The sequence below is a fragment of the Amaranthus tricolor genome, chromosome 7 (genome assembly GCF_026212465.1).
Source record: "Amaranthus tricolor cultivar Red isolate AtriRed21 chromosome 7, ASM2621246v1, whole genome shotgun sequence".
Classification (NCBI taxonomy): Eukaryota; Viridiplantae; Streptophyta; class Magnoliopsida; order Caryophyllales; family Amaranthaceae; genus Amaranthus; species Amaranthus tricolor.
In genome coordinates this window covers 18592143-18664231 of record NC_080053.1, presented here as the reverse complement: position 1 = coordinate 18664231, position 72089 = coordinate 18592143, and the positions used below count along the sequence as shown (strand labels likewise).

The window sequence follows — 72089 nt, the reverse complement described above, 5'->3', positions numbered from 1 at the left end:
ATCTTGAAATATCCTTCAAGAGTGAGATATATATACTAGATTATTCTCCGGCTCCTTACTGGGCAATAGACTCATGAAGAGTCTCCTCAACAACTTATGGTTAGTCCCCCTAGGAAGGAAATTAATTGGGATCGATAATTTAAGCAACCTTATCCCTAGTAGGAGCTTTGGATTTTGAGATAAAATAACTTCAAGAGCAATAAGGTTACCTTTAATAAGGAGATTATCCTCCTTTTTAGAGGATGGACCTTTACTTTTTCAGAACCCCCTAGAGAAAAAGAATGAATCTCTAGATAGCCCAAAAAAATAAATGGATCTGGGTCTGGGTATGGGTTAAGGGTCTTCGGAATCAAACTCGACACAAAACCCTCTATCTGGACCCATTAAATACTCAGATCCGCTAGACCCGTTTCAAACCCGCTCTAGACATGTATGTGGGAAACATAAATAAAACTAATGGGTAGAATAGGAGGGAGTAATATTGACAAATCATTTTTATGTGGAAGAATTTGATATGATGGGTTTTTAGAATACTCTCATCGGTGAGGAGTGAAAGAAAAAGTTTCCTCACCAATCTCTTTTTAGATTTTCTTGCTCATCCACATGATATTTTTGTATGGAAATTTTTGACATAAAAAATTCATCCAAACAATGAGAAAACTAAAAAGCTTTCTCACCATTTACTAAATACTAATTTATGTAGAATTTTTTTTAAAAAAATAAAAAGTATGTTAAAATATAGTAAAATGTGTATCTAATAATAGAGTATAAAATTTCATGAACATTTTTAAATACTAATAAAAAAACACCTATTTAAAAAATTAAAGAATTTTTATTAGAACAAGTATCAAGCTTCTATTTGTGTTTGGATGGTGGGAAATTTTCCCTTGTTAAGATTTTTAGAAAATTTTGCAAGGTTTTCATTTTTATCTTATTTATTAGTGTGATGCATTTGTATTTGGGGTATTTCCTTGAGACAAAGGAGATAGTGGATACCGACCGTCTGAGCAGTCAGTCAACATCTCATAACAGGCTAAAGTCCCATGCAAGCTAACCACATCAGGGAGTACAAGAAAATTTACAAACTGTTAAGCTACTAATAATACCACAAAACAGACAAATTTGAAGTTGAAGCTTGAACGGGGTTGGTAAGGATTTTTTTTTTTTTTTTTTTTTTTTTTTTGTTTTGAGATAATGGGGTTGGTAAGGAGCATCCTTTTCCGGACTTTTTTTGTCCGCCAAACAAACATCAACAAACTTCAATCAATTACCACAAATTTTTTTTCTTTCAATAAAAAAAATACCACAATTTTTCAGCTAAATGAAATTACGAAATTGAAAATAGTGATTATTGTAATACATACGATTAGATACTAAAATCCTCTACATGAAAATACAAGCTCTCTAAACTTGTACAATAGTACTACTACTAGCCACTAAGTAGTACACTTATTCTTGCTCACACAAATCCATCATAAAACTACCCTAAACTCTCTTTGATTCATACTCATACTCATACTCATACTCAAATGGCAACTCAAAACAAAGCATATCACTAGCATTTGTCATCATGTTCTTCCCTATTCGATCACAAAAGATGCAATCATTTATCAACAATTCCATCAACAATCCACAATTTAACAATGATCATCATTAGAGGTAGCCGATAGCGGTTCAATTCCAGCCTAAACCGCTGATGGGCCACCTCTTATCAAAACCATCATTTTACGACGACTGATCAACCAACTTCTCCTTTCCTTCCACCAACCCAACAGCCGTGTCAGCCTCAACCGGGGCCTCTGATTTAACACTCTGAGAACCTGTCAATCGGGCCAAAATCACAAATGACATTCCACCAAGTACATTGTTTAAACACCTTAAAACCACCACGGATGACTTAAACACAGCAGGGGGTGTAGCCTTAGCAAGCAAAAACTCAACCCCATTCAATGTTTGGTACCTAAAATTACTACTCAAACCCATATGAAGTGCCCATGTAACAGCATTTAGCAATGTAGGAGGTGGTTTATTCGGGGTTTTGAAATCCGGGTCCATTTTCTTTCTCATTGTAATTAACCCATTCGAGATTGCAGTACCAACAAGCCCAGCAGCAAATCCAACAGCAGCAAACAAAGCCCCTTTGTAAACAAAGGTACCACAACGGGCCATAAGCCCAAATGATCCGGGTTCAAACATATGGCTTTGCGGACAACCTGCGAAAATTGATGGAAGTGAAGAAGAAGCCATGGATGCAGTTGGTGCTAAAAGATACATAAGGACAAAATTGAGAATAGATCCAACAACTAAAGTAGAAAAAACAAAATCGAGTTCGTTTAATCCGAAATTAGGTCTTGATGCCATGTCTCCAATCACGCATGATGTAACGCCAACTAATTCTTCCATCAACACTTTGAACGGAAACTGTGGATCTGCTGAAACCCTAGATTTCCATCCTTTTATGAACATTCCGATAAACCCAAGATTTTCCCAAAATGATGAGTTTCCATCGTTTTTATCGGAATTAGAGGATGAATCTCCGCCATCGCCACCTCCCCCGCTGTTTCCGCCAATGAATCCTGCACCACCGTCTCCATTGGAAGAGAAGCATAGGTTGAGATTATGATTGAAAGTGGAATTTAATTTGAGATTAAGGTTTTGATTTGAAGGGAAAGAGATTGAATTAAATGAAATGATGCGATTTGGAGAAAGAGGAGAGAACGGGAGATGATGAGTGTGGGAATAATGGAGATGAGAAGCCATGGAAGACGCCATTGACGAAAATTTGAAAAGGGTTGTTAATGGCGGCAGAAAGAGGTATGTGAAGAGCGGAGAGATATTTAGGTGAAAAGAAGGGAGATCTTCAGATCTATAATGGGCAGGGGCCAGGGAATCGGAAAATGTTGAAGAAAAGCTTTATAAAAATAATTTATAATGAAGGTTTTATCTTTTTCTTTAAGAAAATCACAAGCATTTGAGAGGTGAATTATGTAATAATAATACAAATTAATGGTCTTAGAGCATGAACAATAAAAAGGACAAATATATCCTCTTCACAATTTTATCTTTTTTTTTTTTTTCATTTGACACATTATTTTCTCTTAACTCCACATCATTTTTCACTATTTACATTCTCTTCCTCATTCTATTCCTTTATTTTATGCAACATCCAAAGGTATACTCTTACATCCTCTTTTCACCTCTTCTCTCCTACTCACATATATTCCACGACACATTCTATTTCCTATTTAAATTTAATAATTATAATTTGTGTAATTATTGAATGATAAATATTATTTACTCAATTTTTGTATAATTAATTAATTTGCGGATTATTAGTCTTGCAACCCACAAAAAAATATTCATAATTTCATATTTGATAACTTAAAAAAACAAAGTACATATATTAATTAAATGTTCGGAAAAATATAGAATTTAAAAAAAAAATACCACTACGTTTTTCTATTCCAAAATTAGTCTGCATAGGAGTTTCCAAACTTTTTCCCGCATATGCTCTACCAAATCACTCTTTAAAGACATATCTATATGTCTATCACCAATCTCTTCTCTTGTAGGTAAGAGTGTCGTAAAATTACGATTATCATATCGTCCGGGAGTGACAGAAAATGTTATACCATTTAAGCTTGATGATCCTGCTACATTTCCAGGTTGTTCTTGAGCGAACTCTTGTGGATCTTTATAATCAACATAAGTATCGCACTCGTCTTCCACAATCATATTGTAGATAATGATACATGTCATCATAATTTTCCATAGCATTGGCACACTCCATGCTAAAGTAGGTTTTCGAATCATTGCAAATCGAGCTTGTAGTACACCAAAGGCACATTCAACATCCTTTCGTGCACTTTCTTGACGTTGAGTGAACAACCTTTGTTTATGGGTTTGGGGAGCGGTTATAGCATCAATAAAGGTTGCCCATTTTGGATAAATTCCATCTGTGAGATAGTACCCTTTGTTGTAGGTATTTCCATTCACGTCGAACTGGACTTGTGGAGCTCGACCGTTGAGAAGGTCGTCAAAAACCGGCGAACGCTGGAGTACATTTATGCCGTTGCAAGATCCTGGTGTTCCAAAAAAAGCATGTCAAATCCATAAATCTCTAGAAGTAACGGGTTCTAAGATTACAGTCGTTGTTCTAGACTAGTGGAAAAAACCTCGTTTGCTGCGGTTTTTTGGCCATTTTTTGCTGCGGTTTTGGGCCCCAGCAATAGTGATAGCAGCAAATGTCCTACTTTAAATGCTGTTGTTAAAAACCGCAGCGAATAAGGGCATTATTTGCTGCGGTCAACACAAAACCGCAACAAATAAGGAGGGGTATTTGCTGCGGTCAGAGACAAAACCAAAACAAATAAGTGGGGCATTATTTGCTGCGGTTTTGCCCCTGACGCAGCAAATACTTCTATTTTTTTTTTCTTTTTCCGTTTTATCCTTATAATAATCCAATAATAATACAATGTAACAACAGTGATTAATCCAATGATAATCACAGATAATCAACAATAATCTCTTTGTAATAATAAACTGTCACTCGTATATATAATATAATATTATGTACGTACATATTATATATGTATATATATATATATATATATATATATATATATATATATATATATACATATATATACATATATATATATATATATATATATATATATATATATATATATATATATATATATATATATATATATATATATATATATGTATGTATATATATATATATGTATGTATCTATATATATATATATATATATGTATATATATATATATATATATATATATATATATATATATATATATATATATATATATATATATGTATATATATTATATATATATGTATATATATTATATATATATGTATATATATTATATATATATGTATATATATTATATATATATGTATATATTATATATATATGTATATATTATATATATATGTATATATTATATATATATGTATATATTATATATATATATATATATATATATATATATATATATATATATATATATATATATATATATATATATATATATATATATATATATATGTATATATATAATATACATTAAATTATAAAAAATAATCTATACTAATTACAATTTATCAAGGACAAATATTAACAAGATACGCGGCAATCTTGTCTTTTAATTCGCGCATCTCTCCACTTCTCAAAGGGCGTGTTTCCCTCGGAATGTCGTTTAAAACCTATAATATAATATAAAAATAAAAGATTAATATATAAACATTAGATTTTACCAATAATTATTTAATTAAGAACGTAACAAATACTTACGACATCTATATTTTCGACTCCAAACTCCTTCACGGATTTTAATTTATCGTCCATATACTTCAGCGCGTAGTAGTAGCCGCATTCAACGGAAGAAGAAGGTTGTCAAAAGCACTAAGAGAAAATAGATGTTAGTGTCAAAAACGGTTAAAAACGCATAAAATGGCAACTTAACACGTAATTTCTAGCATATGACTACGATTTTCAATTCTAACCATTTAAACACATTAATATATACCAAATAGTATTTTGTGCCAAGTTTCGTGCAAAACAAACCAAGTTTGAGCTACTTTACGCGCAAAAGTGCCAAAAACGGTTAAAAACGCATAAGATCGCAACTTAACACGTAATTTCTAGCATAAGACTATAATTTTAAATTCTAACCACTTCAACACAATAATATATACCAAATAGTGTTGTGTGCCAAGTTTCGTGCATAACAAACCAAGTTTGAGCTACTTTACGCGCAAAAGTGCCAAAAATGCTTAAAAACGCATAAAATCGCAACTTAACACGTAATTTCTAGCATATGACTATGATTTTCAATTCTAACAACTTCAACACAATAATATATACCAAATAGTGTTGTGTGCCATGTTTCGTGCATAAGAAACCAAGTTTGAGCTACTTTACGCGCGAAATTGACAAAAACGCTTAAAAACGCATAAAATCGCAACTTAACACTTAATTTCTAGCATATGACTATGATTTTCAATTCTATCCACTTCAACACAATAATATATACCAATAATTTCTAGCAAATCTGATACAAGTGTGGTTGTATGAAATAAAGATACCAAAGGAGCCCACACAAGGCTGCATACAGACCTCACGACACAGCAGCAAACTAGTGACCAGACCACCTTGCACGACACGTGGAGACTAAACCTATGCATCCAGGACCTAGGCTAAATTGGAAATGGAATCTCGGTACTTGGATCTAGCTATCAAGGTCCTTAAACCATTCTAACAATCCCCGTGGACTCCTAGAAGCTGAGATGAAGGAGGGCTGCACACAAGGCTGCATACAGACCTCACGACACAGCACCAAACTAGTGACGAGACCACCTTGCACGACACGTGGAGACTAAACCTATGCATCCAGGACCTAGGCTAAAGTGGAAATGGAATCTCGGTACTTGGATCTAGCTATCAAGGTCCGTAAACCATTCTAACAATCCCCGTGGACTCCTAGAAGCTGAGCTGAAGGAGGGCTGCTCGACAGTTAGGGGTGAAACTTATTCGGATTAAAACCGCAATCCCAACCAGACCAAACCGAATAACAAATATGGTTTGGTGATTTTTAAAATTTGGTTTGGATTAGGTTTGTAAATTTAAAAACCGAAATAATTAGGTTTGGAATTTTTAAAAACCGAAAACCGCATTACTATACCGAACACTGAAATATTAAGGGTAAGACCGTAATTTTAAAACCTAAAACAAAAACCCTTATTACCAAATACCAAGTTACCAACACAGGCTGTGTAATAATATATGATTATTACCAAATACCAACAATTATCATATAATACCAACACAGGAAAAGCAAAGCAAATTCCTGAAAGCAAGTTATCATATAATAGATATTCGGTTCAAAAAAATTTGGTCTGGCGGTTCGGTTCGGTTCGGTCTAGAAACTAATTTGGTTTGGTGTTGGTCTAAAAATATGGAGACCGAATAAAATATGGTTCGATTTGGTTTAGATGAAAGTCCAAACCGTAGACCGAACTTTCACCCCTATCGACAGTTTGCTAGATCAGAATTGTCTAAGTGTTTTGTAACACCCCGATATTTTTCCGATATATTAAATGATTTACTAGTAATATTATTATTATTTTTTTTTTGAAGAATATATTATTTATTAAATTATATTAAATTATTTATTTTGTTAGTAGGTTAAATCATGAGATTTCAACTTTTAAGGCAATAAAAACCATTTTAAGTCCAAATCTTTTTCCTAATCTATCTTTAATTTCAAAAAAAAAAAAAATTAAAAAGAGGGAATTTGATAGGGTGGCCGGCCATAGGGAAGATTTGGGGAAGATTGTAACTTCCATTTTGGCAAATGAATGGTTAAGACAATTATCATCAATAAAATCCCATAATCCCTTAATTAATTCCTTGCTTTACATCCTTCATTTTAAAACCTTGCAAGTAAAGAAAACACTCCCAAAAACTCCCTAATTCTCACGCCTAAATCCTCCAATTTGGTTCATCAATTTTGGTGTTGTTCTTGAGCAATTGTGAGTAATTCTTAACCTAGTTTTATTTTTAAGTTTTAATTTAAATTTCTATGATTTTTATGTGTGTGTTATTTTATAGTTTATGATTGTTCATGATTTAAAATTCATGTGTGAAAGTATGATGTTTTTCTATCTAAATTAATGTATGGTTTTTAGGGTTTAGATATGTTTACATGTGTGTGAAGAATTGATTGATGAATGATTGAAAAAAATATATATATATATATGTATATACATAAAAAAAAAAAGAATGGTTGCTCATATAAAAAAAAAATGTATGTGGTGTTAGGAATTTATTTATTTATTTTTATTGATTACTAGAAGGGATTTATAATGTTGGTAGAGAAATATACATGTATATATGTGATGTGTTTGTGTGTGTACATTTGTGTAAAAAGAATTATTTTTGAGAAAAAAAAATATATATAATTAATTAAAATTTATTTTGTATGTGTTCATGAAAATTATGTAAATTTTATTGTTTAGATTTAATAGGAAATAAAGGATTGAAATTTATATTTTTGTGATAAAAAAATGAAATCCCGTAGGTTTTGAAAATGGTGAAAAAAATGTGTTTTTGGAACATTTTTTGGCTTTGAAATTAAGTTAAAAATACTTATACTATGTTATAAATTATGAAAATTGGTACCCTGGGGTTTTGACGCCTTCCGGACGCAACGGTGAAGTCGGATTTTCAGTTTGACAGTTTTAAGTTGAGTTTCTGGACAGGTTGTATAGGCTGTCCGGTTTTGTGTATATGCCATGTTATAGTATGTGATGGATGTTCATGTTGTGTGTAGTGTTCTAGGTATGGATGTGGTTGTATATGTGTGTTATGGATGATTTGAGGAAAATGTGTATGTGTGCTTATTTCCCGAATACGATTGAACCTTGTAGGAAGTCGATTCGTGACCGGGAATTGATTAAGACGCTTGTGAGTTGGTTATCTTGCTTAAGGTATGTACACGCAGCGTTTTTCGCATTAGTCCGATGTATCATATAATAAGGGTATACAAAAGTAAAGCATGGATATATAGTACTGATAATGTTATCTTTCGAATCAATAATGTTTATACGTTGTTTTGATAAGCAGAGGTAGTATGACCTCACTAACCTTAAAGTGGACGTAGTATGACGTCAATCGGTGGAGATGAATTACTCGCGATATATGGGGGCATTATGAGCCACCGCGGGGGTATGCATACTTAACCATAGGCACCGAAGTATGGCGAGTGTCTATGGTAGAGGCTTGCTTAGGGGTTAGCTCCCCCTAATGTATTGTCTCACTTATGGAGTTTGAAGTGTACCGGCAGTATGGCTGGATAGTACAGCAGTATGGCTGACTAACTTTTACATGAAAATAAATATTCTTAGTAAGCATGTTCGAAGCGTACGGTTCTGTGAATTGTCAGCTAATAAATTAAAACTTTCTCTTGTTTTATTATTTATTTGGTATGCGACGTTTGCTGACGTGTACTTTTGGTCTTAACGACCCTGCGATGATGTTGTTTCCTATCTGGGCAATGACTAGCAGTAAGTTAAGTTGCAGGTCTGGGGAGTGAGGATTGACCCTTGAAGAAATAAATTGTTAGGATATAGAAGTCTTGATAAGAACTTCTAAATTAAGTTTAAAGAACATTTGGTTTTATGAGGCGATTTTCGTTCTCAAATAAGTTGATTTAACTTTCGTTCTTATCCGCTGCTAAGAATTTCTTATATCTAGTAGTTTATAATAACACTAATAGAACTCGGTCCGCAAGCTTTCCTTAACTTCAAACCCGTTTAAACTGCCTTCTAACATCCCGGTTTGACTCGGATAATACTTATCTCGTTTTTAAAAGGTCATTTTCTCTTTTCGTACGACCCGAGTTATTCCGAGATGTTACATGTTTGTGGTTATTTCGTGTTCTTTTCATGATCATTTGTAGTTTTTGTCTGTGTCATTAATAAAAGCTTTCGCGAAACATTAATCCTTGCATAACCAACGCCTTAATCAGCCCTGGTTTCACATCAAAACCAAGTTTGAGCTACTTTATGCGCAAAAGTGTTAAAAACGGTTAAAAACGCATAAAATGACAACTTAACACATAATTTCTAGCATATGACTACGATTTTCAATTCTAAAAACTTCAACACATTAATATATACCAAATAGTGTTGTGTGCCAAGTTTCGTGCAAAACAAACAAAGTTTGAGCTACTTTACGCGCGAAAGTGCCAAAAACGGTTAAAAACGCATAAAATCGCAACTTAACACGTAATTTCTAGCATATGACTATGATTTTCAATTCTAACAACTTCAACACAATAATATATACCAAATAGTGTTGTGTGCCAAGTTTCGTGCATAACAAACCAAGTTCGAGCTACTTTACGCGCGAAATTGACAAAAACGCTTAAAAACGCATAAAATCGCAACTTAACACGTAATTTCTAGCATATGACTATGATTTTCAATTCTAAAAACTTCAACACAATAATACATACCAAAGAGTGTTGTTTGCCCAGTTTCGTGCAAATCTGATACAAATGTGGTTGTATGAAATGAAGATACCAAAGGAGCCCACACAAGGCTGCATACAGACCTGACGACACAGCAGCAAACTAGTGTTTAGACAACCTTGCACGACACGTGGAGACTAAACCTATGCATCCAGGACCTAGGCTAAAGTGAAAATGGAATCTCGGTACTTGGATCTAGCTATCAAGGTCCTTAAACAATTCTAACAATCCCCGTGGACTCCTAGAAGTTGAGCTGAAGGAGGGCTGCACACAAGGCTGCATACAGACCTCACGACACAGCAGCAAACTAGTGACCAGACCACCGTGCACGACACGTGGAGACTAAACCTATGCATCCATGACTTAGGCTAAAGTGGAAATGGAATCTCGATACTTGGATCTAGCTATCAAGGTCCTTAAACCATTCTAACAATCCCCGTGGACTCCTAGAAGCTGAGCTGAAGGAGGGCTGCTCGACAATTTGCTAGTTCAGAATTGTCTAAGTGTTTGTGGTTGTTTCGTGTTCTTTTCATGATCTGTAGTTTTTGTCTGTGTCATTAATCAAAGATTCCGCACAACATTAATCCTTGCATAACCAAGGCCTTAATCAGCCCCGGTTTCGCATCAAAACCAAGTTTGAGCTACTTTATGCGCAAAAGTGTTAAAAACGGTTAAAAACGCATAAAATGGCAACTTAACACGTAATTTCTAACATATGACTACGATTTTCAATTATAACAACTTCAACACAATAATATATACCAAATAGTGTTGTGTGCCAAGTTTCGTGCATAAAAAACCAAGTTTGAGCTACTTTACGCGCGAAATTGACAAAAACGCTTAAAAACACATAAAATCGCAACTTCACTCGTAATTTCTAGCATATAACTATGATTTTGAATTCTAACAACTTCAACACAATAATATATACCAAATAGTGTTGTGTGCCAAGTTTCGTGCAAAACAAACGAAGTTTGAGCTACTTTATGCACGAAAGTGCCAAAAACGGTTAAAAACGCATAAAATCAAATTTTTGTACCTTTATTGCTGTCCATTTTGGAAATGTGGCTCTGGATGTAGATCCCATTTGTCCACGCACTTTTTTCATTGTGCTGAAACACATGGGAAAAGTAATACTATTTATATATCTATATAACACTTAATTAAATCAACTTGGTAAAATAAATAATATTACGTACGCATTCAACAACGCTTTGAATTTTGTGTTACGAGGCGGGCTTTGAGGTTTTTGTAATGAGTCGAAGACGTGCACAGTGTTCGTTAAAGGACATATGACCAAAAGTATCCAATGAAAACTACAAACGCAAATTTAAAATCAACAAATTAAAGATTAGGTGACTTTAAAAATCAAAAGATTAGTTCAATTTAAAAAATAAAACTTACTCTTCCATATATGGAGCCAGAATGAACGTGTGTTTAGATGCAAGGGAATTAGTCAATGCAGTCTGAATGTATGCTCTGACGTCATCTGGATCATTTACACATTTACTACCCCAAATCGACTCTGGACAAAACCATCCAATTTTTATTGGAGGTTCGCAAGAATTTAGCTCCTCGTAAGCCGCACTAGGCTCACAAATAAGAAAATTTTGTTAGTAATTCAGTTATTAAAACAATTAAACAACAATGCCTAACTTGTAAGATAATGAACATCACCTCATGTAGACATGAAAAAGAGCTACGTTCAGCATCGCTCCTCTCAAAAATTGCCCGATGTCACTAGGACCAATAATTATAAACGGGCTCTCTAAAAAGCAGTATTGCTCCTTCAGCAGGTTCAGATTGCGTGGGTCCTCCTCACTTATGCGAGATGCACAATAATGCCGCCATTTGCAATCTTGAGAGAGATCTTTTAGCTCCTCATCAGTCAAAATTGGAGTGCTTGGCATCGACTTTGACCCAGTCGACACCTTTGCTGAGGAACCGACCTCTCTCCAAGATCCCATTGGACTCTTTTGCTATTTCAATTTATACAATTAAATTAGTGTGAGCATGCAATTTAAAAAATAAAAAAAAATAAGGTACAAATGATTCTTACCATGTTAGTGAATCGAACCCAAGCATATGGCCATGTGATGAAACTACCTAGAGCGTGTGAGAGTTTCTCAAGGCTCCATGGTGGCATTGGAACCAGGAGTGAGAAATCTTCAAACCCCTTTACAATAGTTTCCACGGCCACACTGATGTGGCCACTTGTAACAGGCATTGAATGCACTGTTTGGCCCTCTTTGTTTGGCTGGGCCACACCATATGCAACCACAGTTAAGTCGCCATCACTAGCAACACCTAACTGAGGCAGCAAAAGAGAACAAGGAGTCGCCTCCTGAAAATTGTGTCGTTTAGTATAATAAGCATCATAATAAAATATTAAAACGCGTTGCAGTTTAAATTAATAAGTGCTTATATATTTAAAAACTATGTACCTGTAGCACTGGCTCTGGAATTGGCTCCGGATTTTGAGCAACGGAGTTTATATTCTCCAGTGTGGGGTTTTCCCCTTCAGGGGTATTAGTAATGAGTTGGGGTGCTACGGGGGTAATGGGCTCGGGTGTTGGCTCGACCGAAGCGTTAGGATCCCCATGTTGACTTTCCTGATTCTCGACAATCAGGTTTGCCAAGTCAACAATAAGTGCTCCCATCTTCTACAACACGGCGGCCAGCTTGGCGAGAACATCCTTCGTAATCTCCGCTCGGAGGGTTTCTACTTCATCCCGCAGCGCCGTTCGGGATTGAGTACCAACACACTCTTTGCCGAATGCCTTCTGTAACCCCACGCGGACGCCTCCTTTTCCGACTACGCGCCCATTGTGGTCTTTCCCTAAGACCATATGCAATGCGTCAACATTGCCTCTTGGGGTGAACTACCCCGTAGCTTCTTTTTCCTTCCAGCCCATCTGTTCAAATAAAAAGTGACATATATAGCAATTAGCATAAGTATATCAAAGCCAAAGAAAACAAAACAAATCAAGAATATACTTAATAATTTCAAAACTCACCACAGTATCAGCAACCTTCTTCGTTCCCGAATCATTAATGGTAAATTTACCACTTGCATCTGGGGAATGAAGCCCGCAATACCAATCACGCACCCGATCTCCAGAGGGAGTATTCACGGATCAGAGGTAGTCGTAGATGAGGGCGTGGATGAACTTTGATTGGGGTATAAACCCGCATCCACCCACTCTTTTCGGACCTCATCGTACGTTTTCTGGCCCAAGCGATGGTAAAACTTCCTTTTGCTTGCAGAATCAAAAGCTTTACCACGCTTTTCCTAATTAATCAATAGAAATCGAATGTCATGTATTAGTTTAATGACTGAATCAAAAGAAGTAAATTCAAATTGGTAAACTATAATATAATATGAAATACTTACAACTTCTATGGGAGTTGTTCTTTTGGCAACAAAGGCCTCCCAATCCCTCTTCGATATGTGACCCCATATTTCGTAGGGCATCTTCGATGGTGATTGCTCTCCACCTTCGTTTCCCATTTTGACCTTTTTGGTCGTACGGGCAAGCCTCTTCGTAATACAGCCAGTTACTAGCTTGGATTTGAAATCTCTGAATCTTTCAGCAACAGCTGAAAGAAACACATTCTTCTTGTCCTCATCGCTCTCGATGTGGAAAAGATTTTACAAAAAAATTTATATTTATTCCTGTCAATCAAATTAATTTTAAAATGAAACTAAATGAGTAAAAATAGTAAAGTTGCTTACCACAGTATCATTCCATCGAGAGTTCTTCAAACCCTCTAGAACCTCGTTCCATGCGTGCAATATGAAAAGCTTGCGGATACATAGACCCACTTGTTTTCCATATTGCCTATGCCATTTTCCGCAGGGTTAACCCAATGCATTATATTCCAAATGCATGGGTTCTGTGACTTTGAGGTTTTTCGTAGGACCTCACCCTTTTCTTTTCTTACTGGTAGTGGGAGCATCCATTGTGGGGCGTCTTCAGTCACAAAATCATTGTCAATCGGTGGAGCATCTTCAGCCATACGCTCGTATCTCACAATTTGATCCTCTTCGCTGTCATAACTACGATGCTCATTATCCGAGGTCTCAATCTCGGGGACCATTTCGTCTCTGAATAGATGCATTGTATATCTTTATTCACCAACAAAAATATATAAAAGAACTTCTCAAGAAATATGGCTTAAATAATGCTAAAACCAACAATTATAGAGGCATGATTGGCTCTTTATTATATCTAACTGCTAGTAGACCCGATATTGCTTTTAGTGTTGGTTTATGTGCTAGATTTCAATCCAATCCTAAAGAATCACATCTCACTGCAGTTAAACGAATTTTAAGATATTTGAAGAGAACAGATGACTTGTTCTTATTTTACCCTAAAAGTGATGTCTATGATTTGAAAGGTTTTAGTGATGCAGATTATGCAGGTGATCTAGTTAATAGAAAAAGTACACCAGGTATGGTACAATTTCTTGGCTCATGTTTAGTTTCATGGAATTCCAAGAAACAAAACACTGTTGCATTATCTACTGCCGAAGCTGAATACGTAGCAGCAGCAGCTTGCTGTTCCCAAATGCTTTGGATAAAACAGCAGCTAAGAAATTTTGGTATTAAGTTTGAATGTGTTCCTATTTATGTGATAATACCAGTGCCATATGCATATCTAAAGATCCAGTGCATCATTCACGAGTAAAACACATCCACATTAGGCATCATTTTCTTAAGGATAATGTTGAAAATAAAAATATTATTTTAAAGCATGTAAACACCAACGAGCAAATAGCAGATATCATGACTAAACCGCTTCCAAGGGAACAACATGAGAAAATGAGATTGGAACTTCGCATGATGAAGCTGCATTGAAGTGAGTGACATATGTGATCCTTAAAGACAGAAAGAAAATTGAAAAGGTCGATCAACCACAAAATCTTGATTGAAAAATCGATTATCGAAAGGATCAGGTACGCACTATTTGAAAGCATATACTGTGAATGCTCTTATGATTGCATGTTTAATTTGATCAGACTGTAGTAGCATAAAATTTTCATTTATTTTATTTTCATAAAATATATTTACATACGTTTACCCAGCAATTTCCATTAAAATAGCGGGAGTTAAATCATCATAGTTCTTCACTAAAATCCGTCTGTTTCCATTTCACATTTTGAGTTCATATGCGCGAATTAAATAAGGAACATAAATCACCTAAACACACGTCCCCTCACATTCATTATATACACTCTCACACGTCAAGCCCTAAATTCTTCATCCTCAAACGCAATCAACTCTGAATCCCAAAATCATCTTCATCTTCTCACATTTTCTGCAAAATTTCACTCCACCATCTCATCAAATCACCATGAGAACCAAGAGCCGTACACCCAAAATGAAACAACCCAAGCCTTTAAGAATTATCCACCCAACACCTTTATTAACTGCTCAAGAGTCATCTTCAAAAGAACAGCAGGACACTCCTGGTGGCTCTAAAAGGCAAGCAAGGAACAAGAGAAAAAGACCGTCTACTTCAAAGAAATCATCTTCAGCAAAGAAGGCAAAAGTCGATGTTCACTTAAACGCTGAAGAAGTGTCAAAAGAAATGATGGTTGGGTTTGGTTTAGACAAAAAATGGTATGATTCAACCTTTTTTCCTCAGTTACACACTATATTACAGACTCAGTCTTGGGAATCTTTGATCGCAGACTATTGCTGCAATCCATTATACTCAAAACTGATGCGTGAGTTTGTCTCGAATTTTTTGCTTAATTATGGTGTTTGTTCGAGTTCTGTTAAGGAAGTTAAAATAGAGTTCAATAGTTAGAAATTGGGAGAATGGCTAGGTGTGCCCGCAAATGGATTTGATGTTTATTATGTTGGATCAAAAATAACTTTCTTTGAAATAGATGAAAAGGATGTTTGGAAATTTTTAGGGATCACGGAAAAAAGAGGGAAGGTCAGCCATAATGCACTGTCCCCTTTACACAAATTGTTGTATAACATTGCACGTAGATTTGTTTTGCCGCAAAATTCCAAACGCAGTGAAGTAAGTTTACGAGATGCAACCTAATTTACTGCATGGCTAACAATATTAAAATCAATTTTCCCTCTTTGATGATCTCTCACTTAAGTGAATGCATTTCTAAAGGTTGTGTAATTGGATATGGAGGTTTACTGACTTAGATTTTTAGGAAGATGGGTGTTCCACTTGAAGGACAAAACTTTCCCATGGGTCCGAACAATATGATAGGTGCCAAGTGCTTAAATAACTTACACCTTAAATTAAATGAGAATGGGACCCTTGAGAACGTTGTTGAAACAATCAATGTTAATTCTGATAATGAGAAGGAAACCGAAAAGGGAGAGGTTGAAATGGAGGAACAGGAGAAGAAAGGATATAGAGATAAGGAACAGGAGACTGTTCTTTCTGATAAGGAGAAGGAGGACATTGGTGTCTGCAAGGAGGAGGTATCTGTGCCTACTATGAAGCTGTAACACCCCGACCCCTCGGACCGCTGGTGACTACTCTTGGAGAGTGTAAACTAGCCCCACAAATCAACACAAGTCTTTCCAGCGCACTTTGGCCTCACTCGTGCGCACCCGGGAAAACTTCCCAGGAGGTCACCCATCCTAAGATTGCTCCCCACCAAGCACGCTTAACTGTGGAGTTCTTAGCAAATGGGCTCCCAAGAAAAGAAGATGCACCTTGTTGTTATGAGTAGTCTATTAATCTTTTTTCAAGCTAAATCTGGGGTATTACAGAAGCAGTCTTGCTCAACCTCAAGGAAGAGCAGAAGGCTTGCTGCCAAAGGGAAAAGACCTGTAGTTGATCTTGATGATGACTCTGGGGCTGAACCAAGTCATTTCCCCTCATCAAAGCCAACCACTCCATCATCCCATCATTTCCCATCACCACCACCATCACCAATACCAACTTCACCACCACCTGTTCACACATCTCCACACCAAGGCTTTGACCAGACAACAGTTCCTACAACTCCTTTATACTCCATTCTCCTCAAACTTGATGAATTGCAGGATCGCTTCTTTAAATTTCAAGATGAAGTTCGTGTTTCCTTAGCCTCACTAACTGACTAGATGACTCAAATGGAGGCTCGTCTGGGTGCAAAATTGGATACTGTGGAGGTGGAAACAGAATATATAGATGATGAAGCTCCTACGTCCTAATTCTTCCTGATAGCTTTTCAATATCTTCTTATTTGTTGCAACCATCACTATCATCAAACAATCTTTTCTTGTTTTTGAATTGTACCAGCTAGGGTACTGTTTGTCTAATTCATACTATGAACTACGTTTTCTTTTATGCTACTAACTATCTGTGACGATTAATCATAGCTGATCTTGTTTGCATTCATTGTTACTGCTTTTTCCTTTGTGCATCCTTATTCTCTCTTTGACTATGACTATATGCTTAGTGCTGCGGTTTGATTGCTCCAATTCTTTTTGAATGATGTCAAAAGGGGAAATATTTGACACAAACTTAAATAATGCTTGTATGCTTAGCTCTGATTAAATCTATTATGTTGGACATTAGGATTAAGGTTTATGATTCATGATCTGATGATTGTTTATTGCTTGCTCATTGCTTGGCTGCTTTTTTGCTGTGATTGTCAAAGTATAGTTAATCTATTGTCATAGTTAATCTATTGTCAGTATATAGTTAACACCTTTTGTTAAAGATTGATGCTCTGATGCTTATGATCAAGATTGATGCTCTAATGCTTATGATCACGATGAACTGTTTTGCTTATCTATTCACTTTTGAGCTATGATTGTATGCTCCAAATTATACTGGAACCACTGCTTATGGTCTATGTTGAAAATGTATGAGTTTTGTTGTGTTTATTTTAGAGTAATTTAATTCATGATATGCTTGGTAAATTATATTTACTAAGTTAAGAAGAGTTGTTTTAATCTCTAACATGCTCTTCAACATTGGTTTACTCTATTCTGTTTTAAGTTTGTTTAAAAGTTTGTCATCATCAAAAAGGGGGAATTTGTTGGACCTCTTGAGTTTTGATGATGACTACACTTTATTTAAACAAATATGTTTTTTTTGAGATTGTGTGCAGGTCGATATCCGATTATAATTGTGATCGTTGATAGTACCTATGGCTTAGTTCATGGAAAAGTACGTGTCAAAAGGATTTAAGAGATGTTTGAAGAGTATATCACTTGGGATGTAAAATGGAGAAAAGAAGTCTATTGTTCCCAGGTTGGATGTTCTAGCAAAACTGGATTTTAGAGACAGCGCACTGTTCCTAAACTAAAGTCAGCCAACGTTAACTAATAAATTCTGATTTTTATTATTTTTAGTTAATATACTAAAATTAATTTGTTGCATTTATTTATTATTGTTAATTGGCAAAAAGTTTTCTAAAAATTACTTTACGTATGAGTCTCTAAATAAAGATCCTTTATTTTAGGATCTATATTTAGTAAATATTGGATTTGCTAAGTATAGGTATAGCTGTTGTTGAAAAAGTCTTTGCTATTATTTTTAACCGGTCTTTATCTTAGAAAATAGGTTATCATTCCTACAATTAGTTAGCATGTAATCATTCCTATTAAGTATAACCATTTCTATAAATAGCATAAAATTTCCAGCAGTTATTACTAGAACAGGAACTGCTGTTTGTGAAACTGCTGCTTAAAGGGAACAGAACCTATTTTTAGTAAATGGGAACATCGGTTATTGTTGTTTTAACTGTATGCTTGATTTAATCAAGTCTTGTGGAAATAACCGTCTGTGTGATTAATCCACATTACTCCCATGATCTTTTTGATTAAGGAATAATGGATTGGATTATTCCATTTTCTTAGAGATTTTATTTTTTATAAATAGCTAGTGAATTCGGTTGTTCCTAAGTATCTAACGTATGAACTTTGTTATTTTCATGTGATTATTTTTGGAAATCCACAAGAAATATTTTGTTTTGAAAATTGCCAATTAACTCATAATATTTTCTTGAGCAACTCATTGATTTTATTTTTAGAGAATTTTATCCTTTTTGCAAGGGTTTTTGAGAGAACTTGTAATTAGACTTGGGTGAGTCTAAGGGGGAATTTGATAGCTTTGAGTGAAGCTAGTGTGGAGTTTAGCTTTTAGTGAAGCTAAGTTTATTGCTTTGAGTAAAGCAATTTGAGAGAGAAGAGTTGGCCTAGTTGATTCGCTTCGAGTGAAGTAAGGTGTTTATTGTAATTTTAACTAATTGCCTTAAACATAGTGGAGTATTTAGAAATCCCGAGGGGTCCTGGTTTTTCCTTCTGTTTAGGCCTAGAAGGTTCCACGTAAAATCGTTTGTCTCTTTTATTATTTTGCTCTAAGTTCAAGCTTTATTTATCTTAATTCAATTCCGCAAAAACAGGGCAAGAACGCTTGAATTAGTAACAACAACAATTCACCCCCCCCCCCCCCCCCCCCCCCCCCCCCCCCCCCTCTTGTTGCTGTTCCCGTTCCTAATTGAGTCTACATGAATCGAAATATATTAGAACATAAGCTAAGTAATATTAAGAATATGACTATGATTTACAATTCTAATACGTTCAACACAATAATATATAACAAATAGTGTTATGTGCAAAGTTTCATGCAAAACAAACCAAGTGCCAAAAAACTTTAAAAAGCTTTAAATTCATACCTTGTGAATCACTTAATTCAAATGTATTCCTTCCGTGTGATCTACACGCATATAACCAACATCTACATCATCTACATCATCTTGATCCACTGATTTTGGATTGATAAAGGGAGGGGAGTCTTCAAAAGCTTCATATTCTTCCTCATCCTCAACATCACCTATACCAAGGATGCTTCTTTTTTAGGTACAACAATAGACCATTTTTTATCAGACGGGTCTACAATGTAGAATACTTGCTTGGCTTGTGTGGCTAGTGTGAATGGCTCCACACTATCACGCAAACGAGTTAAGTCTACAAGAGTGAATCCACAAGGGTCGTCTTTTTTTATGCATCGTTGATTGTTATCTACCCACTTACATTTGAACAGACCAATATTGAAAGCAGAGTAGTCAAGCTCCCATATTTCATGTACCCGCCCGTAGTATACCAATTTAGCATCAACCGGCGCTTGATCCTTCGCACTTGCGTAAAATGTAGATGACGCCAAAATAGAAACCCCACTATTCTGTAGATACGATGACTTCTTTTCTTGACCCTCAGTCCAAAATGTGAAGCCATTGACATCGTAACCCTCATATTTGTTGACATCATCACGAGGACCAAAAGCTAACCACTTAACAATTTCGGATACACCCTTGAGTTCTTCGCATATTACTCGATTACGAAACCAATTAATAAACATCTTTTTATGCAACTGCATCAATGCCCTATCCCCTTTAGAAGGATGTTTTGCGCGCAATATATCAAAATGCTCACTCAAAAAAGGATGAACTTTCGGAATATGATGCAACACATACAAGTGTGCTTGTAGAAGGCTTTCTCGAGGAGGTGTGACCGATTTAGAGTCAATTGTTCCTTTTCCCTCAAGCCTTCCTTCATGTCTAGAGGTGGGAAGTCCAATAGGCTTTGCCATGGCCAAATACTCGGCTATAAAGTTACTAATTTCATCGCTCATAGTGCCTTGAATCATACTCCCCTCGGGTTGTGCTGGATTCCTCACCTTATTTTGTAAAACACCCATGTGTCTTTCAAAAGGATAACACCACCTTAAAAAAACTGGACCCAAAAGCTTAATCTCACGAATGAGATGGACAATAAGATGAACCACTATGTCAAAGAAAGAAGGTGGAAAATACATCTCAAACTTGCATAAAGTCAAAATCACGTCGAGTTGAAGTGCATCAAGTTTAAAGGGATCAAGAACTTTACTACAAATTGTGTCGAAGTACGAACATAGCTCGGTAATAGCATATCTCACATGTTTTGGCAGTATTCCACGAATTGCAATTGGTAAGAACACTTGCATCATTACATGGCAATCGTGAGATTTCATGCTTCCCAACTTCAGCTCACCATTTAGGCTCACAAATCTCTTCATGTTGGATGAGTACCCAGACGGAACCTTAATGCCATACAAACACTCACAAAATGTCCGCTTCTCTGCTTTGGACAATGTGTAGCAAGCTGGAGGCAAATAAACTTTGTCATTACTCATCTTCTTCTTACTGCCACCAACTTCATCAGCTCTATTTCTTTTCTTACTCACCTTAACATGTGCCCACAACTCCGGACAAAGACCCTTACATTCAAACCAATCTCGCACGGCCCTAACATCCTTTGTCTTACCCGGAATGTTCATGAGAGTCCCGAGTATGGCATCGCATACATTTTTCTCTATATGCATAACGTCAAGACAATGCCTAACCTGTAGATCTTTCCAATATGGAAGCTTCCAAAAGATTGATTCTTTTTTCCATAATCGGTCTTCACCCCCTTGCACTTGCCCCGTTTTACCAAATACAGTCTCAACTCCCTTAACCTGTTCATAAACCTCATAACCGGTCAACGGTCGACGAGCTACACGGTCCTCAACCTCCCCGTTGAACAACTTCTTCTTCTTACGATATTGGTGGTCTCTGGGAGGAACTTTCGATGGTGCATGAAAACGTGTTTGCACTTAGGAATCCACGTGGATTCCATGTCATCGATACATATTGGGCATGCTTTCTTCCCTTTGTTCTTATACCCCGATAAGTTGCCATATGCCGGAAAATCATTAACGGTGCATAAAAGTAGGGGTGTTCAAAACCGGATACCGGGTCGACCCGGTTCCGAAAAACCGGGTACCCGGTTTTCCGGATACTTAAAATTCTATTCCGGATCCGACCCGGTTAAACCGGGTACCCGGATTTCGGGTACCCGGTTAAACCGGGTCGGATACTGGATACCCGGTTTTGTTAAAAACTTCTTTTTTTTCATTATTTCTATTTAAAATTTTTTTTTATATAATTCAAATACTAAATCTCTATAAATAGTTAAATACTTAATTTAATTTGTCATAAACTATTAAAATACAACCATTAGTTAATTGAAATACAACCATAATTCCATAAACTCATAATTCCATAAACTAAAAGCAAGCGATTAAAATTTTTAAGTTGAAACTTCAAGCTCCATTAATCATCTTCAACGACGTCAAGCGTTTCATCGATTATGACCTCCGGATGCTCCAAAGTTAATGCATTACCTAAACCAAGAGCACGAGCAGTCGAACAATATAAGGTTAAAAGAAAAATATTTTTACTCTTAAATATTAAATAATCAATTGAAAAATAATTAAAAATTTATACTAACCTTTATCAGTTTCATCACAGTTATCATCATAAATTACCATCATCAGTTCATCACAATTATCATCATAAATTACCATCATCAGTTCATCACAATTATCATCATAAAACACCAAGCATGATTTGTACGTAGAAGTAAACCTGCAACTACCTTTAAAAAAAAATAAAACTAAAAGCCTCCACCAAGGTAAAGGAAAGCATTTGAAGTTCCTAACAGAGTAATATGCTAATGGTTATCCTGGACCTTTCAGTTTCAGCTAAGATAGTCACAAACTCACAATTGTCTGCAACTATATTCATCCCAGATTCCACACAGAATTCACAATTTACCAATTTACCATCATCAGTTCATCACAATTCACAATCAATTACCAATCTAGTGATAAATATCAGAATTCATAATTCACAATCAATTACCAATCACAGTTCATCAAAAACATTGAACAAGTTGAACAAATATCAGAATCAAATCTCAAAGATAAATGGCAAAATAAAAATGATAAAGAGCTACCGAAAATCTAGATGGTGGTGGGTAAGAATCCATGTAGATCTTCAATAAGTACCGAAAATGGGTAATTAAATCTGAGACAAATTCGAAAGTGGCAAAAAAAAAATTAAATAAGTACCAAATAACTCACCCAATCAGAACATGGTGATGAACTAAAAATGCGAAAATGGTGATGAACTAAAAATAAATACCAAAAAAATTAAATCTATGACAAATTTTAAAAAATGCGAAAAAAGCTAAATAAACTTACCCAATTAAAGAACTGAAGAACTAAAGAAGAAGAAGATGACGTCTCAACATGAATGGTAAAGAAGAAGCAAGATGAAGGCGTGAAGAACTGAAGATTGAAGAAGATGAAGATTGAAGAAGATGACGACTAGAAGAAAAATGAAGAAGAAGAACTGAACTACTGAAGCAAGAATTAGTGAATGACGGGATAGGCCCAACCCAAGGTAGATTTAGGGTTTTTAGTTACCTATTAGAATAAATTTTTTTTTTTAAAAAAAAAAAATTTACAAACCGGATACCGGGTACCCGGTTTTCCAAAATTCGTGATCCGTATCCGATCCGAATACCCGGTTTTAAAACCGGGTACCCGACCCGAATTATCCGAATTTGGAAAACCGGGTAATTTACCCGGTTTTAAAATCGGAAAGCGGGTTTTTCGGATCGGGTTTTCAAAACCGGATATTTTTGAACACCCCTAGTTTTTATTTAGTTAAGAGTGGTTTTTCAGTTTTATTAACGTCATTGTAATTTGTATTTACTAAGTAAGTTATTTGTATTTTCAGTAGCATCTGCTTTTAATATTATTGTCCCTTTAGTGAAGTATTTCACCAGAGACTTGTTAATTCATATCAGGACTTGTCACTTCATATCATTTCATGCATTGTAATATCACCTATCAATATGAAAATATTTCACTAGGGACTTGTCATTCATATCAGGACTTGTCACTTCATAACAATTCATGCATTGAAACATCTCCCATCAATATTAAAGTATTTTACCAGGGACTTGTCACTTCATATCAGTTTTATGCATTGAAACATCTCCTATTCACATATCATTTTCATCATAATCTTACATATCATCACAAAATGAATTTCGAGATGAACCTTGATTCTAGTTCTTTTAGTTCAAGTGAGGATGAAATCTATGACTATATGTTGATAGATTTTGTCGAAGAGAGTCGTGAAATACAAGTGGTAGAGGATGCAGTAAGATACATTGTTAACTCCACCGTCGAAGGAGATGGAAATGAGGGTTCACGTCCAAGAAAGAAGAGAACTTATATTTCTAGAGATCGAGAGTCAGCAAACGACCGTTTGATAGCTGACTACTTCAATAACCGACCACTATACGACGAACGTCGATTTCGTCGTAGGTTTCGCATGCAAAAACATGTATTCATTCGCATTGTGGATACCCTCAATTTACATTATCGTTTTTTCCAACAAAATCCGGATGCATGTATGTGGCAAGGCGCTACTGCTCTTCAGAAATGCACTGCAGCCATAAGGATGTTAGCATACGGATGTGCAGCTGATCAAATTGATGAGTATCTAAAACTTGGTGCTACAACGTTGAAGGAGTGTCTTACACACTTTGTTGATGGTATAATTGCGCAATTTTCAGCAGAATATCTTCGAAAGCCAAATACTGAAGATCTCCAACGTCTTCCTAGAGAAGGGGAAGATAGAGGATTTTCAGGTATGATAGGGAGCATCGATTGCATGCATTGGGAATGGAAAAATTGTCCCACTGGATGGAAAGGGATGTATCAAGGAATTCACTAGCGGAAAAAAATGTATTTGCTGCTTATCATTTGCTGCGGTTTTTGTGTATTGGCAGCAAAAAATAGGAAAATGTATCAGAAAAAAAAATATATTCTAATTGTCGCGGTTTTCCAGTTGACCGCAGCAAATAACCTTTAACATTGCACTAATTGCTCCGGTTTTCCATAACCGCAGCAAATAACTCTTCAAAGTTTGATTAATTGCTCCGGTTTTGATTGAAACGCAGCAAATATATCTTCATGAAAATGCTAATTGCTCCAGTTATGCTTGAACCGCAGCAAATAACCCTTCACAAAATTTCTTATTGCTTCGGTTTTGTTTTGAACCGCAGTAAATGACCGTTGGACAAAATTTTGTTAAAACCCGCCAGTTTCTTTTTTATTCGCAAATCCTTTCTCAAATACGTTATACAGTTTGCTTTTTTCCTCATTGAAAAAACGATAAGATTAAGCATCAAGATTTGTGTTCGCTTCTTGTGTTCATCTTCATTTTCACAAACGGTCATTTGCTGTTATTCATCATTCTTGTTGCTGTTCATCTTCACAAATGGTCATTTGTTGTTGTTCATCATTCTTAGCTTGTTGCTGTTCATCTTCACAAACGGTTTCTGAAGGTAAAAACTTGCTGCTGTTCTTGTTCATCATCAAACTTCGAATTTTCATAAACCCCTACTATTCTTCTACTGTGTTCTTGTTCATCATCATCATCATTCTTCAATCATACTTAATGTGAATGGGATGTACGGGGCATAATGATAATAATAACATACATGATGCCTTAAAAATCACCTCTTTGTTCTAGTTTTTTTTACCGTCATTAACCCATAAAAATCAATTAATATCACAAAAATAAAAGACAAAAATTCATCTTCAAAACTCACGAATTTAGTAATTTAGTTAAAATGTGGTTTGTTAATTAATTATTTGCATATTTAGTAATTATTTGTGAATGTGGTTTGTGTGTGGTTTGTAAATTAGGTTTAAATTTGTCATACTTTATGAATGTGTATGTTGTTGTTTTTTTTTAAGTTTTAAATTTATCATATATATCATATTTTGTTATATTTTTAAGTAATTTCTTCATTTTATTTATGAATGTGTGTGGTTTTTAAGTTTTAAATTTATCGTAATTTTTTTTATTTTGTAAATTAGGTTTAATTAGGGTTGTTTATGGTTAAATGAATGCGTTGTTGATATGAATGTTAATTAGTTGTCCAAGTTTATGAATGTGATTTTATTTTTATTGTTTTTATATGAATATTAATTATGGTTACTACAATAAACATCATTTGGACAGTTTAAAAAACATTGTGTTATTATTTGGGTTAATTAGTGTTAAATGAATGATTATTACTTAATTTTATGGTTAGTTAGAGTTCGTTAAGTATATATGTTTAAAAGTTGTGTATTAATTTATTTTGAATCAATTAATCACACTAATTAGGATGACAAATGATCGTTCTTGGATGTATGGAAGCATTGAATCGTCGGAATTTATTGATGGCGTATATGAATTTTGTAGTATTACGGTTGAACATCAAGTTAGGACGGGGGAAGTTGGTTTTTATTGCCCATGTGTCAGTTGTGGCAATGTATCAAAGGTAGATAGTGTTTTGATATCCTTAGGGAGCACATACTTCGACGTGGGTTTAGGCCTCAATATCATGTTTGGGTTTGGCATGGTGAGGAGGGAGTTTACAAAGAGAAAAGTGTTGTTGAGGACGTCAATAATGTGGCCGATGTCAATGAGGATGTAGTAGATCATGTTGATGGTTATGAGATAGATGAAGAGAATGTCGATGAGGATGTGGATCGTGTTGATGAGATGATGGAGGGAGTCGAGGATGAGTTAGGAAAACGTCCTCGTGTTTTTGACTTGTTTTCAGAGGCTTCTCAAAAGCCTTTGTACCCTGGATGTACAAAGTTCACCAAACTAACAACAGTGTTGACAATTTTCAACATTAAGTCAAAGTTCAATTGGAGTGACACTAGTTTCACAATGTTATTAGAAGCGTTAGGTGAGATGCTTCCTGAGGGAAATGAACTTCCAAAGTCGACATATTATGCCAAAAAGCGCATGTGTCCTTTCGGCTTAGAGTACCAGAAGATTCATTCGTGTCCAAATGATTGTGTGTTGTATCGGAATGAAAACAAAAACTTAGAAGAGTGTCCTAGGTGTGGGTTATCGCGCTACAAGCGTAAAGGGGCTCGGGATGCTAAAGGGCCCCCGGCTAAGGTATTGTGGTATCTTTCAATAATACCTAGATTCAAGCGCTTGTTTTCTATAAAGAAAGATACGTTAAATTTGAGGTGGCATGCAGATAGGGTGAAGAAAGGTCACTTGCTCACAGATCCATCTGATTCTCCGGAGTGGAAGAGTTTTGATAGGTTGCATAAGACTTTTGGGGATGAGGTTCGTAATTTAAGGCTCAGACTGTGTACGGATGGAATGAACCCATTCGGCAATATTAGTTCTCAACATAGTACTTGGCCGGTACTTTTAGTGATCTATAATTTGCCACCTTGGTTGTGTATGAAGCGTAAGTACATAATGCTTTCGCTTCTTATCTCGGGTCCTAAACAACCTGGCAATGACATAGATGTGTATCTTGCACCTCTCGTTGAGGATTTGAGAAAGATGTGGGATGAAGGCGTTTCAGTGTTTGATGCATATGCTAATGAGGAGTTCACCTTGTGTGCAATGCTTTTATGTAGGGGTGTTCAAAAATATCCGGTTTTGAAAACCCGATCCGAAAAACCCGCTTTCCGATTTTAAAACCGGGTAAATTACCCGGTTTTCCAAATTCGGATAATTCGGGTCGGGTACCCGGTTTTAAAACCGGGTATTCGGATCGGATACGGATCACGAATTTTGGAAAACCGGGTACCCGGTATCCGGTTTGTAAATTTTTTTTTTTAAAAAAAAAAAATTTATTCTAAAAGGTAACTAAAAACCCTAAATCTACCTTGGGTTGGGCCTATCCCGTCATTCACTAATTCTTGCTTCAGTAGTTCAGTTCTTCTTCTTCATTTTTCTTCTAGCCGTCATCTTCTTCAATCTTCATCTTCTTCAATCTTCAGTTCTTCACGCCTTCATCTTGCTTCTTCTTTACCATTCACGTTGAGACGTCATCTTCTTCTTCTTTAGTTCTTCAGTTCTTTAATTGGGTAAGTTTATTTAGCTTTTTCGCATTTTTTTAAATTTGTCATAGATTTAATTTTTTTGGTATTTATTTTTAGTTCATCACCATTTTCGCATTTTTAGTTCATCACCATTTTCTGATTGGGTGAGTTATTTGGTACTTATTTAATTTTTTTTTTTGCCATTTTCGAATTTGTCTCAGATTTAATTACCCATTTTCGGTACTTATTGAAGATCTACATGGATTCTTACCCACCACCATCTAGATTTTCGGTAGCTCTTTATCATTTTTATTTTGCCATTTATCTTTGAGATTTGATTCTGATATTTGTTCAACTTGTTCAATGTTTTTGATGAACTGTGATTGGTAATTGATTGTGAATTGTGAATTCTGATATTTATCACTAGATTGGTAATTGATTGTGAATTGTGATGAACTGATGATGGTAAATTGGTAAATTGTGAATTCTGTGTGGAATTTGGGATGAATATAGTTGCAGACAATTGTGAGTTTGTGACTATCTTAGCTGAAACTGAAAGGTCCAGGATAACCATTAGCATATTACTCTGTTAGGAACTTCAAATTCTTTCCTTTACCTTGGTGGAGGCTTTTAGTTTTATTTTTTTTTAAAGGTAGTTGCAGGTTTACTTCTGCGTACAAATCCTGCTTGGTGTTTTATGATGATAATTGTGATGAACTGATGATGGTAATTTATGATGATAATTGTGATGAACTGATGATGGTAATTTATGATGATAACTGTGATGAAACTGATAAAGGTTAGTATAAATTTTTAATTATTTTTAAATTGATTATTTAATATTTAAGAGTAAAAATATTTTTCTTTTAACCTTATATTGTTCGACTGTTCGTACTCTTGGTTTAGGTAATGCATTAACTTTGGAGCATCCGGAGGTCATAATCGATGAAACGCTTGACGTCGTTGAAGATGATTAATGGAGCTTGAAGTTTCAACTTGAAAATTTTAATCGCTTGCTTTTAGTTTATGGAATTATGAGTTTATGGAATTATGGTTGTATTTCAATTAACTAATGGTTGTATTTTAATAGTTTATGACAAATTAAGTTAAGTATTTAACTATTTATAGAGATTTAGTATTTGAATTATATAAAAAAAAATTTTTAATAGAAATAATGAAAAAAAAAAAAAGTTTTTAACAAAACCGGGTATCCGGTATCCGACCCGGTTTAACCGGGTCGGATCCGGAATAGAATTTTAAGTATCCGGAAAACCGAGTACCCGGTTTTTCGGAACCGGGTCGACCCGGTATCCGGTTTTGAACACCCCTAATAAAAACAACGACTTAATGATGGATTTAGCCATCAACATACATATTAATATTCAAATCATTAATCAAAGATTAAACTTATTATTGAATTCGTCCTTGAGCTTCTGGTACATTTCCGCTTCACCTTCATCAAGGACAGGTTTAGCTATCAATATATTTAATATCCTAAACTTTGTCGCCTCCTCCTTTTGCTTTTTTCTTTCTTCACCTTGTTCCTTTATTAGGTTTAGCATACGTTCCCCTAATTCATTTCTCTGGGAAGCACGTTCTTCAAATGATGAATTGAAATAACCGAGGTTTACTGATGACATTGAAGAGGTTGCCGCTTCCTTTTCTTTGCGCTTTATCTTCTTTATGCCGTCAGGTCTAGTTGGAGTAGTCGCTTCCTTAATTGGTGTATCCGGCCTGATCTTTTATTGCTACCTCCGCTTTCAGAAGGTACTTGCATTATTTCAGGGCTCCATTTGTCAAATTTTCTCATAATATTGAAACAATGCATCAATTGAAATGGTTTACCGTTATTCGATTTTTGGTAAACTTCAAAGGCACGTTTCTCCACATTTGCATCTGATTCTCCACTTTTTTTGTGGCATAATTCATAACTGTAAACCTCCACCCATTTTGAAACTTTACCGTTAATATGATCCCAACGTTGTTGTATGGACTTTGAGGTCCGTTCAAGAATTTCCTTAGGATTCTCAGCTCGAACAATCTCACAATGTTTAAAGATTTTCATCCATAAGCCGGCCTTTCTTGTGTTTGTGTTTCGTACTACATCTCCTCCAGTATTGATGTAGCCCGAAACAATTGCATTATCCTCAGCAACGCTCCAAGCTACCTTTTGTTTGGCTTTCTCTTTAGCTGCGACAAAGAGTTCTCGTGGATTTGCTTCAACATCAACCTCCTCTATATCATCAAGATGTCTTGTTGCTCTTAATTCCGAAGTCGGAGTAGCATTGTAAGAACCTTCACCACCCGGTGAATGCTCCATTTGTTGAGTAAAGTGTTCGGAAACGGGAAATGATGGATTATTTTCAGAAGATTGTTGAAAAGTTGGATTCATTAGTCTAGGTTGAGAACCAAACCATTGTAAAGCAGCTTGAAATTGAGGATTATTGATGATATTTGGATCAAAAGGGGGTGTATTTGAGTTATTTTGAGGGTTCGGGTAATATGAAAAGTTGAAATTTTTTCCATAATTTAAATTTGGATTATTTGGATCCATAAATAAGGATATGATAATGTGAATGAAATTATCAACAAGAAAATGAGTTTAGATGGGTAGTATAGAAGAGAGAGAAAAGACTGAAAAATTAAAGTGCGTGAAATATAGGCAAATTTAGGTTCATTTTATAGAGAAAAAAAATAGAGCCGTTGGTGAAATTATTTTGAAATTTTTCTTTACCTTTTTTTATGACCGTTTTAAATAATATCGTTGTAAAAAAAAACTTAATTTCAACTAATCAAATTGTGCCAAGTGTACCAATCCTCTTGGCCCAAATACTTTTTCTTTTTTTTTCCTCCTTTTTCTCCCTCCCAATGTAGGAATGCCTCCATTCTTTTGGTCCTATCCAATCCTCTTGCATCCATCTACATCCTCTTCATAGAGAGGACCATGACAAATCCTCTTAGCCAAGAGGATTGTTGTTTCCTTTACACATCCAAGAGGATAGTTAAGAGGAGGAAAAAGAGTGGTAAGAGGAAAGTGAATCCTCTTGAATGTTCATGGTCTTAGAAAAAGTTTGTGAAAGCCGTTTAAAATTAGTAAAAACTAAAAACCGAAATATTTATTTGACTTTTTGATTTACATATTTTAGCGGTATTATAATTGTGCTACATATTAATGTATAACACTTTCACATCATTAAAAAAACTAATAAGTTAGTTTTACAGTTTTGACCACTTTGATGGTTTTTTAGATCCTCTCTTTGATGGCAATATGTACTTTTAAGAGAAAATTTTGTATGAAATTAGTTATAATTTTAGTATATAGTAACATAAAAAGATATTAACATAAGAAGTATTTTTATTTGATACATAATATTAATTACAATCATTAGAAAATATTTATTATTTTTAGATGGATGCAAAATAAATTAATGTACACTAAGCCGATACAACGCTTATATATTTTCTCCGTTCCGAAATACTCGCTATATAAGGATCATTGATACTATTCATCGTTCAAGCTTATTTATATATTGCGGCTTATATGTAATAAAAAAAATTTAGTCAAATGAGATCTTGTTTGAATCGTCTAATCGCATACTTTTAAAATATTAACTTTTTATAATTTTTACTTTTGTATAAATCAATATACAAATAATTAAAATAACACATTAAATTACGTAAAAAGTCAAATACAGCAAATATAGTATGACGGATAAGCAGTACATTTAAAAAGGGAGGGAAGAAGGAATTCAGCACTCGACTGCGTGTTGAAAATATGGCAAGTGACTAAGTGAGTAGTCTTAAATTGACAATTATTTGTAAGTAGTGTTGGTGAAGAACAATTGAATACTCTTACGTAGGAGTAGGAAATAAGGGACCATTGAACCACTAATCTTAATGATAAATTGTTTATAATTAATAAATACTTCACTATTTAGAATATTTAGCTTCATTTATTTTTGATACGAAAAATAAAAAATTAAATATAGTATAGTGATTTGATGTAGTGCTTTATCTATAAATAAAAGAGAATATAAAGTATAAAAAGAATGAATTCATGTACAAAATAGCAATGGATCATAACAAATTTATTAGTACTAAATAAAACGAAATAATATCGGGCATGAATGGTATTATTATGCAAATCAGACAAGTAATAAAGTTTGAATAAAGTAATATTAATCATATATTCAATAATACCTATAAATAAATTATGAGTTTAATATTACAAAATACAGTTGACATGTTCGCCCCACTGTTCAATACATTTATATTTGCTAGATATATGCTCGATATTTGGGGTATTTTGAATATTTAATGAGTGAGACTAGAAAAACATTAAGACTTAAGTCTGATGAGAGTTTATATTTTTTTAATGTTTTGTTTAGTATTGGCGATATATTCCCTCTGTTCCTTTAAGTTTGTTATTGAGAGTGAGATTTCTCCACACTTTTGTCGACTTATGTTATATTACCTATAAATGCAAATTGTCGCACAAAGAAAGGCTTAAATTAACGGAGTCTCATTTACAAGCAATAGTTGGCGTTTTTGCCCTTTTTTATGTTGATGTATAGTATCAGTTCATTATTTTTTTTTCTATAGGATAAACATGGCAGCAGGCTTGAGTAGGTTTGTAGTGTCGGTATGTAGGAAGTTATTTTTTTTTTTTTTTTGTTTTTGTTTTTTCGTATTTATAAATATTCTCATTATTTGAAAGCCAGTATATATATGTAGTCCAATAATACCTCAAAACTAATAAACACGTGATCTGACAATATTCCAAAATTATTTATACATAATCTAACATAATATATGAATATCTAACAAATATACATAATCCCACACATTATTGATCAATATCTAACAAAATATGCATATTCCAACAAAATTTATTAATAACTCAAATAAAATATACATAAATGTAAATAGTTCCTACTTGAATACCAAGTTATTGGATCAAATAGTATAATGGTCATATATAATATAGTCATCAATATGTAATATGTTAATATCTCTATAAAAATAGAATAATATTAATATTTACAATGTAAATCTTAAAATTTAAGACATAGTAAAAAAAATAATTTTTGAATCAACACAAACTATTATTTTCTATGAAGTCTAGCTAAGACACATTATAACAAAACTTACCAATTTGGCGTAACATATTATATCGTTACATAAAATCCTTGATTATGATCATCCCGTAATAAGGTTGGGTCGAGTTCATGATTTACTATCTTTGGGATTTGGACAAAGAAGGTGGAGATAAATTCTTCTTCGTTGAGAACATCTTTGACCCCTAAAATTATCTTCTTCCCTTTTAAGAACAACTTGAAAATTATGTAGAGTTAGATTTCTATGATGACCAAAGAGGCTTAGGTTTACACGACTCAAATATCCATGATGATCTTGCTTCACATCTTGTCTACTATCAAACCACTTGCTTCTGAATAAAGAGATCTTGAAATCAACTATATGTAATCCTAATTTTATAGCTAAAACCTCAAAGAACATTTTCGTAGCCACTACAACATACCCCACTTGACCATTTTAATAACCATTTAAAAAATGCATCTCATTGATTGGTATGTTTAGCATCGTATTATCGAGATCCTCACAGAATTTTCTTTAAACTGATTCTTATATCGCCACTCGCGGTGCATTGATACTTGTGACGTTTAAAATCTCTTTGCCATATACAATTTTCACTTTTATAATCCTATTGTTTTTACTTAATACCTCCACCACATCCTTAGATGTTTGTTTATCATAGCACCAACTCCATTCTAATTTCTACCTTGTCTAGCTCGAGCACTATAATTTATATTTTTTTCTTTCATCTACTACTGTTTTGGTCTTTTCTCTAACCCATTTTATCTCTTGTAGACTTCAAATGTAAATTCCTCAATTCTAAGAATTATACCAGCTCTAAAATGTTATCAATCAAGCTAAAGATCTTCCAAGATATTCTTGACCTAGAAACGTTTGATTTTTCTTAAAGTCCTATGCTTGAACCTTAAGTTTTCTTGCTTATTTGAGGCCACACTAGCCATGTGGCAAGTTATTTTTGTATAATGTCCTAGTATAAATAACATGTCTTTTCTTATTTGACACCACACTTAGGCAATGTGATGGATCACTTCTGGATAACAATCTAGCAATTTTGCATACTTTTAACTACACCTAGGCCTATGAAGTGCAGTGCTTCGCTGAGTAAGGGATGCAGTTTGTGGAGATTGGTGATACGATGGTGGGTTCAATGATGCATTGGGGTTTTTATCTGAAAAGTTGGAATGATGCTTCCAATCTTTATTGTAGGTGTTGGAATATGGGTTAAATGGTGGCTTTCCCTGATTATACATTGCATTGACTTGTTGGCTTGATGATTTTTTTTGCTGCTGCACACTCTGACAGTGAATGGCCTTGGATTCAACACACTTCACAAGCCTTCAATGTGTTCCCTACACTCAACTTATCTATCCTCCTTATACTAATCCTTGCACATAATTCTAATTGCAAACAAAGCATCTACTTCATATGTGCCACCTTTCTTGATATTTGTTTTTTTCCTCCAATGGACATTTGAGGACATTTCCTCAATTATCTGCTTGGCTACTTCATGGGTTTTAACCATCAATGTTCCTCTTAGTGCAGCAACTACTGAAATCTGTTCCTCATACTTCTGAATAGCAAACAAAGTAATGGTTAGTTTGAAAATTTACAATGTCTAGTTTTGAAGTTAATTAGAAAAAAAAAAGTCAAAAGAAGTGAACATGTTTGTTTGCTATTAGTGACAGCGAACAAAGGAGACCTAATCAAAAACAAGGTCAAACCTATGTTCGCTGTTAATAACAACGAACAAAGGTTTGACCTAATTTTACCAGGGTTCCCTTTGTTCGCCGTTAGTAACAGCGAACAAACATGCTAACTTTTTTGACCAGCATTACGTTGTTCACTGTTACTAACAGCGAACAGAATTAAACCATAGGTTTGGACCATAGATTTGGACAGAAAGACGCATATTTTGAGAAATAAATTTACCCCAAGCTTATTTTGGGGATTTTTTAATTTAAATGCGCTTATTTTCTTCAAATTTTCAAGCCAATGTGTGAACGGAAATCTTTTTGTTGGACGTGTGGAATATGTTATTGTAGGATAATATTGAATTCTTAAAATTTTATTCTAATACATATACACCACATATAATTAGATTTGATTATGATCTGATTAGCATAGACGACTTGATACACTCTTGATTCAAAAAGAGTTTCTTGAAATAAAAGGTACACAAACAGTCTAAACGTTTTACTGGAAATACAAAGCTATATTTTCCATATCCCAAATGGGCTATTTATAGTTACATCCTAAATTTTGAAGTTTAAAGGGAAAATTGAAAGCTAACTTAAATTGGTGCCTAAACAAAAATTCACATTAAATATTTGAATCTAGCTATGACTAAGTAAACCAAACTACACCTAACTAACTAGTCTATTAAAAGAGATAAATTAAACTTTCTATCTTAATCAATCTTGAACGTGTAGAATATGATCATTCGTTGACTTCATTTAAATTTGCTGCTTAAAAATATGAATCAGCTTGAGGGGTGTTTAGTATGATAAGTTAAAATGTAATCGAAAGGGAATGTATAAAATAACGGTAAGGATAATACTAAGTGTTATTTTTATTATATGTTTGGTATGAAGAGAGCAAAAAGAATGACAAAAATAATGGATAAATAGCACCTATGAGCAGAAGAAAAAAGTGCGACATTATTTTTGTTACTTCAAATCTATCCAAATTGACAAAATCTATCAATATGTAACGGATTGAGTTATGTGTTTCCGTTTGTGACCTTCACACATTGGATGCCAAATACAGCATAAGTTTATAAATGATCACCTAAGACAATAAGTATATATTATACCAATCTAATAAAAATAGTCTTATCATGACTAAAAAATTGTGTAAACCTAGTAAAGTTCCATACAGAAAATAAAAGTTGAAATTTTAAAATGATTGCAAGTTATGTTTTTTTTCTCAAAAAAACTATTATATACTTCAAAAGGTAGTTTCCTGAAATATAAGCCTTCATTTTATCAAGCATACTGAAATTATTAAAACGCCCAATACTTTTTTTTTCTATTATTTGAAAATTTAGGTTTTAATTTCTGTAACATTACAACTTTAACATGGTTATTTTTATATTTGGGAAACACTTTTGCTTTCATGTTGCACATTCAAACCATCATCCGAGCAACAAAAACATTAGATATAAACACCGGATTCCAAGATATAAACATTCCCATAACTCTTAATTACAATAAAGAATTAACGACTTATCAAACCTTGGCCAAGAATTTGTAGAAATTGTTCTCCTATACAGCAATTATATGGATTTACACTCATATTTACTAAATCATGACCCAAAAAGAATGAAACGCCACCAGGAACGAGCATAGCTGATTCGCTGACAGATCATTAGTCAGCAGTCGATAATCTGGTAGGTTCAGTCACGGGCCAGTAGGTCATTCAACAAAAGAGGGGAATCAGGGCAGAGAGCAGCTAATCTCCTACCAGCGAAATTTCTCTTCGATGTTTACTTGATCATGATGCAAGTTTTCCTCAGTGACAGTCAGATATACTCGATTCAGATAGCAACAAAATGTAGGGAGGGATATTCAAGAACTGTTATTGCCATTTGCAATACCAATTAAATCTTTTGCAGCAGCTCTTCTTCCGGATTGAATATGGTTAACATACTCATTTATCACATGATGGAAATGGAACTTCGAAGCAATCTTTGTAGATAGGGAAACTGAAGCACCACTCTTTTTCAAAGATAGGGAGATTTGTTTCTTCATGTCTTGCGCATGTCTATGGCACAGATAGGGAGAGACGGATTTCAGTACTGTATTGCTACACATAAGGGGATCCCTGAACTTCCCGTCACTTGGTGATTGGTAGCTGTCACGAAAAAAAAAAATCAGCAAACTGAAATTATCATAAATAGAAAAAGTTTTCATATGAATTTCGCCACTAGAACAATTATAAATAGAAAAAATTTTCATATTAGGTGGTATTAGTGTCACAGACTCACATGATTCGCTAATCTCCTCGCAAATCGCGAATCAAAAAAAGCGAAATATTGTCGGTTTTGGGCTATTCTTCAGAAAATTTGAGTAAATCACAAATTCAAAAAACGAATTAGCCAGCAAATTACACTAGGTGATACTGAAAACTTGTAATAAAAAACTTCTTTTATGATCAAAGTTTCATTACCATGAGAATAACATGGTATATTTCATGAAAATTTACACTACAAATCCTTCCCATTACTACCATTTAATACCAACAACCAAACGGGCCGTTAGAGCTTAGAATGATCTTGGAAACATCCTATTTCAGAAAACCAGCTCTATCCCACAACACAAACTGTAACTTCTCTTCTATTTCAACGATATCTACCCTTCATTGTTGAGTAAATAAAAATTTGAGGAATCACACTCAATACAAAAGCACCAAAGATACAGCATATATATATATATATATATATATATATATATATATATATATATATATATATATATATATATATATATTCCGAATGACTTGGGATAAATGGTTTGACATTTTTGTCATTGAAAAATTTTCAAATGTAAGAGGGATAAGACTCAAGAAAGGTAAACATAGAAAACAACATTTACCTATAAAGATTGCATTAAAAATCACTCTTCTATGCAATTAATTGTAATCATGTGATTGTAATTTCGAAATACATGTGAACAAACACAAAATTCCTCCGAGCAAGTGTCTCATTTCTATTTTGGGTAGTTTTAATACTAGTGTCATATTTTTCTATTTAGACAGCAATTTGTGGTTCATATTTGTTTAAGTCTTATAAAATTCCCCAACTCTAAATCCACACCTACTAACATTTCCTAAGCATTGTGCAAAAGTAAATGACACACTTGCTCTAAAACGGAAGGAGGATTACTTTGCTAACTTATTATCATTTTACACTTCATCCTATTAAGTTAAGACTTAAGAAAATAAAAATTACCGTGAAAATTCACAGCTATTCTTCGCACTTTTAGTTGTCTAACTTCCAAAAAAAGAGTTGGTCAATAAGCAAGTGTGAAGGCTATTACAACTATATACAAGTAATATATCTCCATAGAAGTAATTCTTTACAACTATGTACAACTGAAAAAATCACAAATTAGTAAGAATAATTATATCAATCATTAAGATGAAACGCATGAAAATCAGATTGTGATGATGCAATCAACAGTAAACTATGGCTGCAGTAATTAAGCATGAATGTACTTCCACTATAACTCATATACGATATTAGAACTGTCTCTTACAAAAGCAAATACATAAGAGTTGCCAGTATCAGTTACTAGATTACAACCCTTATTCTCCTTCTAAAAGCAGTCAACAAAGAATAAGAGCTCTTTTGGACATTAACATTTTCATTTACTTGGACACCAATTAGTTTACTTAGCAACTGGTTCAATATTCGAAGTCATGATTTTATATTCTAATGCAATGCAACTCTAATTCCCCAGCATTGCATATGTTCACAACATGAAACCTCAATTCGAAGGCAAGTACAGTACTACAAAACCCAATTCTCATTATTTTCTACCAATATTGCAATACAAGGAAGGAAAAATAGTTCTAATCTTTTTCTTCTTTCCAAACCAGTCTCAAGTCCCTTCACCGACATTCACTAATAGCTAACATCTCTGAAGTCCTTGCTTCTCCGCCACCAGTAGTTCACATTGTCAATCATATAGATACAACATGCAATACACCCAATTGCTCCAGACGCTGTATTGGGTGCCCATCAAAGATTGCCTCAATCATCTTTTTGGTTGACATTGTCTTCTCTCTTATCCATGTGCAGAAGATGGAGGACCGCACTTGCATCATGCACTTAAAAGTTAAAACTTACTTAGAGACAAATGGGGCAATCTTTTGGAAAAACATAAATAGTATCAATCAATTCAAAAACTGATCATACTTTAAATTGTCAACAAAAACAACAGTTCCCTATCTAAAAGTCCTCTTTAACTTCAACAATCAACTGGTAATTTTGGAATCACCTCATGACCTCCCTAGCCTCTCTATTGTAAATGACCTCATCACTTATATCCAAAAATTCTTATATGAGATTGTTACATCAAAAACCAAGTAACCAAAAGCATTGATTTCTAAACTATTGTCTCCAATATGAGCATAATAATCCACATAATTTTTACAGCAACAAGTTTGAATAAGTGTGACACGCATTGATAAAGAGACACCATCCAATAGTTTCCTACTCAAATCCCATCATTTCAAGCTTTAGGATGAATCTATTCCTCCTATCTCAAGATAAATGAGCCACAATTTACTTGCCTAGATCAAAGGTAAGCCTTTGTTTATCATTTCCTATATAACAAAAATGTCAGATTGCAATAGCAGAAAAACAACAATAATGCTAAAACCTACCAAAAGACGGGGTAAACTATATGAACCATTAATTTATCTCCTATAATAGAATAAGTAAAATAATGGTGACACAAGGATTATGATTATAGATGTGCATAAATTTGCTAATCCTATGCAGATAGTTCAATAGTTGGCTATATATGGAATTAAAGATCAACAAAGTAGTGTATAAAATTGTAAGCCCAATTATTCCGAAAACAACAAAAAAAAATTTCCCACAACAAAAGTATACTACAGAACACTACTAAATTTTACATTTTCACACTGTAGTGTCATGTAGATTACGGCAACTTACACGTAAAACTCAAAAAGCATTGATCATCGAAGTCAATGTTATCTACCATTTCAAACAATAGGGGTAATAATATAAAATTAAATTTAAACCATGTGCAAAGAGATTTCACGTACTAAATTTGACTCGAAATATAAAGGAAGTGAATGCACTCTATTCATCAATCCTTATCTTACAACAAAGAGGAAACTCTGCAATAAACTACCCAAAGTCTGAATTACATTACCAAGTTAAAATGCCTATGATCAAAATACTCGGGCAAACAGAGTGGATTCAGAAGAAGCCCTTAAAAGTAATGCCAAAATCTCTTTTCCCGCCCATAAGTATACAGCCAAGCTCCAAAAACCCAAGAGTTAGTGATCCTACCCTTTCTCTTAAAGTCAAACAAACTTCCATCTTACTATATGCACAAATAGAGTAATCATATCCAACCCTGTGTAATACACATATCACACTCTCTATCTCCAAAAACAAAGAAGGAATATTGTAAGCAATGGTATGCTAGCTGCATATTACTATTTACTACATCATCAGTTTTAAATCTTTCGCACTAAAACTTCAACTCAGTGAGTTTTTGCTTCCCTGACACAATAGTTTATCAACTTTATTCAATATGAGCGCAAATTGCAAGAGATTCTTCTCAATACCATAAATCTTTCAATTTTTGCTCCAAAGCCCAAATCTATAATCAATGTTTTAACTTAATAAAATCAGAGTCTTTAATTATAATTATAAGTATATAAAAACTGGATTTTTCTGAAACATAACTACAGTATGTAACTTCTGGTTGCTAAGGGCAAAAAAGCTCCCCTTCTCATTAATGAAACCGACACAGCTTTTTCCTACTAAATTGTGGTTGGAAAGAAAACACAACAGCTCTGGTTGGCATACTCCCATCACTTCCTTCCAAAGTTTCAATTCCTCTATTATAATTATTATGATAATGCTTTCCAATCCCTACAATGAAAAACAGTAGTTTCTTTCTTTTCTCGTCTCTAATCTCCCCCTCACATCGACACATCTATTACATTTTCCTCCAACGCCACAAATTGAGTATTTAAACAATAATCATTCCTGCAGTTTATCATCCACAATCACAAGTTTTACTAGTTCAATAACCATAGCTCTAGACTTTTATGAACTCCCACAACAAGCATTTACCAAGTGTGAAAACAGCTTTTCCTATTTTCATTCATAATGTATTTTTGTTATAAAAATGCAAAATCAATAGACCTATGGCCCTTAAATTTTCTACATTTTCCGATTTGGTCCATTAAAACAAATTATTTAAACCAAACCACACATTAAATTTGTGGGAAAATCAATTTATAGAAAACCCAAGGAGAATCTGTTATGAATTTGAATTTTCCATTCATAATCAACCATAAATATTATTCGCCATAGAAAAACATTAAACTTAAAGTTACTGAAAAAGTCTAATCTTCTACCATTGATAAATCTTCAACTACAAATTAATCATTCCAACAAATAAACAAATAAACAACCAGAAAACGAGAGAAAATACAGCAGTAAAATCAAAACTCAAACAACAATTCACAATTGAATCAACAAAAAAAATAAGAGAAAAACTTCAGATAAAAGAGACAAAGATTAAAACCTTCTTAAAACTGTCCGCGGGGATTTGCAGCGTTTATAGAGTAATTGCTTGGTATCCATCCCAATATGAGCAACACAATAGCTCGTCAACGCCATAGCTTTCGCCTTACACCCCGAAAAAACACACAATTTGAAACTTTCACCAAACTTTAACCCGAATTTATTACATCCATCAACGTTATCACCATTACTATCTTCTAGAACTCCATTCCGAACAATGTCGTATTCTGTCTCCCCAACGATGCCATTGTGTTCTATGTAAGGACTCTTACCATATTTCCAGTAAAATTCGCGATGTTTTCTTCTCACTTCCTCCATTAAAGACCAGTAATGCTCTCGGTAACACTTGGCGAGTCGAGTGAGTCGACGCGCTCGACGTTTTAATACTTCTTTCCGAGTTAAGACCTTTGATTTCGCTAAGATCGTGTCCTCGTCGTCTTCTGAGTTAGTGATTGTTGTTGTTGGTGGTCCTGAACCCGAAGGTTCATCCATGGCAGAGTTGACTCGCACGAGTTTGGGGATTTGCTGGTAGTCGGTAGGTGAGGATTTTGGGAGGTTTAACGAGTGGTTTCGATGAGAGAGAAATATGGTGACGGCTTCTATAAAATTTTCTTGTTTACGAAGATATGTTTGGATTATTCTTCAACGTTATCGTACTCCGTTACATGCATGAAGAATTTCATAAACTAATTTTGGGATTTAAAATTATTTTTATTTTGTCATTTTAAATCAATTAATGTATAGTGTGATTTTTTAATTTATAACAATAATAATATAATTAAATAATAAGGATTCAAATATGATTATTTAAAAATGATAACTGATTTTTTCCAAAGTAATTTTACTTTCTAACACTCATCTTAGGTTGAGTGGTAGAATTTTAAATACCCGATTTGCATAGAGTTTCTTCAAACACTTCAACTGCAAATAACTTTTGTAAGAATATAGGCAATTTGAGTTGTGGCTACTGAGAATATTGACTTGAAAAAGACTTAAAAATAAAATAAAATACCATAAACATATTATAAAGGAAACCAATAGCAAGAAAAGAAGGGTAACGCCAGACAAAAACAAATATTAATAACAAACCAAAGAACCTGTCAAACAGGTCAGACGGGTCAGGTTGTATAAAAATTTTCGAGTTCGGGTTGAACGGGTTTAAAAAATTACGATTTCGGGTTTTGACTACCTTGTTTAAGACCCTAAGTTGTCGGGTTCGGGTTGACCCACTGGGTTTTGCACTTTTTTGAAAAAATAATTTACGTCAATGATAATATATTAATATGTATATGTACATATTACGATAATATATTAATATGTACCTATTACGATAAAATTGTAACTTATATAGAGTACATATCAAAAGTTACATGAAACAGAAAATAAAATTAGTTCAACAAAGTATGACAATTACAATTTAATAAACTTGTTCATAGTCTACTATTTAATAACCTAAGACAACATTTACTAAAAATCATCATCTTCAAGAATTTCAACTCCGCTTTCTTCTACGCCGATAACTTGAGGTTCTTTGTTTGGATCCCGCAAAATCGGAATTTCAACACCGTCTTCAAGAGAATTGTTATCTTCACACAAATAAAAAACGAATTATTTAATTAGCTATGAATCTCTTTATTTCTCAAAATGCAAAAAAAGAAAGACAATTTACCATTTTCAACATCATATCCATATAGCCAACTTCGGGTTGTGACCAAAGTCTCGGCACTCTCCGGAAGCTCTCCATTTTGTTAGTATCCTACTTCCCAAGCTAAAACTCGACTCGGAAGCAACAGTAGTAATTGGAATACTTAACAAATCTCTTGCCATACTTGCAACTTGTGGAAACCTTTTAGCATTATCCTTCCACCAACCAAGAACATCCAAATCCGACAAAGGATCCAATTTATGCTCACCTAAGTAGTCATCTAGTTGTGTTCTACCTTGAGAAGAAGAATTCTCATAAGATGAAAACGCCTACAAAACAAGAGAACTTCTATTAATAATTATTGAATAACAAATTTAAGTACAACATAATATCAAAAGGTTAAGAATAAAACTTACAGCAAGACTTGCATTCCCGCTTCCAACTCTAGTACAACCAAGGGGAGAAATATCAACTTGTGAATACTCTTCACATAGCTTGAAGAGACTTTCTTTCACTTTCTCAGTCTTATATTCAGCACTTCTACCATCTAATTGCACAAAACATAACTTCACATATTGAAGTTTTAAGCGAGGATCTAAAATGACAGCCATGGAAAGAATCATGCTATAGTTTTCCCAATACTTATCAAATTTAGCCTTCATGCCCTTCGCCATATTGCTTATCGACTCATCCTCAATATTACAATAACTCAATGAGAGACTCAATTAACCAGACATTCATCAAATACAAGTTTGCTGTTGGATAATTCCTTCCTCGAAGTTTGCTGTTCCAGGATTGTTACTATCATCATTTGGCTCAACTCCTACAAAACAATGTAGATTACAGGTTCATTTACATCTCTTCATTTATTATCAAATTTCTACCCTCTCTTAAAAAGAAATCTTTGAGGTAGGACAAGCATAAACATTAACCTTTACATGTGATTTAGCTTGCAACATTACACTTAAATTTAAAAATCAATACCACTTTTAAAAATCAATTAGAGAACATGAAACCACGATATTAGATCCGATTCCAAATGTAACAGCAAGAGAAAGAAGCAGTGTACAGTTTGTTAAGCTCGCAAAAGAAGATCTTGACAATGGAGGGTGATGGGTAATGGAGGGTGATGATTTGGGAACCCAGAAACTGACAATCATAAATTCCAAAATCACAATTCAGAACAACTCAGAAACCAAAATTAATTGAGAAACCAAAATTAATTGAGAAACCAAAATAGTTAAGTATGAAGTATCCAAAATCAAAATCATGATAATGAAAATACGAAGGTGATGGCAGAAAACAAATGAAATTAGTAACAAGTCAACAAGTAAACAAATGAAATTGGTACTTCAAATTACCTTCTTGAGGAGTGGGAGATGATGAAGAAGAAAAGAATTGTCCAAGAGGTGATGGCGAACACCCTTTTCGTGGGAATGGAGGGCGGCGGCGGCTAATACTTGAAGCTCGACGTCCCATTGATTTAGGGCTGAGGTCGCCTGAGGCTGAGGATGAAGAAGAAGCGGCTGAGGATGAAGAAGAAGGAAGAAGCGGATGAGGATGAAGAAGAAGGAAGAAGCGACTGAGGAGTGAGGATGAAGAAGACTGAAGAAATGATTTAGGGCCGGCTGAGGAATGAGGATGAAATGAAATGAAGCGCCTTTTTCTGTTTTAATTTTTTAATTTTAAGGGTTGAAACCCGACGGGTCCAACCCGACCCGTTTTTGACCCATTTTTTGCGGGTTTAAAAAAGCGGGTTAAACGAGTCACTTTTTAAAAAAATTTGTTCAAAACCCGCTTTTTGCGGGTCGGGTTTAGCGGGTTTAGCGGGTCGGGTTCATAATTGACAGTTCAAAGAAGCATAAAAACAAGTAAAAAAACATAAATGAAAGGCATAGAAAGTAGGAGAATTATGATATCATACAATTTAATAAGGAGACGTAAAATTCAACTTGGCAAATTCATAGTAATTTGCCAAATGCAATAATGCTTATTAAAATTAGTCTCAACTTATTCCTTAATACTTCATATGTTCCATTATACTTGCTGCACTTTTCTTTTTTAATCATTTCAAATTAATTGCTACATTACTATTTTTGGTAAAAAAAACAACTCTGTAAGCGTTAATTTTACCCCTACTTTTTATCTAATCTATACCTCAATTACCTCTACCTTTTGCTTAATTCCATTTAAAACCCAACTCAAGTTGATTTTATCCCAATTAGAATTAACTACTCCTAGTATAATGCTCATGCAATACACGGAAAATTTTTAATTTTCATATATATAGTAATTTAACTATTTTGATAATTGTTTTTTGGATAATTATTAATTATTCACATAAAAAAAGTATTTGCTTAATATCTCATAAGAATGCACTAATTAAGGAATAATTATCTCATTTATTTTAATTTGGAGTATTTATGGAATAGGAATAAAAACATCATTATCCTCCCTATATTTTCAGCAAGAAATTTTCAATTATTTAAGTAAAATTCAAATTTTAATTTAAATGTCATACTTAAAACTGAATATATATAGATTAATATCTACCCAATATTTGCATATTTTAAAGTATTTTGATTTTGAGTAATTAAGGCATGTTTTTAAAATTCTGCCTTTAGTTATAGTTATATGTAACCTAATTAAGAAGAAAACAATTATTACTTTAATTGTGATAAAATATATAAAAAAAAAGAAAAAATTATGTCAAGCTGTAGAGAATTAAGAATGCACTAATTAAGGAATAATTTCTCTAAATTTTATTTTGGAATATTTATGATATAGGAATAAAATCATCATTTTTATAATCCGCCCTATTTTTTTGCATAAATTTTCAATTATTTGAGTGAATTTCATACTTAAGACTGAATATAGATTAATATATGCGTTGTATTTGCTTATTTTAAAGTATTTTGATTTTGAGTAATTAATGCGTGTTTTTAAAATTATGCATTTCATTATTGTTATATTTCACCTAATTAAGAAAGCAACAATTATTACTTTAATTGTGATAAAATAGGTGAAGAATTATATCAAACTGTAAGGCTTAAATTTATATTTTAAAATCCGGGCTTTTAATAATGGATCGTAGTATATAAATAAGGTCAAAATTTCGTGTATAAAAGGCATGGCAAATAACAAACCAGACAACTACTATTATTAAAGTAAATACACTCCATTTGTGAACGAAATTGCTATTGTAATTAAACTATTAGCTTGAAAACTACAAAACTGTCATATTATGCAAAGTATTAAATTTGACTTCAAAATGCTCAGCTTTTTTCTCCTATCAAAAAATTAATTTTTAATAGTTAAAATCATAAGATACATATAACAAAATATAATAATTTTTATCATAAAAATCAATATCATAAAATAAATTTGAGGGGATAATTCAACAAAATTATATGTGCCAAACATAGGTATTTAATGAAGGAATAAGAAAATCAATAACTAATTACTTTGAGGAGATGATTCAGCAAATTGACACGTGGCAAATCATGGGAATTTCTCAACCTTCATTCTTAAGTCGCCACATGTCAAGTGGTTGCTGAATTAGTTAATTATACATGATATGATTAGGGATGCAAACTGGGCGGGGCGGGGCGGGTATTGGAATTCCCATCCCCATCCCCATCTGTTAATGAATGGAAAACTGCTTTCAAAACTAAGTAAGGTTTGTATGAATGGTTAGTAATGCCTTTTAGGCTAACTAATGCTCCTAGTACTTTTATTAGGCTAATGAATGAAGTACTTCGACCTTTCTTAAGGAAATTTATTGTTGTGTACTAGATGATATCTTAGTATTTAGCAAGAGTGAGTAGGAACATTTGATTCATCTTAAAGAGTTGTTTGGGGGTCTTGAGAGAGAACAAATTGTACGGAAAATTGAAAAAATGTAATTTTATGTTGTTAGAGGTCACTTGGTTAAATTGTAACAGGTGCTGGCATTAAAGTTGATCTAAGCAAAGTCGAGGCCATTGCTTCATAGCTAATTCCAAAGACCATAACTGAAGTTTGAGCATTTCATGGATTAACATCCTTCTATAGGCGGTTTATCAAGAATTTTAGCGCACTCATGGCTTCAATCACTGAGTGTACTAAAAAGGGTACGTTTACATGGACCACTCAAGCACAAGAAGCCCTTGAGTTGGTAAAGAAGATGTGTGAAGCTCCTATTCTAGCACTTCCTGATTTCACAAAGCCATTTGAAGTGGAGTGTGACGCTAGTGGAAAAGGAGTTGGTGTTGTGTTGATTCAAGAGGGACATCAAGTTGTCTACCTCTAGTGAGAAGCTTAGCCAAGGGAAGCTTAATTATTCAACCTATGATAAGTAGTTCTATGCTAATGGTAAGGGCTCTTGATCATTGGTCACATTAATTGAGCCCACAACCCTTTGTTTTGTATTCAGATCATAAATCCTTGAAATTCATATATGCGCAAAAGAAGTTGAATGCAAGGCATGCAAAATGGGTGGAGTTTTTACAAACAGTCACTTTTTCGGCTAAATACAAATGTGGCAAAGCAAATGTTGTAGCTGATGCACTCTACAGGCGATATTTCCTTCTTGGTGTAATTGAAGCCAAGGTACTTGGTTTTGAATGGATTAAAGAGTTATATGAAGCTGATGAAGATTTTAAAGAGGTATATATTGTAACAGCCCGAATCCTATTTACCTTCAGTAAAGTACTTTTTTTGACACAACGGAAGACTTTTGACTAATTACTCGAGTTATTTCAATCTCAGACCAAAGGTAAGCAAACTAATTAGATTTTAATAAATAAATACTTTAATAAATTAAATAATTTTATAAAAATTTACACAAATGTCCTTTTTCAATTAAGTTACAAATAAATTTCTTAAATACAGTTATTGTTTACAATGAAAATCAAAAGCGTGATTCATCTCAAGAGAAAAGTTTTGACCATGCTTCGCTGCGCTACTCTGATATCCAACTAACACCTGCAACACTCGTAAATGCACTATCCCTCAAGGGACAATTATTTAGAGTGACAACAAAAACTGTGTAGTATCAGCAACCAAGGCTGAGTAGTACCTCAAACAATGAAACCTTTATAGCACCCAAAAGGGACCCATATAGCACATAAGACTTCACATAAGTCAGAACAGACGGTGGAAATCGGGTCAACTATTAAGTCGTGTATAGAAACTTGCCAGGAATTATACAAGTATAGAAATATATGCTTAAGTGCATCACAATAAATAATATGCAAGGTATCTTATGTAGTATAGGGGATTCATTTTTATGTTAGATTTATATTATACTAAAATTCTGGTCCTTCTGCTTGAGTACCAGAGCGTTATTTACTAACAATTCTGCTTGAGCGTTAGGGCGTGAAATCCAATTATTTATTAAATGAATGCAATACATATGATCTTTGTTTGATATATGTAAGGGCCTGTTAAGGTGAGGTAAACCAAAACCCCTAACTTAGTGGGAGTCGTCACTCCTCCAGTACGATGTTGCTCGAGCCACAGGTCAGGTTAAATAACCTTACTGTGTTCGCCATATTTTACGTGCTAGAAAACACGTCCCACGTTTTTTTACATGCCGAAAGCATGGTTCGACATTTCCTTACTATCAACCCTTTTTATTATCATGTTACTATTTTCAGATAAATGCAACATTAAAATATCACATAACATACTTTTTCAATACTTAACATATCTCAAAATTAAATGAACAAACTTAATCATATATAATACCTTATATAACCATATTATTACATACATATACTAATCAATCAAACTATGACTTGGTTATATAAACACTCATTCAAACACTTAATTAACATACTCATATAATCATATTTATAAATTTAAGTAACGCTCCTAACTTAATTAAGACTTAACTGTACTAATCATGACCTTAACAAAGTTATTTACATGTTTGATTTGTTTTATTGATTTTCATTTAGAACTTTGCCCACTTATGGACCTATAACGCAAGTGCTACTAAACATTTTAATGAAATTTTAGTTCGAGGTTGTTAACGACTTTTATATGGTCGTAACGACTGGTCATTTGTTAAATTCCAATTTCGGACGAAGAAGTTATGCTCAAAATACGAGCTGACACAAGAACAGAAAATTTGACTGACACAGGAGTCGTGATCCACGAGATAACTCTCGACTCGCGAATCTTCTTCCATTTTACCCAATTCAATCGAAAGTTTTATCCAATTCAACATATAACCATTTAAATAAATTATCCTACTTATAACAATATAATATATGCTAAAATATAATTAATTTGGATTAATATGTTATACTCAATTTCCATCAATACTAAAGAACACAAGAACACAACTCCAAACTTGATTGTACTTTCAACAAACCCCTTATGTGCACTCTCCCTTTGAATCATGAATCACTCAAATTTCACAATTTGATCAACACAAAACTAAGTCCAAATTCAACAAAGAACACAACAATTCCAATCATAATTCAAACTTAGATATACATTTATACTCGATCAAATACTTGATATCAAATAGTTTTGTTTTAATAATCTTTAATCAAACATTGTAATCACAACATTATGATATAACTTGATCAAAACTCTCATTTGAACTTTGAATCAAGTTTCACCACACCTTTTAAATATTTAAAGAGAATTTTTAGTTAGAGTTCTACCTCAAATAACAACTTCAAGAAAAGCTTTGAGAGCAAAACCACAGCAAGTATGTACTTGAAAATAATCATGGATTACTTCCTCTTAAATTTGGTTTACTCTCGACCCAAACAAACTCAAACCTCCACTTTAATCCATTCATTAAACCCAAATAAAAAGCTTAGATGAGCCCGAAAATCAGATTAGAAGATTACCCAATTTTTTCACTATCTCTTGATCTCAAATTAGAAATCTCGTAATGATTTTAGGACACCTCCTACTAAAACAGGCATAACTCACTCATACGGAAACCAAATGAGACGATTTAAGTGGCTACGCGACCCTGACTCGGAGCTCCACATTTCGTATGAAGACACTAGAACCTTAAAATAAACATAACTGCGCTGAAAAATTGCAAAACAGTAAGGTCAATTTATGTTCCTGAAATTTCAGAACACATTATCCAATTAAGACCCAATTATGAATTGAAACCCAATTCACTTGAATAAAACATAAATACCCAATTGCACATATAAAAGATTCAAAAACCTAGAGTAATTGAGGAAAACAAAATCCAATTAAACCCATAAATCAACTTATGAAAACCAATTAAAATTGAAGAACACCAACTTCCCTAATCTTATTTAGGGGATTTTAAATAAGATGGAGAGGGATAATTTTTATTTTGTAACTTAATTTTTGTAGGATTTGTTAATCAATCTCAAAATATAAATTCGTATTGATGATAAAAGAAGAGATTGAAAATGAAAGATGATTACCTTAATCTTATTTGTTGAGAGCTAAGATGGAAAATTTAGAGCAAAGAAAAGATGGAAAGCAAGAGTTTATGTTTGGGAATTGAAGGATGAGATTCTGAATGTTTGTAGATTACTAGGCATGGCCACGGGGCGGGTTACCCGGAACCGAACCGGTGCCGAACCGCTTGGAACCGGATCCGTTTGCGACAGGTTCCGAACCGCCCCGAACCGCGGAACCGTGAAACCGCCGGAAAAAAGTTGCCGTAACCATGAAACCGCCGGAAAAAACTTCATGAACCGGACCTAAAAACCGCGGTTTGGAACCGGAACCGGTCCGGTTGAACCGATCCAACGGTTCCATGGAACCGGAACCGGGACCGGTCCGGGTGAACCGACCCAACGGTTCCATGGAACCGGAACCGTGAAAAGTAGCCGTTATATAGCCGTTGCCATTTTTCCTATAAATACTCATCGCTTTCAATCATTTTCATTCACAACTCATCTGTTCTCCTACTCTCTCTACTTAATTCTTTAATTACGCAATTATTCTCTTAATTACATAATTAGTCTTTTAATTATTTCTTAATTTAGTTAATTACATAATTAGTTTATTATTTATTTATTTATTTCTTAATTCTATTATTATTTCAATATTATCAATCATGTCTTTATTTTTGAAAAAAGCCTCAAAAAAAGTTACTAAAGTGACAAAATCATTGGGAGGTTCCAGCTCCTCCAAAAGAAAGGCCACTTCTACTCCGTCGGTATCAACAACACCTTCGATTAGTAATTATAATTATGAACCAAATTATCCAGAAGGGTACGACCCAGAATTACATAATTTTGCAGAAGAAGTGGAAAGAGAAATACAAATTGATGAAGAAGAAGAACAAGAAGAGAAACCAACGACCCCTATTGGGATACATGTATCTCGACAGTCATCAAAAAGATCACATGAAGAACAACTACAAGAACAACAACAAAGACAAGCTCGTGGTAAACGAGTCAATTTCCAAACTATCGGTTAGTTTTATAATTTTATTCTTCAAATTAATTAAATTTTAAATTATTTATTTATTTAATTATAGTTTTATAATTTTAAATTATTTATTTAGATGAAGATGAACCAGTAAGACAACCTTTTCCGGCAATGCCACCTCCTAGTGATAGAGTTGTTTCACATGTGTGGTCGTATTTCACAAAAGAACCAACCGACAATCCAGATATTTTCTTATGCACTTGTCAAATTTGTGAAAGTCAAGGAGTAAAGCCCTTAGTTTCATACAGTTTCGCCAGAGGTAAATACTTTTTAAGTGTTTTATACATACATTATATATTCATATTTTATAAAAATTTATTTATTGTGTTTTGTGAATACGTGTTAGGTGGTGGTACGGGATCTTTTAACAAACATTTGGCAAAGAAGCATGGAATCACAAAAGAAACTCATGCAGCAAGCGGCAGCGGGACCACAAGTGGAAGCCGACAGACACAGTGGGACATTCCCAGCACAGGTATGCCTTTTAGATATAATCGTAATGATATGATTGATGAATTTTCTAAGTATGTAATTTGTGATGAATTTCCATTTAACCATGGTGAAAGTAGGGCATACGAGCGTTACACTAGAAAAACTTTGCAACCACAATATAGAGCAATCCCTAGGAGCACTCTTAAAAGACGCACAATTAAATTATATGAATCAATGCGCTATGAATTAGTTGAAATGTTTAAATCTTTTAATGGTAGGGTTAGCATAACAACTGACATTTGGTCTACTCCCCCACATTTAGAATCTTATATGTGTGTAACAGCACATTGGATAGATCAAAATTGGATTATTCAAAAGAGAATAATTGCTTTTGTATAACGAACCTGCATTTAGTTTTATCCTTGGGGGTAGCTTATTACACATACGTTGTTGTGCGCATATAGTTAACTTATCTTGCCAAGCAGGTATAAAACAAATTAAGCGATTTATTAGAACCAATTAGAGATATAGTGAAGTGGCTTAGGATTGGAAAGATAAAGAGACGATATAAACAATTATGTGACCAATATCAACTAAAAAAAGTGTATTTGTCATTAGATACTCCTGCACGTTGGGGCTCAACCAACGATTTATTAAGAAAGGCGATTGCTTATCGTCCAGTTATAACACAACTGTATAGTGAGTGTACAGATAGCTATATAGCTGATGACACTTGGGAATTAGCTATAGGTGTACATAATATATTAGAAGCGTATGACCACGCAACTAAGATTTTTTCATATGTTTATGAACCGAACGTTCACTTAGTACTAAGTGAGTGTATTACTATTTTTTATCATCTCCTTAAACATACGCATGATGATACTAACCCATATTTGAAGCCGATTCTTGCAGATATGATGGAAAAATGGAAGACATATTTTACCGATTTTCCTTATATTTATGGAATTGCAACAATTTTAGACCTATGTTTTAAAACTGAAGTCCTTACTAAAGTAATAGGATTTTACTACCAATCGTTAGATCGCCCGCCTACTGATGTACATAATTATGTTGAAACATGTAAAACATATTTAGCAGAACTCTATGATTATTACGCTAGTGTATATAACCCAAAACGCGATACGTCTAGGCGTGCTAGCGTTTCGGCACGTCCCTCTTATTATAATTCGGTAATAGCTAATATAATGAGTCAAGATGATAGTTTTGTAGGATCATCTTCTTCTTCACCCTCCACCTCATATTTAGAATTAGATAGTTATCTTAAACACTACTTTGAAATTGACCAAGGTAGCTATAATATTTTAGAGTGGTGGAAAGAAAAATCTGTAAAATTTCCCATTTTATCGAGAATTGCAAAGGATATCTTTGCAATTACTGCGTCAACAATTGCGTCGGAGTCTGCTTTTAGTGCAGGTAGAAGAGTTTTGGACGAAAAGAGATCTCGTCTTGCTCCACATAGTATTCAAATATGTGTTTGCAAGAAAGATTTGGATCAAGCGGAGATTCGAACACAAGGACTAAGGAACGATGATGATCAAGACGACGATGATGATCCATGGATGATGATGGATACATCTGCATCATCGTCAGGAGGAGAGTCAGCGGAAGCATCTAACCAACCATATGATGATGACAAAGACGAATAGGATCAATCGGACAACGATAAATCAACATTCAACAACTATAAATAAAAGGTATGACAAAGAACTACGTGGGGTTTGATTCCTTCAGGATACGTAGGCAGCTTAGTATTCCTTTGGGTACTAGGTTCAAGTCCATTTTCTCCCTCTTTTTTTATTAATCATCTTTATCGACATTATCATTGATTTGTTTCTTATTAATTTATTTTTTTCATTCTCTTTAGTCAATATTTTAATAACGATGACAACTTGACAAGCAATGAATTTCGCTAATAATCAAGTAATCATCAAAGGTACGTCCGCAATATTATAGTATTTTTTTATTATATAAATATTTAAAGAAAAAATAAAAATGGAACCGATGGTCTGACCCGCCCGTCCCGTGAGTTGGAACCGCCGGAACCGCCTCATGAACCGCCAAGGAACCGTTTGGAACCGCCCGGAACCAGAACCGGTCGCGACAGGTTCCAAATGGAACCGGAACCGGATGGAACCGGAACGGAACCAGACCAACCCGGACCGTGGCCATGCCTATAGATTACTTAACAAAGTTTGGAGAGCCAAGTATATTACACTTAAACACTTAGGTGTCCACTAAAGAAACAACGAAGAGCTATTGTCATCAAACGTATTACACAATTTTTGTTTTCATCTATTTTCACTTTTTGTCATAGTTTATGAAATACGTTTGGCTAAATAAATATTACAAGTAAAATAAAATAGTTTTAAAATTTTACTTTATTTAAATGTCACTGTATATAAAATAAAGAAAACTTTAAATACGAGTTAAAATAAATATTAAGACAAATTATTATCTCTAAAATAATATTACTTGGATTAATTTAACTCGAATCTCAATTTAACTTGATTAGTACTATAATTAAATTATACTAAAATAATGGTTGTTTCATTCTCTCCAACTTAAAATAATTTCGTCCCCGAAATTACAATACACATCATAAATAACTTCAGAAACTCCTACTTAATTTATACTATAATTAAGATGTATTAAAATAATGACGGTTACATTTTCCCCAACTTAAAATAATTTCGTCCTCGAAATTGCACCCACTTCCAAACATGTTCATTCACAACTTACACCTTCATGTTCTCGTCATAACTTTAATCATAACTTCGAGTATTCCCAACTTTGATAGTTCATAGAACCTTAAAATTTTAAATTTCGAATCCCTACTTCAATTCTTATGTTATTTTTCAACATTCTTTAACTCACCTTTACTTTCTTTAATCAATTCAAGCATTCTGTATCCTCAATTTGCGAAACGGATTCCTTAATTTACTTGATTTTTCCAAATGACAAAAAAACAGATTCGGTCACTATTAGGTTTGGGTAATCTCGGTTAACAACATGTCGGTTTTAAAAATCGATCGCAGTTCGAGTTCGATTTTATGATTTTTGGTCGTAAATCGGTTCGGGCGCAACTTCGGTTCAAATAATGTCGGTTCGATAAACCTAAAAAAGAAATATATTTTCGGGTCGGTTAACTTTCGATTTCAGTTTGGATTTTCGGGTCGAGGCACATTTGAACAACTCTAAGTACAGGTCTTGTGTTAAAGTCAGAACCATTTTACTCGTACAATTGTATATTTATACATAGTCTACTTTTGAACAAAATAAGACAAAAGAAACATATTTCCTCTTATTCAGTAACTTTGTCCCATGAACTTTTTCTACACTATCTAATGTTTAAGCTCTAATAATTCTTACGCTACGACAAAAAATTATAAAAAATAAATATTATTAATTCTTACATTGAGACGAATTAAACAAAACTCCACTCAAATACATTTTAACTTGCAAATTAATAAAATATCAACTAAAAGGAAAATAAGGCAACGTTGATAAATAGGAGGAAGTAATAATATATTCCAAAATATCAATAAAAAAATATTCAAAAATATAAAGTAAACGCATGGCTCTCTTCATCGGCCCAAAACCCAAATCCGACAGGTTATGTCAGAAAAGCAAGTCTACTTTAATCTGCATTCCTAGAGATCGTCTTCAAGCTTTGATCTTAATATAATACCAGTTTCAATTAATGAAAAACTTCAATACATTTTCAAATTGAGCCCTTTTTATGAAGAAGAGAAAGATCAGCTGAAAATTTTGAAAATTTGAGATTACAATTTACATCCGTCATTATTTCAGTAGGTTTAAAATTGAATTTAGTATATATATTATTTTTCACATAATTGTAAATGGTAAGAGTAATAGGTCGGGAAAAAGAAAAGAAGTAAGATTAATATGTGATGATTATTGGCTTGCCATGTGCTGAAATGTGGTGACTCGAACAGATTGGCATCTTTATTGTTTGTTTGAATCTTTATTGTTTCATTATTGTTTTCCATCTTTGCTTCCGCTGTCGCACAACAATTGACATCAAGAGCTCAGGTTTAATCCTAGGAAGAGTTTTTGAAGGAAACAATGGTAGGAGATTCTACAATAAGGATTGAGAAATTTAATGGAAAGAATAGCTTTGGGCTATGGCAAATTAAGATGAAGGCGTTATTAAAGCAGTTACAGATTTGGCGTCTGTTAATCCCAAAGAGTGCGGCATCTACGTCGGGATTTGGAGACGGATGGACTGATGAACAATTAGTAGTGATGGAAGAGAAGGCTCATTCTACCATCTTACTAAGTCTTGATGATCATATCATCACGGAGGTTGCTGATCAGGAGACGGCCGCAAAATTATGGTTAAAATTGGAGTCACTGTACATGACAAAATCTTTAACCAACAAATTGCTACTGAAACAGCGGTTGTTTAGCCTCAGGATGCAGTCAGGTACGCCATTAAGGGATCATCTAGAAATTCTTAATTCTATTTTACTAGATTTGCGTAATTTAGAAGTTAAGATAGATGATGAGGATGCAGCGTTAATATTGCTTGTTTCTCTACCGAAGAGTTATGAGAACTTTGTGGAGTCTTTTGTGGTTGGCAAAGACTCGTTGACACAAGAAGAAGTGCGGCGACAGGTGATAATGAGAATTATGTCAGTAGGTTAGTTGTTAGGTCGGGTAGAAATTCTAGAAAGAATAAGGGGTCTAACAATAGTAACGGTGCTAGGTCAGATACTTGTAATAGTAGAGATGGGTCTAGCAACACTAAGACCATAATATGTTATCACTGTCAGGAACTAGGAAATTTTAGGTCTAAATGTCCAGAATTAAAGAATAAATCTCATGCCACAGTAGTTGAAAGTAAACAGAACAAGAGCTATGATTCGGAGGAAGATTTAGCATTGATTAGTTGTGTTGAGTCTAGTGATTTGGTTGATAGCCGGATTCTTGATTCTGATAGTTTGTTCCATATGAGTCCTCATCGAGGTTGGTTTGATACTTATGAGTCTTGTTTTGGGGCTTCAGTTACGCTTGCTAACGGTACTCCATGTGAAGTAGTAGGTATTGGTTCCATGAGACTTCGGACTAGTGATGGGAGAAGGGTTGCTTTTACTAAGGTGAGACATGTTCCTGCATTGGAGAAGAACTTGATATCGCTTGGGACCTTAGATGATTTGGGGCTCAAGGGTGAGTTTAGCAATGGGGAAGTGAGTTTCTTTAAGGGTTCGGATTTGATACTTAAGGGTGTCAAGGTGAAATCCCTGTATGTCTTTCAGGGTGTTACGCTGCTTAGTTCTGCAATTAGTGCTTCTACTTGTCACCAGGAGATGACAATTTATGATATGCATGGTTATATGGGTGAAAGTAGAGGGCTGGAATTGTCCATTGAGAATCGTCTTACAAGTGTCAAGGATGCCTACCTTGAGGAAGACAAGCATTGTGTGTTTGGGTTTAAACACGCGTGTGAGCTTAGCATTGAAGCTCATGATCACTTGTATGGTAAGATGGTTAGTTGGCTACATTTGGATAGTTCGTTTTGTGAATTTGTTATGTTCTGTGTTTTAGGTATTTTGTGGCATCATACCTATGGGATAACACCATTGTAGAATGGTGTTACAGGAATAGCAAATTGGACCTTGTTAGGGAGAGTCTTATGCATACTCTCTGGTACTTGGTTGTTGAGTAGATACTGGATTAGTTTGTTCGATCGGGGTTTACACACGGGATTAGAGGTGCCTAGAATGTGTGTGGTGTGGCTCAGTAGGGTATCGTGCTATCTCATATTTGGAGTCTTGTTAGGGCTTTGGTGTGTTGTTGTGTATTTTGCAGCAGCTAGCTATGGTGATAGTGGTACTGAGTTTGAGGTGGAGTATGAGGTTAATTCCTCATCCATTTCTGTTCGACCCCAGATTGATGATGTTGATGCTATCCCAGGTATCTCTCTAACTGTGATTTCTGGTGCTATCTTTATCTCTGTGGATAGTTTAAAGGAGTCAGTATAGGGAACATTCCGCCGATCTAAAGGGTTTCAAGAAAAGCCTATATGTGTTCTCGAGAAGTCTAATAGGTTGGCTGTAGGGAGTGTTGTTTTAGTTTCTATAAGTGTGGAAGGTTATGCATTGAACCTTGTGGGATTGGCAAGGTTGGTAGCCATTTTTGTGGAGTCACTTGGACCTCCAACTTATGAGCACATTGTAGAGTATAGTGAGCGGGCGCAGTGGCTTGCTATGACTTAACGTATAAGCAGAGTGTGGGAACTGTTGTATGGACTGGTAGTGTTACTTAGCTCAATTACATCACCTCATTCTAAGACTAAGTCGGTCTACATGTCTAGAGTAATGGTTCGCTGTTTGAAGTATGCTGTGATGTGTACTTGTTTTGCGCATCCCAGAAGTGTCATTTGTAGGTTTGTGACTCAACCTAGGTGGGGGCACTGGCAGGTAGAGATTTGTTCTCTCTACAGTTTGCTTGGATCAGCTGTTGTGTTTCTTATGTACGGAAATGATATTAAGTGCTTTGTTACATCGGTTGAAGCTTGGGTTGTGTTCGCTGAGTTTGATTATGTCTTGATCTCGGTGATGGTTCTTTGTGATCAACCTTGGTTGGCTTTTGTGTACTACGATTGTGTGTTTAGTGATCAGGTACTTGATGTTCAGGAGAAGCACTGTGTGGTCAGATTTCATTTGGAATGCACGTACATGAAGATAGAGGTAAAGAAGGTAGGATGGTCTGACAGTCCTAGTAGATTCTTTACTGTGCTGGATTCATTAGCATAGGTCCTTAGGGGCGATGTGAGGGAGCCCACAGGTTGAGGTGTGCACAACCTCAAGGTGGAGCTTGCCTCGTGTACTCGTGATGCAGATGGAGCATTATGAGTGAACTTGTGATGCTAGTTGAGCGTTATGAGTTGTTATACTTGGAAACGAGTATGTGATGGGTCTTAGTTGAACACTTATCGGGATGGGTCTTGGTTTGAGGGTTGTCGGGATGTATGGCTTATGCTTGAGCTTTGCATCGGGTTTGGCTTGAGAATGGTTTTGCTTCACTATGGTTTGATGAGGTAGTGGTTGACTATGTGTTCTCGTCAAGGTGGAGATTTCTGAAATGTGGTGACTCGAACAGAGTGAACTCCGCGGGGCGCGGAGTACCTGTTGTCCCAATCCGCGGGGCGCGGAGTAGGTTTTGTCTCAGTTTCGCGGCTCGCGTAATGGCGGTTTCTTGGCACATTTTTGGCCGGTTACTCTTAGTATTTGACGGATTTTTGTATTTTCTTAACCCTAATTTCTTTTTATTATGAAGTATACTATATAAAGGCCCCATGTAATTAGAATTAGAATGAGATGCAATGCAAAACACAAAGTGAGGAAAACTAAGAGAGAAAAAGCTTGGAGAGCCATTGTTGTGGTTTCTCGTGTTCATCTTGTAATCTCCCGGTTTATAGTGAAAAGTTTATTCTCGGTGCCGGTGGATGTAGCTATTACGTTGATAGTGAACCACGTTAATTTCTCGGTGTGATTTTCTTTATTGTTTGTTTGAATCTTTATTGTTTCATTATTGTTTTCCGTCGTTGCTTCCGCTGTCGCACAACATCATGAAATGGTTTATTGGAGAAGATGGGGAAGGTAATAGGTCGGGAAAATGAAGCACCAATGGTTGTGAGCAGCGTTTCATAGCCATTGCAATTACAATGCCGTTCTCTCGTAGCATTAATATTTAATTAGCTTTCCAATCTAATTACTGACATCATAATTCCATTCATTATGTCTTCTTTTTCTATTTTATTATTATTTCTTATATCTTTGACATTTGGTTTCTTTACGTTTTTATAATTAATTAAACAATTTCTTATATTATTATTCTAATTAAAGTGTTAATTTTATCCTAATAAAACTATTTATAGTGAATAATTATCAATGTGATAAATTTTAATTAAAATATGACTTCATGTTAACACTAGTTATATGTTAATAACTATATTCGACATGTAATTTTGGTCTACGATTATCAAATATTAATTGGTCATAGGGCATAAAATATTATCATGTAGCACACACTATAGCAAAACACCATAAAATAACGAGGTATTACAATAGAACACCTAGTCGAACAACTAAGTGCTCCCCATTTGAGGTAGTTTATGGTGTCAATTTGTACATGCCTATTGATATTATCACACTTCCTATGGATAAATTTGTTTATGGTAATGCAAAGGAACATGTTGAATTTATGCTTAATATCCATAAGGAAGTAAGAAAGCAGATTGAGAGGGCAAATGAAGAGTACAAGAAGCAAGGAAATAAAAATGTGCATGGCACTAGAAAAGTTGAAGTTGAAGACTTGGTTTGGGTGCATTTGAGCAAAGAAAGGTTTTCGAACCAAAAAAAGATTTTAGGGCCAAAGAAAACACTAGCTTATGCCTAAATCTGAAGGTCTTTTTGAAGTTTTGGAGAGGATAAATGACAATGGATACAAAATTGTTCTTGGTGATAAACGTGTTGTTTCGGCTACTTTCAATATTGGTAACATAGCTCCGTACTTGGAACATGAAGAGGTGAAGATAACTCCTTTTGAAGAGGAGGAATATGGTGTAAAATCAGTCCAAGAACATTCTAAAGATATAATCCTAGCCAAGTCCTTCGAAGAGTCATCATTTGATTCTTATGGGTTATATGGTATTGTCATTACGAGTCTTGCTTTGACTTGTATCTCAAGGTTTTGGTAGGCAGCTCAAAGTGTAGCAAAATTCGTCCTTAAGGGTGTAAGAGAACTATGGTTTTATAAAATAGAAAGGGATGTTAATTTGAATTTCTTACCTAAAATAAGTGTAACACCCCGTCATTTTATCACGTCATTATTTATTTCTAATAATGATTTTTAGAGATTTTTTTTATTTAATAATTATTTTGAATTAATTTATATCGATTATTTATATAGGTATATGAATGCCTACATATTTATATTAAGAGTATATTTATAATTACTCAAATGAAGATGTTCAAATTAAACTTATACTTGTAATTCAAAATTTTGCTAGCATATTGAAAGTTGTCTTAATTTGGGCTTGTAAGTAAATATATGATTATATAGATGAGTAAGGGTGTTGAACTAAGAAAAAGAGAAAATAAAAAAATAAAAATAAAAATAAAACCCCCAAACCCCATTCTTTCTCATTACTCTCTTCCCTTTTCTTCTTTCTTCTTCACCTTTCTTCCTCCACACCAAGAACCGCCGCCGCCAGTAGCCGCCGCCGGTAACTGCCACTAGCAGCGGCCACTGGCGGCCACCCTCTCTCCCACGCAGTTGCAATTTTTTTACTTTTTCCACCTTTGTGAGCAATCTCTTACCCAATTTAATCTTGTATGTTTTTGATATTTAATTTCTTATTATTTAGAGTTTAACCTTATTAATTTTGAGTATGATAACTTGACTTTTTTGTCATGGGTTTAAGTGAAACGGTTGGGATTACCTGTGTGGTGTTTCAAGGAATTGGAACCTCGTCGGGATAATCTCGACACTACATAATAGTTGGGGGTACGTTAATCAGTACCTCGGACTTAGATCTTCTGCTATGGTTTGGCCATTTGTGGGGTGTGCACATTAGAGATCTTTGTCTAATAGTTATCCGGAGGGCCTAGCTAGCCCAATGGAAAAGAAAGTTTGTTCCATTCCATAGATTTATGAATTAAAGACTCTGAAAGGAAAAGTTTATTAAAGAAAATAGAAAAGAAAGATATATCCATTCCATAGATTGATGATTTCAAGATTTTTAAAGGCAATGTTTTAGCAAAGAAAATGAAAAAGTTTTTGATTTACGAAAATAGAAAAAGAAGAAAATGATTTTTTTTTAAAGTATTGATAAAGTAGAAGGTTTGAAAAAGAAAATGTTTTATAGGATGTAATCAATGTATCCTACTTGCATGTGTGGTTGGCTTATAATATGGAATCTAGTTCAGCCTGTTTAGCTGCAGATAAATGAAGGTTGGAATCAAGGTAGAGAGCAACATCTACTCATTTTGTGTAAATATAGTTATAATGTTTTATTTCCGCTATAGTTTTATGTATAATTAGTATTTTAATTGGGTTGTGAAGGAAATTAAGCTATGTTAAATGTGTAATCAACATAAGCTGATTGTGTGATTTTGTTCTTTGAACCTATCCTGGTGGGGGATAGATTGAAATCATTGAAGTCAATGGTAGCTTAAAGTATAAAGATCAGTATTCAACAAAACAATCTCAACCAATCATATAAAAGAATGTAAGTAAAGCAAATCTTTATTTAAAATTATTTTAGCATTTATTTTTGATTTTTGGAGAAAAGATTCCATTCAACGAGTTGATGTGATTTGGGAATGTTTGGCGCTTGTGCCATTCGGTGGTTGTTATTTAAAATGTTGGTTTTGAACTTGCAGGGTGACTTTAAGTCAAAAGGGAAAAGTTTAGTTTATACGATATACAAATGGAATTCTACAGGATTTTCTGCAGAAATTTATATATTTTAAATCGTTTCAAATGATTCTTATAATGTAATTTCGTACATCTTTCAAAGGTTGTAAACTCTGATATTTAAATTCTTCGATAGATGTCTAGTGGGTAATATACTCAGTTTAGTAATTGATTATATTATCAACGAAATAGCCCAATATAAGTATTAAGCTTCCGCATTAGTTTAAGTAATCTTGTTTCATCAGCTGGTTGTTTTCGGGTTGTTACACTGCATATCCCACAAATACACATTCATATGCCCTACTCCTAAGCTTGACCCATTTAGTGTCAGGAATCCTCACATAGGCTAAACATCCCCAAGTTCGAAAGTAAGATATATTGGGTTGTCTCCTATACAATTTTGCATAAGGAGAATTTTTGCTCTTAGTCTTAGGCACAGGATTCAAGACATAATAGAAAGTTAATAAAATTTCACCCACCAATGAAAAGTTGCACCAGAGTTTAAAGTTACAGCTACAACCAACTCAGTTAAGGTCCTATTTTCCTTTCGGCTTTACCGTTCACTTCAGGAGAATAAGGAGTGGACCTTATGTATAATACCATGAGATTCACAAAACTTAATGAAGGCCGTATTATTATATTCTATTCTTTTATCACTTCGTAACCTCTTTATTTTTCTTCTAAACTGGTTTTCAAACTTGATTACGAATAACTTAAACATATCAATTAATAGGGTATGGCCATGTGGGTCCGCCTGATCGAGATTTACTTTAGCGTGAAGATTTGAAAATCACACGTACCTTTCCCACCTTTCCCATATCCCCATTTCTTTCTCGTTTCATTAAATATCTCATTTTGAAATAGATAACAATGTCATTTACACAATCCTCTCTCTACGTTTAGATTAGATAAATTCATGGGGATCGATTGGGGAGTATTGATGGTTGTGCTTGACCCCAACCCTAACACTTTTGATTTGATCTCTATAAAGAGCAAGCTTGGGAGGAGGAAATTTCATCTTTTCTATCATTTACTTCATTCTTTTACATCCAAGATCAACCATTATCATACTTTATTATCCTATTTACGTCTTTATCGTTATCTTCTTCATTTATTACTCCCTTTTTTTATCATCTTCTACCTTAGTGATTTTAGCCCAACTTATTCATTTTTTTAGTCTTACTTGTTGCTTATCTCATCATTGTTGCAGTATTTAAGCATTGGGCTTCAAGGGTTCTTTAAAAAACATCAAGCCTCAAGAAAAATTGTGTTGTATTCGCGTATCTAATGAAATATTCTAATTTCTTCATTTTGGTTCAATTCCTCATTTGTTTGGAATTTCTTCCATACCTTAAAATAAAAAAAAAGTAAAAAAAAAAACAAGAAATCAAATATCCGATTTTACAAATGTCTTGATCTGGATCCGAATACGATATGTAGTTTAAAATCAAATATATGATCCGAAATATCTAGTTTATGAAAATTGAATAAAGTATCCGATTTTTTAAGCCGAATATTAATGATCAGATAATTTTGCACACCACTAGCCATTAGATTCAAAGATTAGAGAAAGATTATATCATCCTTTGTAAAAGAGTAAGAAGAATCCTTAGGGGATGCATAGGCAAGGATCAAAAGAATGAAAAGAGCGTGTGTGCACAATGAGTTTAGGGAAAATCACATCCTAATGTTTTTCTAATGAACTAAACGTTCACAACAGAGCAATACTTGATTTGGGTCTTAGGTAACAACTTTGTAATGTCCCTCAAAACAAAAGAGGGCAAATAAAAGTGCAATCTAAAGCTAAATGAGGATGATGCCCTTAATACAAAGTTTGCAAAGTTTAAGTTTTCCCTCTCGAGAGTATGTCATTATGAATGTAAAGATTATCTCACCTCCTATTGTCTAGTTGGCAATTCAGAGCATGTGGGCGCTATTGGGGATTATAAAAGTAAAAATATCGGGCGCAATTCTCATGGATTTAAGGGAGGGTATTGATTGGGACTTTACGTCCTTCAATAGTAATACCGCAAGTGCACGGCGTAGCGTAGTACGTCGGCGAGTTCAGGTAGAATCCACAGGGAGTGGAGTGTATCAAGGGATTCTCAATCAATTAGTTGGTTCAACAACGTATATATAGATGTTTATTGGTGTAATTAACTACAACAAGCAAATAAAGACTAAAGCTAAAACAAAGTATGAAACAAGTAAAGATGTTAATTAACCAAGAACATAAGATCAAAGGCAATATAAACACATCAAAAGGTAATATGATGATTAAGAGGCAAAGGCTAGGCTTTCTCACCAAAATAGTATTTACTAATCTTCAACCTAAGGTCATGTATATGGGTTATGGGGAAGAATGCATCTTGGATACTAACATTCTCTCTCGAGCAACAAAAGCGTCCTAAAACATACCCAACTACCTATTCTCATGGAGCTAAGCATATTTTAAGACATGGAGAACACATTCATCATTTCTAATCAAAACATCTACCTATTCTCATGGAGATGATTCAATTTTCAAGCATAGACTATCATTAGAAATCGACTCTCGCCCTTAATCCAATGACACAACAATAATAGTGAAATCCATCTCAAACCATAAACAACACAACCAAGCTAAAGGTAAAGAAAGCAGTTTAGACTACGTACATGGTGATAATAGCTAGCTTAAGCCAAAATGAACTACTCACTCATATTGAAGTTAAACATAACTGAAGGCATTGAATTTTTGATAAGTACTAATAACAAAAATCTAAAGCATTAAAGTGTAGAGAATAGAAGTTACTAGCTTGGAATTCAATCCAAGGAAGATAATCAATTGAAGAACTAAAGAATGCTAATGATAAACTCTATAAGCTCCAATTACAATCCAAATGTTTGATGAAATGCTTCAATAGATTGATTTAATCTCAATTACATGAATATATCAAATGATCTTCAATGATGAACTAATTAAAAGCTTGAACCTTCTAATATGTGTTTGAATCGAAATTGCAACTAAGAGTACAAGAATGAATCAAGAAAAATACATAAAGGAAGATTAAAACTAACTAATGAAAGCTTAAAATTCAGAACATAAGTTGTAAAAGAAAATGGATGATTTGCTTGAGCCTTCTTCTTCTCTATTTATAGGAGGAAGGACAAGTGGTGGGTGGTGGCTTCATGATTTCTCCACCACCCTATGTGTGAGATAGGTAGGCTATAGATGGGTGGCAAATAGGGGTGGTGGAGCAGTAGAGTGTCAGAGGCAGAAGAAATGGGTAGGGCATCCAATCAGCAGCTTTTAAAAACGTAATTATTTCTGATCACCCAAATCGCTCGACCCGAGCCGATTCGCTCGACCTGGTCAAGCGAGCATCAGGTGCACAGGTCAAGATCTTTAAAAAAAGAGTATTCACCAAAAAAAACTCCGCTCAACTGAGCTCGCTTGCTTGACCCATCCAAAATGCATCTATCGACATTCAGAAGCTACTGGAAGTGAATGGTACTTTCGCTCGACCCAAGCCAACATCTCTCGACTAGGTCGAGCGGCCTTCAGGATGTTCCTACTCAGCTTCTATCTCTAATGCAAGTCTTTTTTATGCTCATGCAAGCTTGGCTCGACCCACTTTTGGCCGAGTGGGCTTATAATGGTTTACTTTAGCTCCTTTTGGCCTTGTTTCCTTGACTTGGGTCATCAAGGCTTTGATTACTTTAGCTTTCGAAGTTAAGTGAGTATTGTATGTGCCAAATGTACTTGGTTTGTGATCGGTTTCGACGAATATTACCTGAAATGCACAAAAACAACAAAATACCCAACCAAGCATAAAATCCCAAATAAAGCAAGCATAGTTATGCAAAATCCCAATATAATAAAGCCAATTGATGGGGATAAAATATAAATAAAATGAAGCTAACAGGTATCCAGTCTTTCTTAACCTAGTTAGTGAAGGAACGAAAACCATTAAAACAACAGCTTCAACCACTATCTAAGTGGCATATGGCATCATCAACCACAAAAACCACCATCTCAGCAACATCTATTTCATCAACAATAAAATTAAGTGGTTTATAGGCCCCTACAATAAATAATAAACTACAGTAAACTGATATCTTATTGTGATTAAACTTTGATCAATCTTTAAATCTAAAATCTAATCATGAAGAGAATAAAGATTATAAAAAGTCGGTCAATCATGTTAACAGTCACACATATAAAATAAGTCAATTGCAATCCTTCAACTAATACTCTAATATATACCTACAACATGTAAAGACAACAATCTTTATCAACCATATTTAAATCTCTTCATTTAATTAAGAACCCTAATACAAAGATTCACTTCCTCTACCCTTAAATTGAAACTTTGTTAGACATGGATATAAAGCCACAGATTTAATTAAATAATACATAATAATAAATTTCAATCCTAAGGACATAAAGAAATGAACTTGCTTTATTAATGGCTCTCCAAAGTAGGACAAAACCAAAATTCCAAAGCTACTTTATAAAGGGACATGAAAGAATGTATATAATTTTCCTAGCAAAACATTAGAAAACACGAAATAGAAAAGAACAATACAATACTTGATGAAGTATTTAGATACCTAACAACTTGCCTTCTTCGGTATTCTTCAAAGTGAGATAACACACATGGGAACTTGGCATTAAATAATCTTCATAATCTTTTGGTTTTAAGAGTTGTAGGATACCCGATTGGGTATTATTTATCATAACATTCAACCACATTCATCCTCAATTGCACTCCCATACTAGATTTAAAATTAAAGACTTGATTTAAAATTAGTTGTGAATCAAAATTATGATTATTAGGGATATAAGAGAATCATCAATTGCATACTATACATATTATTAAACTTATTTCTTAGATGCTAGATTGAGAAGGTAGATTAATATTTCATTAAGATTATACCTTTTGGTGAACATAAAATCTTAATTAAGTCTAATCATAAAGAGACTAACAATTATCCAAAGTTGGTTAGTCATGTTAAGTTGTTAACAATCGCACATAAAAGATGAAATCATTAATATGCATCTTGAGAAAACTATGATACCGTCACCAAAAATAATGAAACTGCTGAAAGTGTGATAATGTAACCGTCACCAAATATACCAAACCGTCACCAAAGATAATGAAACTGCTGAAAGTGTGATAATGTAACCATCACCAAATATCTGATGTATACCGCGGAGTGCACATATCCTCAATACATCTACAACATGTAAAGAAAACAATCATCATTGAAATCGCTTGCCAAAACCGTTACGATGTTAAGAACAATACAAACAACAATGAACAAAACAATGTTTGACAATGTAAACAAAACAAAAGAGACACAAGGATTTAAGGAGGTTCACCCAATGATGGCTACGTCCTCCGTGGTGTGTAGTTTCTGTTTATATTATATCAAAAGAATATAAACAACACTTCTAAATGAAGAATTACAATTGAGTAAGAGATAAAAACAAAAGGCTATGTGTTTGGCTTAGGGGTTGTGTTTGATGTGTTTGATGTGTGAGTATGAAAGCTCTATATATAATATTAGGTACATGAATGTCAACAGCTCACTTGAATATAGTATTAATATAGAGTAATGAATAATATGAAATAACTTCAAAAACTTGAAAGGTCGAAAATCAGCATCCCATGCACATCAGAGGATCCGCTCGACCGAAACAGGAAGCTCGCTCGGTCGAGCGAGCATCAGCTGCATTCTGGAGCATTTTGTCTGACCGCTCGACCTACCAATAAGGCTCGCTCGGTCGAGCGGGTAGGTCGAGCGACCTCTCTGCTTCCTCTGTCAGAATTCATATCAAGCTACCATAAAACAAATCCTTTCTACTTCTTCATTAATCTTCATTAACACCAATAATTCCCATGAGTACTCTCCACATAATTACACCCTTTTGGATTCCACAAACCAAGAGTCACACACATGAATACACACTTTAAATGTGCACTCAAGTCACACATACCATTCATAACAATCATCAATGATATTTTAGTCATATCATTTAATTAAGAACCCTCATGGCAAGATTGAAAATTAGTCAAACATGGATATTTGTAAAGCCATATATTCAACTAAATAATACATAATAATATATTTCAATACCAAAAGAAATAAAGAAATGATTTACTTTATTAATGGCTCTCCAAAGTAAGGAAAAACTAGAAACTTCGCATTATCTTGGCCCAAAAATTCATTTATTCAATCTCAATTATATTTTACCTCAAAATAATTTATATTCTTTAACCCTTATTTTTAACTCTCCATTCCAAGATAATATTTTCCCAAATGTTATAGTTCTATGACTTTGATAATGTGGCTCGTCTAAAATCAAGAACTAAGGCATGTAATTGTTCGTTGATACTAAGGCATGTAATTTTGTAATTGTTCGTTGATGATTATCGGAGATCGTCATAAGCCTATAGAAATGTCATGGAAGGTGAGAGTATTTTTTGGTGATAAATCAAGACACAACCATCATTTTATATTGTATAGGAACGATCGTGATAAAGCAAGGAGACTGCTAAATGACATTCAAGATCATGTCAGACATTTTAGTGCAACTAGTATTGTAATCGTCTGAGTTAAAATGAACCAGATATTCACATGTAAATATGAATTTAAGGTTACACCTCTGACATTTAAGTTAAACCAAATTTTAGAATTGACGACGTTCTAGTGACAAAGAAATAATTAACTGAAAACAATATTAATAAGTCAGCAGAAGTCTTAAAAGATTACAACTCGAGAACCTACTGGCCTCCTCAAAATATTTAATGTCCATAAGGTAAAATTACTTCCGAAAAAATAATAAATAAAAGTTCATCAAACATTTAATAATAATCATAATCATCGGATTGTTCAATTACGGGTTCTAGTGTCCACTTCTCGCTCTTTCAAACCCACCTGCAATCAACCTTCTAGTTGTCGAATAACAATATTATTGCACTGTAATAGTCCACGTAAAGGTGAACCGGATAAATTCATGCAAATATAAATTTCGTTCCACACATCGGACATCAAATTAAACCACTTCTAGGACCGACAACTTTCTAGTGATAAAGAAATAAAATAGAAATGACGAGATAACAAAAAAAAAATAGTAGAAATCTAAAATTACAACTTGAGAACCCACTGGCTTCTTCAAACCAAATACAATCCAGTTCAAATGTTCTTACTGAAATAAAAATAATAAAGTTCGGGTGGATAAAATTCTAATAGAACTTTCGGCACGATAGTCAGCTCGACTACAGGATCTAATAGATGAGTCCTCACACACTAGTCCCCACCTGCAAATCAACCTACTAGTCGTCGAATGACAACACCATAGCAAGTTCCAAAGCACATAACAATACACGTCAGAGACAACATACAATGTATTATATGAGTTACTCACAAGCAATGAGTTCATCCTAGCATGCGAAAGCTCTATTATTTAAATGTCACGTTTGACTTTCCAAACCCCAACACATGTCGTTGCCTGTCCAGTTCGGGTCGACAAAGTATTCTCAAATTTCGGAGGAATACACAAGGGAGAGCTAATCCCAAGGCAACCTTCGACCTAAGACGTTGCCCGTCCTGTTCGGGTCGTCAAAGGTATAAGTATGCATACCCCCATGGTGACCGTAATGATCCAAAACTGCCATGGGAATAATAACAATGGTATTCCAATTCCAAATTAAATAGCCCCATTTGGGTAACTACACAACCATCCTCAAATTCCAATTTAAACTCTTTACAAATTATTTTGGGGGTCTAAATCTTACGTGATATACAACATCACAATATAGAATGAGTACAACATTACTTTACATAACCGATCACAAATGTATGGTCTAAGCGTGTACCTTAGTAGCACGATTAAAGCAACTCAAGCGCTTCGCGTTTTGAATCTCAACCTCTTATGAATCGAGGTCAATTTCAAAGATTGAAGATTGAATAATACAATTGAACACCCAAAACTCAAATTAAGAATTTTCCTCACTTGTTCTCTCTATACTACACTTTGGCCGAAAATTTTGAAGCAAAATGTGAAGAAAATTTCTGATTTTTGTGAGTCAAAAGTTCAAGGTCATTTGCTTAATTAACATCCTTAATTTTCATTCCTTAATGCCGAAAATAATTACACCCCTTAATTAGTATTAAGGGAAGAGTTACAAACTCCCCAAAAGCCACTCCACAACCGGCTCCCCCTTCCCAAATTATTATTATTATTATTATTATTATTATTATTATTATTATTATTATTATTATTATTATTATTATTATTATTATTATTATTTTTCATTAATTAATTAATTGTTCGTTTTAATGGTTAGACGAAAAGTCGTTACGTTACAAAACTTGTTACGCGATAATACGCGCGTACCACAATTAAATAGTTAATTTAAGTTAAATAATTAAACAATCAAATAATTAATTAAATTAAATAATTATATATTTTTTTTTTGATATTTTAACGGGTGTTATAGATTACCCCCCATAAAAGAAGTTATGCGCACGTAACTTGTACAAAGTCACAGAACAAGGGACTCTAACACGTAATCCCAAATTAACAACACCGACTTAAAACACGACAACAATAAGATTTTTTTTTATCTATTTTTTTTAAATTCGCGCGAAATTTCTATCTCCCGCTACCCCCCTTAAGGAATAAGGTATCTTTTTAGCTGGGACACATGGAACATATCATGAACTTTCTCCAAAGAGTTCGGGCGAGCTAACCGATAGGCCATCTTACCCACCCGTTCCAAAATTTCATAAGAGCCAATGAACCGAGGACTTAATTTTCCACGAGTACCAAAACGAACCACCCCACGCATCGGCGATACCCTTAACAATACTTGTTCCCCTACTTCAAACTCTTCTGGACGTCATTTCAAATCGGCATTAGACTTTTGACGATCCTGTGCCGCCTTAATCCTATCCCTAATCAACTTTACTTGTTTTGTCATTTGAAGTAACAATTCGGGTCCTAAAGTAGCCGCTTCGGTGAAATCTTCCCAAAATAATGGGCTTCGGCAACGACGCCCATACAAAGCTTCAAATGGAGCCATCTGGATTGTTGCTTGATAACTATTGTTATAAGAAAACTCCACCAGATACCAAATGCTCATCTCACGACCCTTGCCATTCCATGGCAATAATGCGTAACATGTCCTCTAAAATTTGATTTCGTTTGTCCATCAGTCTACGGGTGAAAAGACGTACTATGCAATGGTGTTGTTTCCATGCCCTGTTGTAAAGTCTTCCAGAAATGTGACAGATAACGAGTATCCCTATCCGACACAATTGTACGGGGTAACCCATGAAATCATACAACATACTTGATATAAGCACGAGCCAACTGTTCCATCTCCCAACGATAGTTCATAGGAATGAAACGTGCTGATTTTGTCAGACGACCCACTATGACCCATAGAGCATCATTACCCAACTGCGTTCGAGGCAGCCCCACAATAAAGTCCATTGATGTATCATCCCACTTCCACACCGGTATCTTCAAGGGTTGAAGCAAACCACCCGGTCGTCTATGCTCGCTCTTAACATTCTGACAAGTCAAGCAGCGCGAAACATACTCAAGGATATCTTTCTTCATCCCCGACCACCAAAACATAAGCTTAAGATCATGGTACATCATATCACCCCCAGGGTGCACGGAGAATTCTAAAGTCTAACCTTCATCCAAGTTACGTTCCTTCAAGGTCGGTTCTCCCGTCGGCAAACACCATCGGCCTTTAAACCTGAAACTTCCATCCTCATGAACGGAAAATCCCTCTGCTTTTCCCTCATGAGCTTGATCCTTTAAATTCACAAGTTTAGGATCCTTATCTGGTGAACTCAGAATTTCCTCGAAAAACAAGGGTTGTATAGCCAACGCGCTCAAGGAATGCTATAATTCG

At 34.3% G+C, this 72089-nt stretch overlaps 5 protein-coding genes across 6 annotated transcripts; 1 reads left to right on the top strand and 4 right to left on the bottom strand.

Annotated features, from left to right (window-relative positions):
- Positions 1-1309: 1309 nt before the first annotated feature.
- On the bottom strand, positions 1310-2925 carry LOC130817908 (protein RETICULATA-RELATED 3, chloroplastic-like). The gene has a single exon (XM_057683875.1). It carries the CDS (start codon positions 2770-2772, stop codon positions 1726-1728), a length of 1047 nt encoding a protein of 348 aa, XP_057539858.1. The 5' UTR covers positions 2773-2925; the 3' UTR covers positions 1310-1725.
- Positions 2926-3459: 534 nt separating this feature from the next.
- Positions 3460-13940, bottom strand: LOC130818584 (uncharacterized). Its single transcript, XM_057684748.1, has 2 exons — positions 13907-13940; positions 3460-4082 (listed from the first exon to the last, which is right to left on the bottom strand). The coding sequence occupies exons 1-2, from the start codon at positions 13938-13940 to the stop codon at positions 3460-3462; spliced, it is 657 nt and encodes a 218-aa protein (XP_057540731.1).
- A 22063-nt stretch (positions 13941-36003) lies between these two features.
- LOC130817907 (uncharacterized) lies at positions 36004-41825 on the bottom strand. Of its 2 annotated transcripts, XM_057683874.1 has the most exons (3): positions 41191-41825; positions 37842-37879; positions 36004-36745 (listed from the first exon to the last, which is right to left on the bottom strand). In XM_057683874.1, the coding sequence occupies exons 1-3, from the start codon at positions 41679-41681 to the stop codon at positions 36684-36686; spliced, it is 591 nt and encodes a 196-aa protein (XP_057539857.1). In that variant the 5' UTR covers positions 41682-41825; the 3' UTR covers positions 36004-36683. The 2 variants fall into 2 exon arrangements, with proteins under 2 accessions (XP_057539857.1, XP_057539855.1); XM_057683872.1 differs by lacking the exon at positions 37842-37879.
- An 831-nt stretch (positions 41826-42656) lies between these two features.
- Positions 42657-43508, bottom strand: LOC130818583 (zinc finger BED domain-containing protein DAYSLEEPER-like). The gene is made up of 3 exons (XM_057684747.1): positions 43251-43508; positions 42902-43163; positions 42657-42775 (listed from the first exon to the last, which is right to left on the bottom strand). The coding sequence occupies exons 1-3, from the start codon at positions 43506-43508 to the stop codon at positions 42657-42659; spliced, it is 639 nt and encodes a 212-aa protein (XP_057540730.1).
- Positions 43509-46915: 3407 nt separating this feature from the next.
- Positions 46916-47867, top strand: LOC130818582 (uncharacterized). Its single transcript, XM_057684746.1, has 4 exons — positions 46916-47081; positions 47249-47481; positions 47584-47590; positions 47707-47867. Exons 1-4 carry the CDS (start codon positions 46916-46918, stop codon positions 47865-47867), a joined length of 567 nt encoding a protein of 188 aa, XP_057540729.1.
- The last annotated feature ends 24222 nt before the right edge of the window (positions 47868-72089 follow it).

What these genes read in the sequence shown, in the direction of transcription:
- LOC130817908 (XM_057683875.1), bottom strand. Translation starts at nt 2,772, where the DNA reads ATGGCGTCTTCCATGGCTTCTCATCTCCATTATTCCCACACTCATCAT.
- LOC130818584 (XM_057684748.1), bottom strand. Translation starts at nt 13,940, where the DNA reads ATGCATTGGGTTAACCCTGCGGAAAATGGCATAG. An exon ending in CCCTGCGGAAAATGGCATAG is followed by an intron (nt 4,083 to 13,906) that starts GCAATATGGAAA and finishes TTGGAACACCAG; the next exon opens with GATCTTGCAACGGCATAAAT.
- LOC130817907 (XM_057683872.1), bottom strand. Translation starts at nt 41,681, where the DNA reads ATGGATGAACCTTCGGGTTCAGGACCACCAACAACAACAATCACTAAC. An exon ending in CCGCGGACAGTTTTAAGAAG is followed by an intron (nt 36,746 to 41,190) that starts GTTTTAATCTTT and finishes TTTTCGTGACAG; the next exon opens with CTACCAATCACCAAGTGACG.
- LOC130818583 (XM_057684747.1), bottom strand. Translation starts at nt 43,508, where the DNA reads ATGGCGAAGGGCATGAAGGCTAAATTTGATAAGTATTGGGAAAACTAT. An exon ending in GCGGGAATGCAAGTCTTGCT is followed by an intron (nt 43,164 to 43,250) that starts GTAAGTTTTATT and finishes CTTGTTTTGTAG; the next exon opens with GCGTTTTCATCTTATGAGAA. An exon ending in CGGAGAGTGCCGAGACTTTG is followed by an intron (nt 42,776 to 42,901) that starts GTCACAACCCGA and finishes ATTTGTGTGAAG; the next exon opens with ATAACAATTCTCTTGAAGAC.
- LOC130818582 (XM_057684746.1), top strand. Translation starts at nt 46,916, where the DNA reads ATGGCTTCAATCACTGAGTGTACTAAAAAGGGTACGTTTACATGGACC. An exon ending in CGCTAGTGGAAAAGGAGTTG is followed by an intron (nt 47,082 to 47,248) that starts GTGTTGTGTTGA and finishes TTTTGTATTCAG; the next exon opens with ATCATAAATCCTTGAAATTC.